This window comes from Alosa sapidissima, chromosome 5 (assembly GCF_018492685.1).
Source record: "Alosa sapidissima isolate fAloSap1 chromosome 5, fAloSap1.pri, whole genome shotgun sequence".
NCBI classification, from domain to species: domain Eukaryota; kingdom Metazoa; phylum Chordata; class Actinopteri; order Clupeiformes; family Clupeidae; genus Alosa; species Alosa sapidissima.
This window is the reverse complement of record NC_055961.1, coordinates 28,961,628-29,033,716: the sequence shown is the minus strand read 5'-3', so window position 1 is coordinate 29,033,716 and position 72,089 is coordinate 28,961,628. Positions and strand designations below refer to the sequence as shown.

The following is a 72,089-nucleotide window of genomic DNA, read 5'->3' as shown; positions in this document are numbered from 1 at the left end:
GAGCATAGCGTAGCCATCAGTGAAGACATACGTGGCATGTTTCATCAGGTACTGCTCTTACCTGAAAACAAGCCTCTGCTACGCTTCCTTTGGCGTGACATGAGAAGAGAAGACCCTCCTGACATTTATGAGTGGCAGGTACTTCCCTTTGGGACTACTTGTAGTCCTTGCTGTGCATCCTTCGCTCTACAGAGACACTTCTCCATGCACAGTACACCAGATGAAGATGTGATATTCTCTGTGGAGAAGTGTTTTTATGTAGACAACTGTCTACAGAGCTTTACAACTGCTCAGGAAGCACGCCACCTGCTCAACAAGTTAAGGAACCTCTTAGCATCTGGAGGTTTTGACATCCGGCAGTGGGCCAGCAACGAGTCAGACGTTGTTAGTCACCTCCCTTCAGATGCCAGATCCACCAAACTGGAGCTATGGCTCTCTCAGGACAAAGCTGAAGCAAAGGAATCCACCTTGGGTCTAAGCTGGTCTTGTGACACTGATGCCCTAGGATTCAAACATCGACCTGTCTCGTATAGTGCTCCTACAATGAGGAACATCTACCACGTGTTGGCAACCCAATATGACCTCCTGGGTGTCCTCCTACCTTTCACCACCCGGGCAAAGGTGAACAGCTTTGGGACAAACATCGGGACTGGGATGATCCTAAACTCCCTGAACACCTCTTGCAGACCTGGAGAGTATGGGAATCCGAACTTCAGTACTTACCTTCCTTGATGTTGCCAAGGTGCTACTTACCATCTGCAATGGACAATGCTCAGGTGACACATGATGTCCACATCTTCTCTGATGCCTCAGAGAAGTCATACGGGTCTGTAGCGTACCTCCGGTCAACAGCTCCTGATGGTAATGTACACATAGCCTTTCTCCTTGCTAGATCCCGTGTTGCCCCACGGAAACAACACTCAGTGCCCCGACTCGAGCTATGCGCAGCTTTAACTGGAGCACAGCTAGGGAAACTCCTCTTGAACGAGCTCACACTGCCAATACAAGAAGTCACCTACTGGACAGATTCCACAACTGTTCTCCATTGGCTGCAATCCCAGTCCTGCCACTTCAAGGTATTTGTGGGTACCAGAGTGGCAGAGATTCAGGAGTTGACCAACTTGAAGTCATGGAGATATGTGGACTCTGCCAGGAACCCTGCAGATGATCTCACCAGAGGAAAGAGTCTCAAAGATTTGCTTGGAGAAAATCGATGGATCCAAGGACCACAGTTTCTCCTATAGCCTCCCAGTGAATGGCCATTGAACCCTTCGGAACCAACTGGTGATGACGGTGTAGAGCTAAGAAAGACAGTCTTCTGTGGGCTAATCACCTCACTACCACCTGTGACAGATGCACCCAAGCACAGCAGCTGGCAGGAATTACTGGAGGCAGTAGCTGAGGAGCTTCATGGGGCGGCGGGTCTGACGGGTCATCCACCTGCAAGCACCTTCCAGGAAGCAGAGCTTTTGGTGCTGAGAAGGGTCCAGATGGATTGGTTCCCTGAAGACTATCAGCTCCTGAGACAAGCCAAACCGGTGCATTCTAACAGCCAATTAATCTGCCTCTCTCCTGAGTTTGATGAGTCCACTCAGCTCATCCGAGTTGGAGGCTGTTTAAGGCTCATTGAGGACCTTGACCATGCCACGGTGCACCCCATTGTCCTGGATCCCAGTCACCAGAACACTCGGCTGCTTATTAAGGAATATGATACTCGGTTGTGTCATCCAGGACCAGAGAGAGTGTTTGCGGAGCTCCGCCGGAAATTCTGGATCCTAAGAGGCAGAGAGGCTGTGCGAAAACACCAACGGATAGCCAAGAATGCCGTAGGTGGAGGTCTAAGCCAGCTTGCCAGAAGATGATGGATCTTCCACCTCCTCGCCTCAGGCTGTTTAAACCAGCATTTCATTCATGTGGAATGGATTGCTTTGGCCCCTTTCTGATCAAGGTGGGGCGCCGTAATAAAAAGAGGTGGGGCCTACTGTTCAAATGCCTTACTACGAGAGCCGTGCATCTGGAGATCCTTACCTCTATCGACAGTGACGCCTTTCTCATGGCTCTTCGAAGGTTCATTGCCCGCCGTGGTAAGCCTGCAGAGTTATACTCTGACCAAGGCACTAACTTCCGTGGGGGAGAAACTGAACTTAGACGCCTACAAGCAACTTAGCCCTGACCTGCAATGTCACGGACTGAGCCGTGACGTGCTCACGCAGCGTGCAGCCAGCCAAACGCCGGCGCTAACATTCAAACTGTCCTGCCGCTGTTCTCCGTGTAATATCACTGTCATTACCGTTTGCTCTGTTGTATTCCTGGTTCTCTATTCACAATGTCATTTACCACCGTTCACCATAAATGCCAGCTAGCATGCGTTGTTGTTTAAGGTGCAGGGAAAGGCCTACCGGCATTCTTAAGTAGCAAATGTTTGTGCATGACTCCATTCACATTACTCAAACTATATACATTGTCATTTCCATCTCCCATCTGTATTAATGTCTTCTGGTAGCAAGTAATGAAAATACCCACACTGGCTGTCAAACTTCTCATTTATTTAGTTAAACCTTCGTAATTACAACTCTGTACACAGTTAACTCACCACCATCCCGAACTCCGTTTCAACTTCCTGGTTTAACGTGGGGAAGCCGAGGGAATGTTCCACTAGGTTGAAATAGAGGGGTTTCGCGGGTGATTGGTGGTGGGAACCATTATTGCAGGGGTGTTTTTGTGTTTACCACTAATATGGGTTTTTCTCTTTACAAATGTGATTTTGGTGGGGGAAACATTTTGTATGTATTTCTATATTTGCTGTTTGCTTGTTTGGTTTATTATTTGGTTATTATTGTGTGATTATTTGGTTAATTGATTTTTGTTAGCAATGGGGCAATCTAGTGGGAGGGGCTACAGCTAGCCTAAGGCTGTATTAGGCCCCATGGCCTCAGTTGCAGTGGAGCTGTGCAGAGAGAGAGAACTGTGAATGAGAATTGTGGACTGGTTAAGTGTGCAGGGTCTTTTGAGACATAGCCTGGCAACTTGATGCCTATTTATTTTCTTTTTGAACAGTTTTTGTTTTGCATTTTTGCTCATCTTGACACTGAATATTTGCACGTATTAGAAAAAATATTTTTGGAAAAAATAAAAAAATAAATAAACAAAAGACCTTTTTTGGAAACTTGCATCTTCCCTGACTCCGCCATCGGTTATCCTGCCACATTTGGTGTCAGAAGTGGGATAAGGAGTCAGGCGGAGGTGAAGTATTACAACCAGCCAAGATGTCCAACAGAAGGGAGAAGAAGAAGGCGGATGAAAATGGAGCGATAGGGGGCGACACTGAGCCTACGGAGCCCACTCCAGATCCCGCCGCAACTGTTCCTGCTATCGACCGGTAAAAAAAAAAATAAACAAAAGACCTTTTTTGGAAACTTGCATCTTCCCTGACTCCGCCATCGGTTATCCTGCCACATGCAACAACACCTTGCCAAGCAGCAGATCAGTTTTCATTTTAACCATCCTGCTGCCCCACATTTTGGCTGAGCGTGGGAGCGAGAGATACGCTCAGTTAAGGCAGCACTTTACACCACTCTTGGCTCAGATTCCGTCACAGAAGAAGTCCTCAGGACCGTCCTTACGGAGATTGAGGCCATTCTAAACTCCAAGCCCCTTGGATATGTGTCCGCCGACCTGGCAGATCCCGATCCAATAACGCCCAGTTGCCTTCTTATGGGGCGGCCGGATGGTTCCTTACCTCAAGTTGTTTATCCGGATTCTGAACTGTTGGGCAAGAGGAGATGGAGACATTCCCAGGTGTTGGCAGACAGGTTCTGGACAGCATTCATCAAACATTACCTTCTTGGGCTGCAAACCAGAGGAAAGTGGCAGAATCCATCTCCAGAAGTCGAAGTCGGCATGGTGGTGATGCTGATCGACCACCAGCTACCACGCTCATTATGGCCAATAGGAAAGGTAACTAAGGTTTTTCCAGGCCCTGATGGCAGAGTGAGGACTGTTGAAGTACAGAGAAAGGACAGAGTATACACCCGACCTATCACCCGCCTGATTGTGCTGCCGGAGGTCCAAGACCAAGACGACAACCCTGATGATCTGGATGGACCCTAGCCATCATAATGCGAGAAATTCCCGCATACACTTTTACAGCCTGTCTGATGACGTTAATATAGCCTAATCATTAAGTGGCGAGTTGAATTGAACATAGCCTCATGCAGACGCACACACACACGGAGAGAGAGAGAGAGAGAGAGAACCACTTTGCGCTTACGCAAATAGGCTACGCTACATGTACCATGGCAAACTTTTACATCTGGAAAGAGCTCCTTGGTAACGATCCTGCTAGCTCAGGTCACGTCAACACTTGATCCCAGAAAGATTGTCTTCGACATGTTAGTTTTTTGAACATTTATTGTATCTAATGACATAGAAAACATAATAATTTGCATACACATACCGCACTATGCACAACTTTTATTCACTAGCGACTATAGCCTAAAACCGTCAGGTTGAAGGGGGGCTAATTACTCCATAGAATTACTCTCACGTATTTTCAGTGAGTAAGTGACAGGCACTCAATTACACCTACTCATCAGCAATGTGCACTCAATTGGACCTACACACCACATTAAAGATATGCCTAAGTGTTATAGGTTAAACGTCAATATGAGGCATTCAAATTACTAAATATGTTTAGCTACTAGTAATTACTAGTAAAATGCTAAATGCATTATTAAATAAATACACTCTATATGAATTCAAAAATATATGATAGTCAAGTCAAGTCAAGTCAAGTTTATTTATATAGCACATTTCATACACAGAGGTCATTCAATGTGCTTTACATAAACAAAACCAAACGATAATAACAAATAAAAGCATAGAAGGGCAATATAGTCAAATAATAGTTAAAAGGTAAAGATCATAATAAAAAGAAAACATAAAACACAAGGTAAAATCATTTAAAAAATAAAGAATAATTAGTAAGCAAAAACAAAGGCAAAAGTAGTAAAAAAAAGTAATAAAAGACAAAGTAGAATAATTATCGAGGCAGATTCAGAATTTGTAACTCGGCACAGTTAGCAGAAAGCGTCTGAGAACAGTTTGGTCTTAAGTCTAGATTTAAAACTGGCTACAGTTGGGGCCTTTTTAATGTCATCCGAAAGTTGGTTCCACAGCTGAGCCGCATAGCAGCTAAAAGCTGCTTCACCATGTTTAGTTCTAACTGTAGGTTTTACTAGCAGGTTTTTCACCTGGGACCTGAGAGGACGAGAAGGTGTGTACTGCTGAAGCATGTCTGACAAGTATTTAGGTCCTGCTCCATTTACTGATTTATAAACAAGCAATAGTGCTTTAAAGTCAATTCTGTGACTTACTGGAAGCCAGTGCAAGGACTTAAGAATTGGAGTAATGTGGTCAGTTCTTTTAGTTTTTGTTAGAGTCCTAGCTGCTGCATTTTGTATCACCTGAAGCTGTTTAATAGTCTTTTTAGGAAGGCCTGTGAACAGTCCATTGCAGTAATCAACCCTGCTGGAGATAAATGCATGAATGAGTTTTTCTAAGTCATGTTTTGACATCAGCCCTCTGAGTTTGACAATATTTTTGATGTGGCTGTTGAAATTTAGATCACTGTCAATTAATACACCAAGATTTTTTACAGTATCCTTTGCCTTCAACCCTTTTGTGTCAAGGAGAGTGGCAACCCTAAGTCTTTCCTCATTTTTACCAAATATAATTACTTCAGTTTTTTTCTTTGTTCAGCTGAAGAAAATTTTGAGACATCCAGGTGTTGATTTGTTCTATACACTGACACATAGATTCAAGAGGACCATAGTTGTTTGGTGATAGAGCTAAGTACATTTGTGTGTCATCTGCATAGCTATGATATGAAATCAAATTATTTTGAATGATTTGTCCAAGTGGGAGCATATAGAGGTTGAATAATAGTGGCCCCAAGATCGACCCCTGGGGAACACCACAGGTCAAGGACGTTGGTGTTGAGGTACAGTTTCCGATGGCAACAAAGAAGCTCCTTTCTTGTAGATATGATTTTAGCTAGCTGATAACTATGCCTGTAAATCCAACCCAGTGTTCTAGTCTGTGTAGTAAAATATTGTGATCAACAGTGTCAAATGCTGCACTAAGGTCCAGTAGCACTAGGACTGATGTTTTACCTGAATCTGTGTTGAGGCGTATGTCATTGGAAACTTTAATGAGAGCTGTTTCAGTGCTGTGATTTGCCCGAAAACCAGACTGAAAGTAATCAAAATACCCATTTGATGTTAGGAAGGTGGTTAATTGATTAAAGACTACTTTTTCAATAATTTTGCCAATAAAAGGTAGATTGGATATGGGCCTGTAATTGTTTAGCATGGAGGCATCCAGGTTATTCTTCTTGAGAAGTGGCTTTACAACAGCTGTTTTCAGTGACTTAGGAAAAGTGCCAGACAGCAATGATACATTTACAATTTGAAGGACATCCGCCGCTATGAGGTGAAAAACAGTTTTGAAGAAATTGGTAGGCAGAGTGTCTAAGACACATGTGGAAGGGCTGAGATTCTGTACCGTTTTTTCAAGTGTTTCGTAGTCTATTAAGCTGAACTCTGACATCAAGTTTAGTTTCCCTCTGTTTGTTGCTGGAAGTTCAGGTTGTTGAATTTGTAATTGAGCAGATATGTTGAGTCTGATTTTGTCAATTTTACCTTTAAAAAAAGATGAAAACTCATTGCATTTATTAGTTGAGAGAAGTTCAGGCGCTAATTGTGAGGGGGGATTTGTTAACTTATCAACAGTTGAAAATAGAATACGAGTGTTATTTGAACTTCTATTGATAATGTTAGAAAAGAAAGACTGTCTTGCTTTGTATATTTCAGAGTTATATGTGCGGAGCATCTCTTTATGGATTTCATAGTGGATCTGAAGTTTGTATTTACGCCATTTTCTTTCAGTCTTCCTACACTCTCTTTTTAGAAGTTTAACTGCTGGATTTTGCCTCCATGGTGCTTTCTGTTTGTCCTTAACTTTCTTGAATTGTAATGGAGCAATGTCATCCATAATGTTTGACATTTTTGCATTAAAGTGATCAAATAAGTCTTCAGAGTCTGACAGTTGACTTGACTTTAGTGAAAGTGCTTGCTCAAAGAGAGCACTTGTCTGATCATTTATGATTCTCCTTTTTACCATCATAGCTGTGTTTTGAGTGTGTGGGGACATAGACACATCAAAGAACACGCAAAAATGATCAGATAAGGCCAGGTCTTTAACAGCTGTAGAGACATCGAGACCCTTTGTGATAACAAGGTCGAGGGTATGGCCAAGAGAGTGTGTTGGCCCCTGTACATGCTGTGTTAGGGAGAAAGTATCGATTAGTGCAATGAATTCCTTGGCATAATTGTTTTCAGGATTATCCACATGCAAGTTTAGATCCCCTGATATAATAAGACAGTCATACTCTATGCAAACAACTGATAGCAGTTCACCTAGCTCTTCAAGAAAAACTTTAGCTGAATGTTTTGGAGGCCTGTAAATTGTCAATAATAAAATCTGAGGAGAAGACTTAATGCATGCACACAGATATTCAAATGAAGTAAAGTCACCGAATGACGACTGATTGCACTGAAAAGACGTCTTGAAAATTGTGGCTATCCCCCCACCTCTTTTATTTGCTCTGGTAGCACTCAAGAAACTGAAGTTTGGGGGAGCTGATTCGATGAGAGTAGCAGCACTGTTTGCTTGATCTAACCATGTCTCAGTTAAAAGTAAAAAATCAAGGTTGTGTGTGCAAATTAGATCATGAATTAAGAATGATTTGTTTGAAAGAGATCTGATATTTAGGAGTGCTAGTTTTGCTAGTTTAAGTGTTGGGGAAATATGATCCATGGGGGAAATCTGAGGTTGATGTGGTGCGGGTAGGAGATTGGACTGGTTTACCCTATAAGCTCGATGCATTTGTGTTCTATTTCTTGTCAATACAGGAATAGAGAATGTCATGGGCTTACTGGGTCCCGGCATGTTCTCAAAACTACTGTCAGTACCATTTATATTGCAGGGACCCTGAGAATATCATGCAATACAGTCATCATATAATTGTCCCCTGCTGCTGCCATCTGTATTTTCCACTGCACATTCCATGCTATATGCCGGCTGAGAAAATGAACTAAGAGGTTGCTGCTGCTTAAGAGATCCTTCTAAACGGGGAGGGGGAGGGCGAGGGGGTGGAGGTGCCCTTCGCTTCTTTGGTGCTAATGATCTTGGGCTAGTAAAACTCTGCATGGCTACTGGTAGCAGTCTCTCCATTCTTGCAGGGAACATCATGTGCTTGGGTGGGGATGGTGATGGGTATTCAGGGGATCCTGTGGAGTTTGAGTGGGTGGTGGGATGAAGGGGTGGGGATGGGGATGGGAGATTAGGGGGGTTTGTGTGGCCTGGGGAGTTTGATTGGGTGGGGACGTGATTGGGTGTGGGTGGTGATGGGAAATCAAGGAGGTTGGGGTTGAAAATTGATCCAGAGTCTCCATCTGCCTGCTGAGGTTCTGGGAAGTTTGTTGCAGATGCTCCGCTTTCAGCATGTATTCCAGTAGTGTATTCCATGTTGTTGTGTCTTTGTGGTGACAAGGAGACGACGGAGGTGGGGAGGGGTATTGGTACTGGTGTTACAACATGACCCTTCCTTTCTGATATCCTCTCAGCAGCTTTGATAGGTGCTATCTCCTCATGCTCATCACATCCATTTGTTTGCTGAGATTCCAGGGAGTTTGACGCCAGTGATTGACTTTGAGTCATTTTAGCAGCACCCATCTTATCTTGTCCAGTGGACATGGCTTGGCATTGTTGAGCTGGTTGTTTATGTTTCTCCAAGGTCTGCATTTCAGTGGAGGCTAGCGGGTGGTTATCAGAGGGCCCCATAGCAGGGGAGGTTGGGCATATCTCTGTTTCAGCCTGTGCAGAGTGTTTTGGTTTAGCTGAGTTGTTGATGTCATCCACTTGTTCCGTCTGTATGGCCACTGAGCGCTTATCAGAGGCTCGGCTCAAGGTTGGCAGAAAAAATGTTGGGTGCAGGAGAGAGAGGTGATAGTATTCGGTTAAGATCTTGGCCCCAGTCCAACTCAGCTCTGTGCTATTTGGTCTGAAGTATTCCCTGCGATTCCAAAAAAGGTTAAAATTGTCAATAAAATTCATCCCAACTGAAAAGCATGTTTTTGCGAGCCAGGTGTTTAAACTGAATAGTCTGGAAAATACAAAGCTTCCCTCTGCTGGGAGTGGGCCACTGATGAAAATTTGTATTCCAAGCTCATATAGGGCCGAGAAAAGTTCCTTGAAATCTTCTTTGACATACAGCTGTTCTCTGTAGATGTCATTTGCTCCAACATGCACAATGATGCGCTTGATAGTTGCATATTTTGACACCAGTTCTGCAAGCTTGTTTTTTGTGTCAGACACTGAAGCATTTGGGAAACAACATACAATCATCCTTTCCCCATTTATATGTCTCACAGCAAAGTGGCCTAGAACGAGGGTTGTGGGATGAATAGGGGTCGAGTGCTGCTTCTTGTCTGTGCCCATCTTTCTATTGTTGTGGTTTGATCGCTGCCTGCTTTGGGTCTGTTCCCTGGGAAATTCCTCTCTCACGTCCCGGAGGCATTCAAATCTGTTCCATAGTGTTAGGGGCTGTGGGCTTCCCTTAGGACCACAAGCCCTGTAGTAGTTTGCTGATCTGTCTGTATTTCTGATACGAGGCCTGAAGTTAACATCTGAATTTACTGGTGTTGAGGTAATTACAGTTCTTGTATTACGTTTTTTGTTTTGGCACCTTGCCTGTGCCAAGGCTCTGTACTCACATTTCCCTTTGTGAGGTCGATGCATTCATCTGCTCTATTAGCAGTGATATTAGACTGCTGGGTTACATTCTCTGCATTTCCAGTAGTTGCTGTACTCACTTCATGAGATGCCTCTCGTAGTTCATCTGTCGTTGATGGAAGGGCATGCATCTTTGATTCCAAAGTAGAAATCCTCTGTTCTAGCTCAGTACATTTTCGGCATGATCTCCTGGGTCTCTGGCCGGAGGAGCGCATTTTGTTTTAATCCAACTTCAAGGTGAATTGCCGTTCAGTTTTTGCTCGTTGACTTGGCTGGCTCATTTAAAGTAAAAAACTAACCACTAAAGTTTCAGATTTAAATGTACTGGTTTCACCGTCTTTGCTAAACTAGCTTGTAAATGAAATAAAAGAATGAAAAAGAGTGGAAATTGCTAAAAGGATAGGTGAAGCAGGAGCAGTGTGAAATGCGTCCTACTCGCTTGAGTAGGAGTTGAGAGCTTGATAGAAACATATCACATAAGCTATCATTTTCAGTGTGTGTTTGTGTGTGTGGAGAGAGTCAAGCAGAATCTAGGATGTCCACTGTTGTGAATGATCCCACTACAGTATATATTACTGATGACGTCAGGGTGGTGGGGGCCCCAAAATCAAACACTTTTTAAAAAAAAAAGTATCGAAGTATTGAAATCGCAATTCTTGACTTGGTATCAGAATTGACCCCCCTCCCCCCCAAATTGTGTAAATCCCCCCTACATGAATAACCTAAGGGGGGAATTCCCCCCCATTTTGAAAAATGAATTTTAAGCCCTGGTTATGTGTAGGGGGCTGTACTGTGTGCAGTCATTGAAAATAAATTATTTTTTATGTTCTTCACAGAAAATATACCAAGGCCAATGAGTTAGAAGAAATAATAAATAGCATATGTTTTCTTTTAGCAAACATTGAAAACGGGTCCCACAGACGCAAACACCTTACAAAGGTGAAATTACCAGCATTTGTTAAGATTGAAAGTGTATAAATCAGGGGTGCCCAAATTCTTCCCTATAAAGGGCCAAAAATTAACCTGGGTGGAGGGATGCAGGCCAAAAGTGAGCATTCATGTTATATCACTTCATATATTTTGTCAGTACGCTGTCAGCACACCATCCGCTGGGAAAATGGTTGTACGAAGGAAAAGGCCTGTCACAAACACAATACAATATCCCTCCTGCCAAACTGGACCAGTCAGCACTGGAGAGAATGGAAAAGCTGTTACACATGGCTCTTCTTTAAGGATAGGAGCTTGGGATGAACTGTGTGAACACAAGCACACAACCCCTATGTAATAACTTTGTATGTGCAGATCTAGCGACAACATTGCAATGGAAACATGCATAAAGTTCAGCCAGATCTGCGCAGCATGGCAAAAAGACAAACATGGCCATTGCTTTGGTTCAGTTTACTACTGTACTTTTAGATGACCCGACGCTCTCTTGAAATGTATACACCATGACTTAGACTAGTGGTTTACATGTTAAGACCCTGAAGATGATGTTATTACAGTGTGGAGTCGAAATTCAATATGTTACATTAAATCTCTTAACATATCAACCACAATTTGAAAATGAATGGCAATTATTGAATTAGCCACCCTCACTGTTTTGAGATTGCCTGTCAATGTAGGAAATACATCATGAATCATAATCTAACTATCTGATGGATATGATGTTATTACAGTATGGAGTCAAAGTGTATGCTTTAAATGCATTAACATATCAACTGTGATGCAAAGAAAACATCTTAAGGCTGCCAGTTGAATTAACTAACAAAATACCAGTTATAGGAATAGAGTCGAAGTCTCTGTTTGAAATGGTAAAAACAGCTGCCTTTTACCTAACTGGGGGAGTGAGGCAGAAAGTGCGGTTCGAATCTGAAAACCAAAGATTGAGTACTACACTCATTCTTAAAAGATGCATTCAATCTGTAGTCATGTCTAGTGAGACAGCTCTCTATTTAGGCAGGGGGGCGAGTCGCTGCTTTCTGTTTCGAACAGAGCCCATGTCTACCTTGTGAAAGATGCTTTATGTGCATGTCAGTGTAACTATACTGTATTGTAAATTGGAATATTGTGAACTTTCACTCTGGAAATTTCCGGTTTCTAAACTGGTTGAAGTTTCACTAGTTCCATGTGAGGGCGCTTACGGGCGAGTGCAGAATGAATGGAGGTCTATGGTGGCCTGACATCGTCATTCTCAATGATAGTCAGAATTTGAGTCTTACTGCTCCATTGGGATGTGATTATGGGGCGTGTTTCAACCGATAAAGGGGGCAAAATGCCTCTGCATCAGGGGTGTCATGCAAGCCCAAATTCTAGAGGGGCACAATAAGGGTCATTGAATGCATTTTATGAGAGGGGGTGTGAATTATATCAGCAGGGGCCCGGGGGTTCTCCCCCGTGAACATTTTGAAATTCTGACTGCTAAACACCATTTTAATACAATTTGTACAGTTTTGAGGGACAGGAATACCTTAACAGAGTTAAAGGAACCGTGTAAGAAATGTATTTCAATTAATCATAAATTGGCCCTGATATCTCACTAGACATTAAGAAAGCATGTTCATTTCAAATACTTATATCACTGACAACAGTAGTCCGGCCAGGATATTGTCATTTAAAAAGTGATGATGTTGTCATGTTATGTTTTGGCCTGATGTGCCACCGTCCACCTATCTACTGATCACAAAATCAGTAGTGTTTCGGCATCTGGGTTACCAGCTCTGCCAGTCAGGGGGGAGGGGGAGGGGATACACCACTCTACAGTAATTGAAAGTGATTGCAGTACCAGTTTTGGCCACAATCTTACATACAGTTCTTTTAAGTAAGTAAGGTGGGTCTCTTCTGTCTGGCTTGTGTGACATTCATTGGCTACCTGCATTAGGCGATCTAAAACTACCCTACATAGAGACATATATCCAGTCTCTATGCTGTTTTCATGGATAAGCCTACAGGAATCAACCTCATTTGTTGTTCTAAATAATGTTGCTTCTAGCCTATCCACGTTATCTCCGGAGTGGTTCAGTTTCACATGCGCAAACATTCAATGAGCGCTCATACCCCTACCCCCTGATTTTATGCCTGCATAGGCCTATTTGATGACACCAAATTAAGATCCTGATCAGGAAACATTTTGTTTATTTTTCTTTTGGTCCGTGTGCCGAATTATCAGGCTATTATCAGACATGTGACAGCAGCACCAGGCAGAATATAACTTAGCGGCTCCGTGGATGAGCAATCTGCTTGTCGAGGAGGCCCATAGACAGAACAGACTCTCAAAGCCCATTTCGAGTCATTTCTCTCATAACTCTATTTTGACCAAACTAGTTAACATTAGGCCTACTGCTGTTTAGCTTTGTATGGCAGTAAGCAGCCTAACATTTGTTTATCACAGTCTCTCAACAAGTCACGCAACCAATATACTGAATGCTTTGAATTTGCAGTAAGCATTAAATCCTTTTGGCCTACATTTGTTTATTTACATGTACACCCTTAAGCGTTGAGATTACTGAAGGTTCTGTCTTAATGATGGACTAATCATCTGAGTCAGAGGTGTGCGGAAAACACACATGATGTAACAAATACACAACTGTGTTCATGTTTCCATGTTCTCCCATTATTTATTTATTTATTTATTTATTTATTTTGTTTGATATGTTTGTTGTCACTATGACACAGGTCACAATATTAATCTTTGGAGAACACTCTAATGATCTGTTAAATTTGTTTGTCTGCCTTTTCTTTGTGAACCCTGGATAGCAGAGGAGCCTATTAACACCTGAAATGTGCACAACACAGCCATAATGAGGGTCCAAACCTCAGTGGTACATCTTACATTAAAGGTGTGAAATGAAAGACAAACGCTAGTTGATGCAATAACTTGCTCCCTCTGTCTTGTATGGTTTAACATGAATAAAAATGATACAATACATTATATGAAAAATTATTTATTACAATTGAAATATTTATTTATCCCATATTTTTTTCTGCATTTATTTATCATGAAGTCATTTTTGGTCCTCCATCCTCCATTGAGTAGCCTAGTGCTGTACAAGTTCAGCGGTCATTTGGACCATTTCCATGTTGTTACATCTGTTAGTCATCAGAGATGGTGACTTGAGTCTGAGACCTAAAGCCATCCTTACAAGACTTTGACAAGATTTGGGAAAGATTCTTGAAAGACTCTAGTCTTTTGAATAAAGCTTGAATGGGGGGCATTAGTTAAAAGACTATTTCAAGAATTTTCCCCAAATCTTGTTAAAGTCTTCTGATGTATGGGGTTGCATAAGCAAAAACAATGACTTCAGACTTGACTTGCGACCAGTGCCGGTTCAGACCTCCATGGGGCTCTTAACAAAATCCTGCTAAGGGGCCCTCCTATATCTGAGGGCCAAAACTAACCTTTTTTTTTTTGACCTGACCCCTCAGTGCTGACTCTACCTTAACCATATTATTAACTGAATTGATGCTGATAAATGAAGTACAGTATATTAACTACTTTTGACAATTCAAAATAAAACCTCTCTGTTGCTTACTCTGTCAAATAGGCCTATCAGAAACATGCCGTATTGTTATTGTGTGGTTTACCTAGGCTAACGTTAACAATTCATGTGGATGTCTTGTTAGCCTATGAGCTTCGGTTCGGTTCACTAGGCAAAACGTTGGTGCACTGATGACAGTCAGGATCATCTCTAACTTGCCAACTAGTGTTGTTCAGTTCATGTGTTCAGTTCATGCTTTACTTGCTACCTGTATAATTTCCGTGAATATTATTAAGGTCAGGCATGGACTGGCCATCAGGCGTACCGGGCAATGCCCGGTGGGCCGACGCACATTTTTAATAATTTAATAATAATTTAATAAATATCCACCGCGACGGTATTGGAGACACGAAACGCGGCCCATTGGTTGATTTTAGTCCAATGACATCTCTCAGCCCCCCCCCTCCCAGGAAATTTCCCTCTCTCCGTGGTTTGTGAGTTTCCGTCTGTGAAATTGTGAAAATGGATAGCAGGCCTAATAAACCACAAAAGCGCATGGGGGGCGCACAGAAGCTGCGAGACAAAAGGCTAAAAAGCCTACAAGTGGACGCAGCAAAATGTGTCAAAATCACTTTGTCACAGCAGCCGCACCTCATTCCTCTGTTCCGGATCCAGTCCCTGGATCTAGTCTAGTCCGGGTTCCAGCTCCAAATGCAGGCCTAGTCCGTTCAGCCTCACCTGAGTTTTAGTAGCACTCGCCTGTTTCCAGTTTGCTCGTTATGTTTGTATTTAAGTCCTTCTCCTCTCAGTTGTAAGTGTGATATTCTCTGTTCTACGGGAGACACTGTTTGAGTTCTAGTCTTTGCTTTCATCGCCGTGTCCATCCTTTGTTTGCTCATTGTGGCCTTTTGTTTTTGGAAATTAAAGAAGCCTTGAGCTACTGCATCTTCATCTTTGTGTTCCTGGTTTCCTTGTGTGTGACAGAATATCACACCACAACATGGATGCAGCCGAGGCAACAAAGGTTCGTCAAGCAATCACCCAGCATGGTCAGATGCTTGGGCAACAGCGAGAGAAACTCACCCGTATGTCAACAGCCATCCAGAAGTAGTCTACTCAACCTCCACCACCTCCTCCTCAGCCCATGCCTCCACGAGATGGTCCCATGGTGAAGCCAGAGTGTTTTGATGGAAGCCCTGATTCATGTACAGGTTTCATGCTCCAATGCTCGCTGTACATGACTCAGAATCCAAAGAATTTTCATTCTGAGGCCTCCAAGGTAGCCTTCATTATTTCTCTTCTCACTGGGAAAGCGCTAGAATGGGCTACAGCTGTATGGGTACAAGGGGGAGAAAACATTCAAGACTTTTCCCGATTCGAGACACTCTTCAAAGCTGTGTTCGAACTTCCAGCGAAGGGACTGGAGATCGGAGAGCTGTTACTGAAGCTTAACTCATTGAGTGCCATGCGTTGAGTGCCAAAAACGTAATATTACGTTTTTAGCTTTTTTTTTAATTACAAAACTAGACACTCTAACACACCTTACTGTATATGTGATTTTGGGAACTCTGTGATGAATGGAAATTAAATATATGACGATCGAAAACTCATGAAAAAATGTCCAGATTGTGCGTTATCTGGACATTTAATCTTAAAACTCTGCTTTTGATGGTTGCCGCTTTGGGTTGAATCAGTGACACGTGCACGTCAGGTCAAAACCAGGCCATTTTCGTGGGTTTATCACAAGGTGGCGGTCTCGCTAGGTCACTTCCCGGAAACTTTACTGTTTACTGTGGCCCGCCATGCACTTTAATCCGGCCTGCCGAACATTTAATTAAGTTATCATAGGCCGCATAGACCGCTCTCTCTATTTTTTTTCCAGCGATAGACGACGTTATGATTAACTTTAGGCTACTGCAATCTGCTTTACACTGCTTAACGCAGGTACTACAACTCACTATTGACCATGTTCACAAAGAAAAACTGAGTTTGTTTGTTATTAATTCACCTATCCATCCCATTGTCCTAGGATTACCTTGGCTCCGTCAGTATGACCCTCATATTTCTTGGTCTAGCAGTAGGGTGCTGGCCTGGTCTCCAACCTGGCAGGACCAGTGTATACAAGTGCAGTGTTCCTCTACATCCATCGAGAGTTCAGACGTCGGAGACATCAACATCCCGTCTGAATACCATGATCTAGCTGAAGCTTTCAGTAAGGCGAGGGCCACGCAACTACCACCTCATCGCCCATGGGACTGCGCCATTGACCTGTTGCCAGGAGCACCACTACCACGTTCCAGAGTTTATCCCCTGTCCTCCAAGGAGACGATTACCATGCAAGAGTATGTAAACGAAGCTCTAAGATAAGGCTTCATTCGACCATCCACATCACCGGTGTCAGCTGGTTTCTTTTTTTATCGAGAATAAGGATGGTGGATTACGCCCTTGTATCAATTACAGAGCTCTCAATGCCATCACCATCAAATACTGTTATCTACTTCCATTAGTCCCTTCTGTGTTGGAACAACTTCAGGGTGCTGGCTGGACTTGCGAAGCGCATGAATTTTAGACGGCGTTCTCTGCCACCACAGGTCACTACACTGCAAAAACTGCTTATCTAACAAAATTTAACCAAGTGTTATTAATCTTATATCAAGATAAAAAAAACTAGTTGGTATTGTTTTCAGTATAAAGAGACTTACCTAGCGCTTTTTTGTGAAATCATTTGACTTAATTTAAAAAAAAAAATTGACTTATTTTAAGACATCTCATCTTGAAAACAAGCAAATTTGTCCTAAAAACAAGCAAATTTGTCTGCCAGTGCGTTGAGCAAATTTGTCTTGACAAGACTCCTTAAAATAAGTTAAAGTCTTCTTAAATTAAGTCAAAATGATCTTTTGAGAGGGCGCTAGGTAAGTCTTTTCATACTAAAAACTATACCAAATAGATTTTTTAATCTTAATATAAGATCAATAACACTTGGTTAGAATTCATTTTTTGCAGTGTATGAGTACCTAGTACTTCTATATTACCTAATGCTCCATCCGTATTCCAGTCAATTGTAAATGAGGTTCTCAGGGACATGCTTCACAGGTTTGTTGTTGTTTTTTATTGATGCCATCCTCGTATACTCTGATAATATGCAGAATCATGTGAAACATGTGAGGGCAGTACTAACCATACAGTTCACAGGGGGTACAGATGGATAAGGAGAAGGTGCAAGCGGTTCTGAATTGGCCAAGGCCCAAGACTACCAAAGAGGAATTTCAGCTCTGTTGCAGCTTCTCTGACCACACTCCTGAAAGGATCCCCTCGTCAGTTCTCCTGGACACCTGAGGCCGAGGAGGCCTTCAAAACCCTGAAGTTGAAATTCATGTCAGCCCCTTTACTGAAGCATCCAGACCCAGCGCTACCTTTTGTGGTAGAAGTAGATGCCTCAGGAGGTGGGGGTAGGAGCGTCAAGGTAATCCTGCTAAACTTTTTCCATGTGCCTATTTCTCTAGGAAACTGTCCCAAGCCGAGAGAAAGTAAGTAAGTAAGTATATGGGCAGCCGTGGCCCACTGGTTAGCACTCTGGACTTGTAACCTGAGGGTTGCCGGTTCGAGCCCCGACCCGTGGGCCGCGACTGAAGTGCCCTTGAGCAAGGCACTGCTCCCCGAGTGCCGCCGTTGAAGCAGGCAGCTCACTGCGCCGGGATTAGTGTGTTTCACCTCACTGTGTGTTCACTGTGTGCTGTTTGTGTTTCACTAATTCACCGACTGGGTTAAATGCAGAGACCAAATTTCCCTCACGGGATCAAAAAAGTATTTATACATATACTTAAAAGGGCAGAGTGCAGTTGCAAGGGTGTTTTTTTCCGCTCACAGGCGCTAGGGGGAAGCAAGACGGCCACAATTCAACCCGAAAAAAGTCATATAACCACCCCAATGATTCTGAAGCTCTTAAATGAAGGTAAATTAAGCTTAAAAACTTGCATATTAAGCTAAAAAAACCTGCATAGTGTGCCTTTAACGATCTAGTTGACGGGAGCGCGCCGCGATTCCAGTACAACTCCCATGGGCGGATTATGAACTTTCGGGCCCCTGGGCCCAGATGTATTAAGGGCCCCCTCTATGGAAAAATAATTCAGTGGAAATGCATGGATTCCAGTTTCTTCAGTAGCAGCAACTGGAATCCATGCATTTCCACTGAATTATTTTTGGAATCTGATCCCTTATCATACCTGTTCATTCTTACTCGTTGCTCGACTTATCGTGACTAAATTCAAGATGGCTGCAAACGTTAAACTTCGTGAAGATACTGTCTGTATAAATCGTCTTGTAAGTAAACTACCAGTGCTTTTTCAAAGTTCTCAATGTCTCAATGTCAGGGCCCTCGGAAGTCTACCAATGAAGTGTGGAGATACATTGAGCCTCGTAAATGGGTGTAAAACAGTGATTTATTTGCATGGCTAGCCCGATGCCGAAGCACCACTACTGAAAAAGCTGTTGGTAGCATCGGCTAACTAGCGCCAGATTTTGGAGTGCAGGGGACAAGTCGAGATGGGCTATGAGACATACGTTCACACTCGGTATCATGTTTCAATACACTTTAGGTCAATATCACACCGGAATTCTCCTTTAAAGTCAGTCGCGTAAAGTCAGTCAGTAACAAAATGTTCAATATAATAAAGTTTAACCCCAAAGTTCAATGTTTCAATCCCAAAGTTCAATGTTCCAATCCCAGAGTTCAATGTTTCCTTTAAACCTCCTTTAAATCCTCAAAAAAAGGGAAAAAGTAGAAAAATGCAAAAAGATCTTCGTACGTACTTTTGTAAAGGGAAAAAAAAGATGAAACAAGGCCTTACTAATCACTACCCAGGTAGGAAATTAGTGATGTGTATCTTATCTGTAATCCAGAACAGGTTGTGTCCAGGCCACAGGCATCACAGGTAGGCGCACACACACTGGTCACAGTCCTTAGGATGGCTCGCTGTATCTCTCTCTCTCAATCGTGGCAGAAGATGCACAATAACAAAAAAATAAAAAATCTGCACACGGCAGTGTAAAATACCTCATTAGTGCCATGCAGGATCGTTTCACTTCATACCATAAGTATTAACACTCAAACTCAAATATCATTTCTCTGTCTAATGTAAATCATGTACTGAACAACTGTGCAATACAGTACCAGTTCAGTAGAATGACAGTGTGTCATTTGCAACTCTAGTTAACATACAACATGTACATTCAGTTAACCAAATACAATATCAACAGTAAGCCATTAGCAACTTACTATGTGTATACCACATCATATTATATTCAAAACGTCATTACAATGGTTTGAAGCCTGAAAACATTAGCCCTATAGAGTAACCTCATAGCTTAAACATTGTCTGCACGCGCTCCTCTATCATGTCACGTCATGCATGCATGCCCACGCAGGGTGCACGTGATCAGAAAAGAAAGCGCCGTTCTAAACTAACACGGCGGGTTTAAAACGATAACATTCATTTTCAATATATCTCCGACTGGTTTTTGTTTTTTTTACCTCTATATACATCAAAATAGTTCGTTTTACCTCAAAAGTAAAAGGAAGCTAACCAAAGCCTAACACACTGGCTTGCTTAACGGAAACACACACTCACCAGAGATTCAATGATTTAAGACACAAACGATCTTCAGGAGTAATAATTCAACCGGAAACGTCTTCTTGAAAAAGTTAAACAAAGGATTAGTTCAAAAATAAACGGTGAAGTGTCGAAACGTTGATAAATCTTAATCTTTCTTTCACTCGCAATATCTCTGAGCTTCAGGAAAAAACGCAGTTGTGGACTCTTCCTCTATGTGCAATGCACTCGTTCACATGCAGCACAGCGCCCCCTAATGGACAGGGGGCAAACGCTACAACTACATTCAATAACCTAGTGCAATTTATGTGGGTTACACTAACATTTAAAAAACATGTTAAATTATATATATTTTGATATATGTCACACCTGCAGGACCAGCCAAACTATGAAATAAAATCTGACTTATAGTCCAGAAAATACGGTAATATTCGTGTTTCGAGTTGCAGTCGGATTGATTTAAATATTGGGCAGGAGTGTGTGATTCTGTGTGCGCATGTTTGCCAAACGCTTATTTCCTGAAAAAAGTCTAGTGGGGCTACATACCCATTAAGTTTCATGTGCCCCGGTGTTTTGGTGTCATTGACACCAAATTCAGGAAGTTGGTATGATCTCCTATATACTACGAACTCCTATATTCTGTATCTCGAAAAGAGAAGAAGCAGTCAAGAGGTCCGCTCCAATTTTCTATTGAAATTGTAAAATTATATTCAATTTTCTAATAATCTTTTTTTTGCAAGTCAAATAAATGCATATTTAAGATTTAATTTAGAGTTGTATCCTGATTTTGTATTTGTGTAATGTAATGTTGGATAGAAAAATGGATAATTGGGTGTTTGGGAGATTCTTGGTATGCTCAACATATCTCAATAATGCCAAACTAGGAAGTTGGTATGAAAGTAAATGCTCACATGCAATAAAAAACCTTACATATTAGTATTATATGCACTATATGGACTAAAGTATTTGGCCATTGCACCCACAGGAACTTCAATGACATCCCATTATATGTTTGATCATTATGGGTGGGCCAGACTTTGTTATTAATAGATAGCAATCCACATGAGGATCTGAAAAGTTGTTTTTCACAGCTGCCATTGTTTCACAAACATATAAATACAAGGTCAGTATCTGAAGTAATCAGTAGAAAAGTTGGGTGTGCTGCCAAGCTGGGACAATATTATCGTCAGGACAACCAGTCACGGTAATGGAAGACCCCTGGAGAGCTAATCGCTGCTATCCAGCCCTGAACTCTTCATGTACAAAGTTTGTCAGGTCACAGGCACTTTACATCATCATGTACATATTTTTGTCTTCAATATCTGTGTCCACTGTTCTTCTAAATTTGCTGGTGATCATCTCGATTTCTCACTTCAAGCAGCTTCACACTCCAACCAACCTGCTGATCCTCTCTCTTGCTGTGGCAGATTTATTGATCGGACTGACTGTCATGCCTGTGGAAGGGTCACGATTAATTGAAACATGCTGGTATTTTGGGGACACGCTGTGTAACATATTTCCGTTCATTTATTCAGTGGCTGTTGCAGGATCTCTGTGGAGCCTTGTATTAGTTTCCATTGATCGTTTCATTGCCATCAGTGATCCTTTAAGGTACTCATGGAAGGTCACACACAACAAAGTAGTTATAATTGTTGTTCTTAGCTGGTGTTTTTGTCTACTTTATATTTTCTTCTTTCTTTATGACCACCTTACTGAAATGGAGCCTCACAGGACATGTCACGGAGAGTGTCTGTTCACAGTCAGTTTCTCATGGATTGTTGGTGATGTTTTTGTGTCATTCATTGTGCCATGTTCCACGGTTATAATTTTAAACATGAAAATATTCTATACAGCTAAGTATCATACAAAGGTGATTAACTCTGTTACAGAAAGAGAAAGGGCTGGTAACAAGGACACAATAACAAGTAAGAAATCCAGCCGTAAAGCTGCAAAAACAATAGGGATACTCGTTACAGTTTATTTGCTCTGCTATATGCCATATAATTTAAGCATTTTTGCATACGGCACTGACTCATTATCTGATCTATTTAACTGTCTTCCATGGATTATGTATCTCAACTCCTGCATGAACCCAATAATATATGCTTTATTTTACCCATGGTTTAAAGTCTCAACCAAGCATATCATCACCCTTGCAATACTTCATCCAGGTTCCTCTTACTTCAATGTAAATTCTGATGTGAAATAGCTGAATTGACACAATTGTTTAACTCTTGTAAGGTGTTCATATTTTTGTTACTCAGCCAATGTTGGTCTGTTGGACCCACCACATTATTAGGTTTTTAAATCAATACAGCCATAACAATTGATGAAAATTACTTAACAGGTGTTTACTTTAGCTCAATTACCAATGTAATAGACACCATTTATGGTTCATATTTGTCATTTACCCCTGTGAGATCACGTGTATGATCATTTTCGGGTTTTTTTGTGAGAAAACGAGGAACAAAGAAGAAAAAAAACAGAAACAAGATTTTTGATCATTATTGGTGCTTATTTCTTAGAACTTAATCAGGTGAAAGTACTTGAAATGTAACAATTTTGTAACTTTGTGGGAATAGCAGGTGCAGAAAAAAACATTCCCGCACACAGACACTTACACTCAGACACGCACATACAGATGCCCAGACACACACAAAGACACACACACACACAGCGGGCCCAGTTAGGAGTAGGACACAGTTAAGGTACATAGCACCTACAATTACCCTCGGGTCCTGTAGACCCTAACACCTCATAGTTATGTGTAGGGGGGTGTACTGTGTGCAGTCATTGAAAATAAATTATTTTTTATGTTCTTCACAGAAAATAAGCCAAGGCCAATGAGTCTGAGTTAAAAGAAATAATAAATAGCATAGGTAACTTTTAGCTGTCTGGTGTCTTCAAACTTCTGTTACGTTTTGTTTCACCTGGCAGCTGTATTCAGCACTTAACATTTTAGCATTGCTAGCTCTAATGTCAGCCGAAACCTTTTTTTAAAAAAAAAACCTTTTTAATTCAGATAAATGCCCAGGACACAGAAGAATCGCAGCAACAAGTAAAAAAAGAAGTATCAATTTTATTAAATAAATATAAATAGTCCTTTAAAATAACTTAAAAAGATCCATGCAAATTGTTACCTTAATTGTTTTAAGTAATTTCAACGCAAGCGTTTTTTGGAGTAAATATTGTGAGACTTTTATAGTTCATTCATTCAACCTTTATTTCATGCTCGGAAATACAGTTGAGGGCAGTCCTCTTTTCCAATGTAGCCGAGATACATAGTAATGAAAATATAAGGCCAGTTTAGGCCACTAACAAATCATTGTAGGTGAATTCATAAAATATCAATAAAACACACAATAAAATAATTAGTAAATAGATAATTAAAATACAAATACAAATAAAATATAACAATGTGTCCAATAAATGGCAATGAGGTAAAAGTGTAATTAAGAGGTGAAGTAAAACAATTACAGACTGGGCTGGGAGATTTGAAATTAAAGCTTTAAACTGGCCATAAGAGATGAGCGAGCTCAGACCAAGGGACTGTTGGGCTGAGTTCCAGGTTCTAGGGGCATCAAAGCTAAAGGCTGTCTTACCAAGTTCAGAGTGAACATTGGGAACTCTGAGCTGGAGATGGTTAGAACAGCGGGTATGGTGGACATGTGACTGCCAGAGTAGTAGTGAAGAGATGTAGGGTGGGAGTTTACTCATGATGGCTTTGTATATGTACAGCAGCCAGTGTCTGGAACGTCTTTCTGATAAAGAAGGCCAACCAATTGTATTATACAGGGTACAGTGATGAGTGTTATAGATAGAGCCAGTTACAAATCTGATAGCCGAATGATAGACAGTGTCAAGTGCTTTGAGAGAAGTAAGGGTAGCATTGTTATAATTAACATCTCCATAATCCAGCAATGGCAAAAAGACAGCTTCAACAATCCTTTTCCTACGGAGCCCCCCGGGTGACATGGGGGGGAAAAAAAACATGGGTTAAAAAAAAAAAAAAAAAGTCATGGGGAAAAAATACATGAAGAAGAAAAAAAACGATGTACTTTTGCGGGATCTCGCAAAACTTTTTTCTTTTTTTGGACTTTGCTGGGCATCTGTCTATGCGTAGCTTATGCCCTATGGCCTATGCCTTGCCCATTATGTAGCCTATGCACAACAAAAGGATTGTTGCCTCTGCTGCACCTTCCCTGTCTGGTTGAGGAGATTTCTCTGGACAGCTGGACCTAGATGTATACTCTGAGAAAGATCTACCGCGGCCGCCAAGCTGCTGCAGACCTGCGAGCTGCCATCTGCCTTTCCTGGAGTCTGGATTGTGCAGACTAGCTTAGATGCTAACGTTTGAAACTACGTTGAAGAACTGCAATCTCTCGGAGCATCAAACTGTCGCTGTCATAAGTCCATCGAGTTGCTGATCTGTAAGATCGCCCACTACTTCAGATGGTTATGCCAGAGAGGGTTAAAGCGGAGCATCAATGATCTTTGGTTATGCTTCCAGTGATCAAGACTGCAGTCTAACTGTTACAGCGCGTAGCGCTCTAGAATCTTTGGTTACAAGTAGGGCTTACTAACCAAAGATTCTAGAACAGAATCTTTGCTACTAACGTCACTTACTGAAGGCCTGTTAACGTTAAATCAGAGAGGGTTAAAGCGGAGCGAGAGGCACAAACGTTCGACAATTTCCGCGTTCGATTATTGCAAGGGGGAGGGGGGAAAATCCCCCTTTATGCAGACCAGAGTAAACCCTCGCTGCACTAATGTCAATGGAGACTTGTGGAATTTTACCAATAAATTGGTCATTATGTCTTTCTGGATTTGTTGAGGGCTTTTTTGGAACATTTTGTCATAATCTGTAAGTGTTTGGGATCATTTCAAGCCTAAAAGTGTAATTTTTTAGTGTTCGGATTTGTAATAAAATAACTTAATATCAGACCATGCTGCTGCCAGTTACTGTCCAGTTGTTAGCATGCTAGCTAGCCTCTTAGCTAAGGTAACATTTTAAACGGAGAAGTGTAATTTCTTTGAAATGACAACTAGCTGAATAACATTACTGACATTAGTTAAAGTCGATAGTTTATACTCAAGCGAATTTGGAACAGTATATTAAGTGTAAGCGAAGTCCTTCAACTACTAGTCACTTGTTAGCGCATATCTGTATTGCCATAGCTACTCCCATCCATTTGTATGGCGTTTTAAGCTAGCGTTAGCTAGCTAGCTAGCTCGGTACACATGACTACACATGAATTAAATTATTTATATAATGTCCTAAAGAATGATTCATTGGTATCATACATGATTATAGACAATGATATTGTGAACACAATTATGTTTATCTGTTCTTATTGCTTATTAAGAGAGAAAGTTTATTTAGTGAAGTAAGGTGACACTCCCACTTATGCAGACCGGAACTGTCCCATTTTGCTCCCATAGTAACGAATTACGTTGCTCTATCTTGCTAGTAATCAAGGATCTTTGGTTAAATCCTCCGGGTTGGTCTGAAGACACAGCTGTAGCTAAAGTATCGAACACAAAGTCAGCAGCGCCATCTCTAAGCTAGGTGAATGGCAACCGTGGGTAAACATGATACTATGATTGCTCTATCGCTATTGCGTTTTCTGGGTTTCCTGGATAGGCCTATGACGGGAGGGAGAGGGAGACACCTGCGTGCAGACACACACACACACACACACACACAACATACAGGAACATCACAATGCAACTAACTAAGCTCGGCGCTACAATTATGATCAAAGGCCTATGCAATTATTGACAGAATTTAACGGACCTTTGTTCCTCCCGGTTTGCTCGTTCGGCCCTCTGATATGATTGCCATCTGGCGGTAGTGGTTTGTGGGCCTATTGGGGTCAAGTAGGAAGCCCAGCAAGTTCCAAAAGTAGAAAAAAACTTTTGCGAGATCTAGGTAGGTCTTTTCGCTAGGTAATCCGTATGAAATGAGTAGTTCAGTTTGGTACTTGTATACAGAAACTTGCTCAATTTTGTTGTCGTTTAGGGTGGTGAGATGCAGTTTACTAAAATCAATGTCCCTTGCCCTTGTAAACAGCATAAATTTTGTTTTATTTGCATTTAAAGGTCACATTCACTGAGAAACCGTTTAATACTTGTTACTTTCGAAATACTATAGCTCACTCCAAGTTGCATATGCATGCTGCACGTGAAAATTATCTTCTACCCCCATTGCCCGCATTAGCCAATGAAAGAAAATACATGGAAAAACAAGCGAATCAGAAAGAGCCCTTCCCAATGACGCCGAAGGGAAACTGACTATTCATGGCCTCGCCCACCTTGGCTTGTGACCGCCTACAGGAAGACTGGAAGATTTTGCGGCTAGGGGATTGTCTCTCTGCAGCTAGTAGGAGCTAACAGCAAGTTGCCAACATGGCGGAAAAAAAATCGTGCCTGTTTTATTTCTGGCAATAACACATCAATGTTGCATGTCTTGCCTTAGAAACATGAGTTGAGGAAGAAATGGTTCGGATTTATCGTTGGAACACCACCACCGAAGTAGTGCAACATTAGTTCTGTGTTCCAATGATTTCGACCACACTCACTGCCTTAGAAAGTGGTTTTGCATCGATGTTCTGAAAACCTGGTTCTGTACCGTCATGACGATCGACCAGCAGCTCACAGGCTGTAAGTACAAACAAACTTTTCCACCTAACGTCTGTTACAAAATAGCATGTTCATATTCTTCACGTTAGCATGCATGAAAAGGGTACAAGCTAGGCTTAGGCTAGCCTATATTACAGGAAGCTACACCAGGCACGTAACTGAAGTGTTCTGTTCGCGACGTGTAAAATCAGAGAATGCCTAATAGGAAGGGCTCTGGTAAAATCCATTAGAGGAATGGTCTATTTTCCCGAACGTAGCTACAGGCCACTAACACGCCAGGTGTAGCTACTTCCATTGATTAGGCCTATTGGAAGCTAATTGTTGCAGTACATAACGCGAACGGAATGCTTCAGTTACGTGCCTGGTGTAGCTACACTCATAAGAAACTGACCACACTACCCAGAGATTTAGCTTGTTGAACCTATAATCTTCTAACCTAAGCCTTAAACCACAAATAATAATATTAGCAACAATATTTTATGCTCAACTAAGTACGGGTATTGTTCTAGTCTAAACAGGGAAAATCAAAAACACAATACCCCTGCACTATTAGGCTAAGTTGCTATCACTAGAGCTCAGGTATATACACTTCAGTCTAATTTATGTCTTCTTGCCATTATTACATTGACATACAATGATGTTTTGTTTGATTACTTGCTGTTTACTTAGTGTTTTGTATGTCTTCCAGAGCACATCCTCATGTCAGGCTACACAGCTTTCTAGCCTACATTAGGTCATCACGTTAGAAGCAAAGGTTTGTGATATAACTTTTATTGTTGAGCTAGTTAGTTTCTAGAAGTCTTTTTCTAGTAGGCTAATACAGGTTCTTATGTGCTCGTCAATGTTTTGGAAAGTCATGGGTTTCTTCAGGTCACTTTCCACAGGTGTATAAAATCAAGCACCTCGATTATGAATGCAGACTGCATGGTGCTTGATTAATACACCTGTGTAAATGGACCTGATGAAACCCATGAATTGCATAACAGATAGAATTGATATTACCGAATGTCTTCTTGTGGGTGTGCTACTTAGTACATCATACACCTTACCACAGTCACTAAAATATTTTTGTTTCCATTGTGCCAGTACAGTTTTGTGAGATAGTGAATGTCCTGTGTACTATTAGTATCTTGTAACTTGACAGTAATACACATTTATTTACTTTAGGTACCCAAACAGAATACTTCATGAAAAGTATGAGTATTGATACAAGCACTTCAGATACACCATGGGCATGGGGGCCTGCTACCTCTACTGCCATCAAGCCTGTTCATCCAAGGCCAGCTAGAAGACCTCGGGTTGATCAAGAGGAGGAGGAGGATGAAAGCGACATCTCCACAATAACACCTGATGGCTCCACCTATGGCCCAGCGCAATTAAAGAGCAATGTAATAAAATCATCACAGCCAACGAATGTGTTTTGTGTGTTGTCCCTTCGGATCCCCAGGACAATACAAGCCGAAACAACAACTCAGACAAACTTTTCCCTAAATAATCCCAGCACCATCTTACAAAGGATCTGTAGGCCAGATGTCTGCATCGTCTGGCAAAAAGAGGACATTGTTAATTCTGTGCATAGTTTGGATGTTCTTGTTTTGTGTTTGCATTATTTTAATAGACTGCAATATTACTATTTGTCAGTGTTTCACGGACCACCTAGCAAAAAAAACAGTAGACCTACTTCAACAGTATATTACACAATAGGCCTTCTTACTGAACCACCTTGCTTATTGTCTTTGCACCTTGCTTATGGTGTCAGAGGATTCATATGATTTAAACTGGCATAGGTTACATCAGTGTTGCAGAACTGTTTGGATTTACATACAAGTTGGTTCAATATTGCAAACAACTCATCTATTATATTTTACCACATCTACTTGTGAAACACTTGAGATAGCTTGTGGACCACACTTTGAGTACCACTGCTGTATGTAAATATAATAAAGTTGTTTATAGAAAATTGACCTGTTTTGTATATTTGTTTTAGAAGTTTCATCAGTTTTTGTCCCTTTTAAGCTAAAGGTTTATCTTACCTTTCATATCTTCTGTCTCACAGAGGGCCATAGTCGTCATAGTCGAATGTTTAGTGCATTTTGAAGGGAGTACATTATGCTAAGGCAGACTGGTTCTAATCCTGGGTACAGGGTCATACAGACAACAGGGGTACTGGTGTTGCCCATTTTTCTAACCACATGAGCAATCCCCTTACGAAAAAGTAGTATAGGAATCTTATAGTATTTGGGGCAAAATATTATAGTAATCTTATAGGAATAATTGGGACATACTTTAGAAGTACTACTAATAACTATAATATCCTGTAACCGCTATAGTTTTTCTATAGTAGCCTTATAGTACCTATAGTATGTCCAAATACTATAGTATTGCTATAAGATTACTGTAATATTTAGTCCCAAAATACTATAAGATTCCTATAGTAGGCTACTTTTTCTGTCATACGTGACAGAAAACAACTCGAGTAGGCTAACCTCTGCCAATGTCAGGCTATCATAGTTCTCATTACCGGAGAAGTCTTGCAGCACACATTCTCTGCTTCTGTAGGCATTCTGGCACAATTCCAGCAAAATATAGCTAGGTAGGCGTGTTTGCATTTAGATCTATATATATATTGGGCTATGACCAAGTGGTCTTTCAATGATAGTATCATGGAATTCAAACCATAACTATCTAGCTATTCCGATAGCATTAGCAGGCTAGGTCAGTGGCTGAACTGCATTTAGGGTGCTTACCTGTGTTGTGAAGTAAAATATCTACTAGGAAGATTGCAAAGACTTTTGACTGTGTAAAGAAATAGGTCTTTATTTTAAAACGTTTCCAACTGTTTATTACTTGAAAGCAAGATGACGATTGTCACAAACGTTTACCTCTTTTAGGAGAAATTTTAAGCTGACAGGCAATTGTTACCATTCTATTAAACCAACGTTCACCAACAAACGATCAGGAAGCGGTTCTTCTTCCTACTCGAACACTAGGATCAAACACATGAAGTTGTATCTCTGAAGACATTTTGTGCAACAGTTTTGACTCGAGTTTTAGCCAGGTTTTAGCACTGTAAAGTTGAATATGGAGCATAGCACAGGCAGAATCGGATGAGGACGCACTGGAGGAAGCGTCACAGTACTGTTAGCCAATCAGAGGTGAATTCATTAGCATGTCATTAATATTCATGACTAGAGGCGAAATCCAGTCGTTCCTCCCCGCCCACCTTCCCCACCAAACTAGAACAGCATGAAACAGACGCAGGACAGCATTTTTTTCACCAAAACCGGCTCACAGGGCATTCATCAATACTACAGACCACTGCAACATTAATGAAAAAACCATGAGATGAGACCTTTAAGGGGCTACCGGAGGAGTTTTGGGAGCGTTAGTCAAAAAAGACGTGACCCTCCCTCGCCAGCAAGAAATTTTTCTATGACCCTCCAAAGTGATTGAGAAAAAACGCATGACCCTCCCCAGTCCCAACAATTTAGGCTATTGATGCCTTCTGTAGGCTACTGGGTCAATTTGGGAGCTTGCATGCTACGACTCCTTCCTTTTGGCCAGTTTGCAGGTAGCATAACGTCTGTGCTCCAGCCACTGGACGTGGCGGTGTACGGTTCATTGAAGGCGGCGTTCTCCCGTTTGGCACGGGAGATGGGGTTGGTGCGAGGAGACCTGGTGCTGGGCAAGCGGCACTTTTCAGCGGTGCTGAAGTACGCGGTGGAGCAGGCCTGTACGCCCAATACCATCAAGAGCGGGTTCCGCTCTACAGGCCTGTTCCTGGTTGACAGGACAGCGGTGGACGACTCAAAGGTGAGTTAGCAGAAAAAAAACAGTTTGACATTATGTGAAGTACAATTCATTGGATTAACATATTTTTCTAAACACCTACTAACAGCTCGTCAAAGGCCTCCGGGACCCAAACCATATCCCGTCTGATACAGACGAGGACCCGGAGTACCTCCCTGACGTCTCCACCGCTGGCACCGCTGACGCCGCTGCCCACACCAGGTCTGCCACCACCTCCGCCGCCGACACAGGAACCATCACCGCCACCGTCCTAGCCTCCTCCACCGCCCGTCTCGTCACCCTGGGGTCCCGCCGACCCTGCTGCCACCATGTTCACCACCACCATCCCGACGCCTTGCAGTCCCAACGCCTCCTCCTCCTCCACCACCACCAACGCCGCAGCCCCCACCACCGCCGCCGCTGCTGATGAGCCCCCACCACCACCACCTCCGCTGCTGCTGCTGCTGCTGCCGCAGCCCCCACCACCTCCGCTGCTGCTGCTGCTGCTGCCGCAGCCCCCACCACCGCCGCTGCTGCTGCTGCTGCCGGCCCCACCACCACCGCCGCTGCCCCTACCACCGGGCAGTGTCCCACCTGTCAAAGGTTCCCGAATCCCCTGGTGTCGGCCGGTGTCATCCCAGCAGGGTTGGCGGACATCCTTGTGCCCCCACATTTTGACCGGCCGGCCCGGGGGAGGAGGAGAATGCCTCTGCCAGCGAGGGTCATAACTGCGGATGCCTACGCGGCCCTCCTGGCAGAGAGGGAGGAGGAGGACAGAAGAAAAGAGGCAGAGAAGAGAGAGCGGGCAGCACAGCGGCTCCTCCGGCAGCAGCAGGTGGCTGAGCGGGCAGCTGAAAGGGCAGCCCGGCAGGCAGAGAGGGCAGCTGCAAGGGCAGCCCAGCAGGAACAGAGGGCAGCACAGCAGGCGGAGAGGGCAACTGCACGGGAAGTCCAGCAGCCAGCCCAGCAGGCGGCCAGAGAGCAGCGGGAAAGGAGCCAGGCAGCGTTACGCGCTGCACGGGAGGACCCAGAGCAGTCTGTGCAAGGACATAGCTCCGCCTGGGTCCTCCCGTGACATTCACGAGTGGCTGCAATGCGACCTGTGCACCCTCTGGTACCACACAGAGTGCCTGGAAGTCAGTGTGGTACCAGAGGGTGAATGGTACTGTTACAAGTGCCAGGACAGTGTGTCGCTCCAGGTGGCACTAGAACTGGAGCTGTAAATATTGTATATATTGTAAATAGTGTAAATATTGTACATACTGTATATAGTTTGTTGTTTTTTTATTATATATTTTTATATTTATTTTGTTTTGTGTTATGTTCTGTGTGTTCTGGTCTTACAAAGGGCTTCTTGAAATGGCACTTAATTCAGTACACGTGTTGTGTTCTGTGTTTTAGGTCTTACAAGTGCCCACTGCTCTTTAATCTGATGCATTCTCTTACTGCCCTGTAACTGACCCTGGGCAATACTGCGCCAAACCAGAGGCGGCAGACTGTACGGAACATGGTGTCATTCGCCCCTTCCATGTACTGTGAACCAGAACTGTGTTGCGCACCCATATTTCACAAGTGTTCTTAAATGTGGCACCTTTCTATGTTCCCTTCTTTGCAGTGCCTTGATGCACTTAGTATTTTTAATAATAAAAGTGGTCACCACCGCACTTGCAATGACTTGAGGAGTTTCCATTGACTTATTGAAGGAGTAGGCTACAGAGAAGAACATGGAAGTACCAAATGCTGCTGGTAAGGCTAAGCTACATCTAAGCTAAATCCTAAAATAATCCTTACCACGTATTGATCAACAGATATATTCATTAACTACATAATCTACCAACATAGATAACATTTAAATATACGTTATACACTGTAAAATGTGTGTTTAAATCGTACCCAAAAGCGGTGTACGGAACACTGTTACTGTTTCGCGAAGTGATGTACGGAATACTGTTAAGGGACAAATTTGGCGAAATCAGAGAAAATCAGTGTTAATAAATCACCCATAGGATTGGTCACAATGTTCGGAGATAACCCAATCAGGGCTTATTTTGTAGACAAGAACCTCCTCTTTCAAATGAGGTATACAGGAAGTCTATTGGACATCGTATTGCTAAATCATCCGATCGTAAGTGCAATACCGCGCCAAACCAGAGGCGGCAGACTGTACGGAATATTGTGGCGACTTTGCTACCCACCAGTGGCTGGCTCCTTCCAGGCACGCAGTGGAAAGACTGTAGCTCCTCAAGCCGGCGTGCAACCTGGCCCTCTGGCTCACGGAAGGACATCAGCCATTGGAGCGCAGCAGGATCCGTCCTGATGGTGAAAAGCACGCCGCATTAGTAATACTTGAAGTGCCACGCAGTAAAACCACTCATTCTTATTGAAGATGCAGCTGAAGTACGCCACCACCCGTTCTCCTTCAGGCCCTGTTTGGGACAGCACAGCGCCCATGCCAACGTCGCTGGCATCTGTATCCAACAGAAAATGTAAAGCTGGGTCTATGGGGGTGAGCCAGGACCAGGACATCATCTAAGTACACTAGGCACTCTTGGCAGGGGATACCAGCTAGTATAAGTCTCCCAAATGTCCCTGGGGCATTGCATAGTCCAAAGCTGAGAACGTTAAACTGCCAGTGCTGAAAACATTCTCGACTCAGGAGTGAGGGGGGCCTACCAGTAGTGCTGGGCGGTATGACCAAAAATGTATATCACGGTATTTTTCAAAATTCTTACGGTTTCACAATATATGACGGTATTTTTTTTTCCATGCATAATCAGATGTTCACAGCATTTTCTACAGGTTTAGAGAGGAATTGCTGCAGTACATTGACTAAGGATGGTCTATTTTACTGTCATAATGTAGAACAACTCCACACTAGTGGTAGGCTAATGCAGTTTTTGCATGGCCCCAGAAAATGATGCTGTTTACAAAGAGCCACTCATGATTCTAATGAAGAATCTAATCAGAATGCAAAGACAATTGCTGTCAAAATACAGAACTTTTACTGTGCAAATTTCACAAACTTCTTGTATAAAACCAATACAAAAAGTAGTGCAACTTGCAATATGCTTACTCAGTCAAATAGGCCTATCAGAAACATGCCTTAATGTTATTGTGTGGTTTACATGACGTTAGTGGTAGGCTAACGTTAACTTCATGTGGATGTGGATGTCTTGTTAGCCTGCCATGAGCTTCGGTTCGGTTCGCTAGGCAAAACATTAACAAAAAAGTTTGTTTTGGTGCGCCTCTGTCCGATCCTCTAGGTCCATCATCATCTCATCAGGAGAAGGCGAGACTGCATGGCCCCTGGATGACACGGGCGGGCTAGACTGTGTTGTTTGCATCTGAGGACCAGTTGCTTCAGGATGTGCTGTTAAGCTGTAGCTGGGCACAATTTGTGTTACTTGCTGGGAGGGGGATATCAGCTGAACACATTGTCCACCAGATAGAATCAGTGCTCCGGAGCCCAGGTTTGATGCACACCCCGTGAATCTTAGAAAATCAAGGCCAAGGATGCATGGGTTGATGACTGTAAATTCCCCAGTGTGAAGACAAAAGTTCTCCTACCTCTCATGGAGGCTGTCTCTCCGGTAACTGTTTGCAATTTTATGGAGGTCTGTTCTAAGATGGTCCCCACCGGAAAAACGTCAGGTCTTACTAATGTGACGGTGGACCCTGTATCCACCAGGGCTGAGCACGACACATTCCCCACCAGCACCGGAACGAGGCACAAGTTACCACCTCTGTCCAGCCCACTGTTACAACAGGGTCAGTCTGTATAAGCATGTCCATGCACTGCTCCCCCTCAGGCGAAAACTGCAGTCCCCGGTGAGTGGCTGAAGGGGAAACACAGCAGGAACGCACAAAGCCTATGGCAGGGCATTCAGGCCCTCACGGAATACAAGCCCGCGCCACAGAGCTGTGAGAGCAACATCCCTCTTGACAAACTGGGACTCAGTACCTACCTCTGCAACTGGCTACTGGAGTTCCTCTGTCAGAGGCCTCAAGTAGTACGTGTTGGCAACAATATCTCAAGCACCATCACACTGAGCACGGGGGCCCCCCAAGGCTGCGTGCTCAGTCCGCTGCTCTTCACCCTGCTGAGTCAAAACTGATTCTCACGGTTTTAAGCTAACTTAGTAGCGTTGTTGTGCATGGTGCATAAGGATATATGGATGAAATTAATTAGAGGCGGGCCGATATTATCGGCTGATATTAGGCATTTTCCAAACTATCGGTATCGGCATTTATAATGCCCGATAAATTAATATTTTAAAAATAAAATAAGAACGGACGAAACACCCTTCAACCATGTCATGAGTGTTGGTGTTGTATAGTTTGTCCACCAGAGTGCACTCTACACTGTCCCTGCTGGCAACACTCGTGTATAACGTGCCACACATCCTGCAACCTGCTGATCCAGCCAGAGTCGGGCAGAGAGAACCAGTTATCTGCGAGTGAGATCATCAGTGAAGTGTGTTCATGGTCATTTGGTCACGAGACATACATTGCTTGAAATAATAATTAAAAGAACATCCCCATCAGTTCTCTTAACTCAAATAAGCATGACAAAATTCGTGAAAACAATGTTCAGTTTTGCTGCTGTTAAATAAGCCGAGAGTGAAGCGGAATTAGCTAGTAATTACGTTACGTTGTTACAGTGTAGTTGACTGTCTGTCCTTTTAACTTTTGACAATGTGACTGAAGTTGTATTTCTTTAATAGCGTGACAGTTATAGCAGTGAGATGTATCATCTCTCCCCGGCCTGTTATTTTGAAAGTGTATGTTTTACAATTTGCAGTATGACGTTATCCATTGCTAAATTAGGACTCAGAGGTAGAGGCGAGCTACCTCGCTGGCGTGTTTAATTTGGTTCCTTGGTTAACATAATGTAGGCTACGTTTTTTTGCACAAAATTGCGTCTGCTAATAAAGTTAAAACATAAACACAAACAAATGTGATCTCCTGTGGAATCCCTGACTACGCCTTCAATGTTAGCCTACTATTATTTGTTGACATCGAACCTGAACAAACGGCAGCTGTTCCCTAAGTTCACTTGCGTGCGTTTTTTTAATTAGGCAATTTTTTGCAGCAGCGCTTGAATTCTAGGAGTGGTGCTGCTGACTAGCCTACATTGTAGGGGAAACACTGCAGAAGTTGAATGCTTTAAAATTTCTAAATTTCGCATACTGTGACGTCGTGCCGCGACATGGGAATGGATGTTCGGAATCGTTAGTGGAATCGTTAACATGTGTACGTGTACGATTCCGATGGATCGGAACGTTTGGAACCGGTTCCAAACTGGAAACTGGAACCGATTCCCAAGCCTACTGCTGACGCATGATTGCACTGCAACCTACAGCAACAATCACATAGTGAAATTTGCTGACGACACAACTCTGGTGGGTCTCATCACCAAGGGCGACACGAGTCAATACAGGTTGGAGGTCGACCTTCTGACCACGTGGTGCAGGGACAACAACCTCCTGCTGAATGTCAGCAAGACCAAGGAGATTGTTGTTGACTTCCGGAGAGGTCACACCCAACACCTGCCACTGACCATCGACGGTGCTGTGGTGGAGAGAGTGAGCAGCACCAAATTCCTGGGGGTGCACATCAGTGAAGACCACATTCTACTGAGGCACCATTGAGAGCATCCTCTCCAGCTGTATCGCTGTGTGGGGCGGAAGCTGCACTGAATACAACAGGAAAGCCCTGCAGCGCATAGTGAACACAGCTGGAAGGATTATTGGTGCTTCACTCCCCTCCCTGAAGGACATTTACACCACCCACCTCACCCGCAAGGCGACCACAATTGTGAGTGATGCAAGTCACCCCACTCACAATTTGTTTGATCTACTGCCCTCTGGGAAGAGGTACAGAAGCCTGCGCTCCTGCACCACCAGACTCACCAACAGCTTCATACACCAGGCTGTTAGGATGCTGAACTCTCTCCCCCCTCCACCCTCAGCTACATAATATCCTGGACTTTGGACCCACAATGGCTGCCTTGCACTACTCCACTTGTACACTTGCACACTTATTGTTGTTGTCCTGTTGTCCTGAAAACACAACACTTCTGCTGCTCTTACATAACTTGCACCACTATGCCACTTGCTTACTTAGGTCAAACAGAACTACCTCAGCCATTTATTGGCCTGACTTTGCACTATTATATTGACTGTCTATACACAATTTCAACCCAATTTTGCTGCTCTTATTTCTTCATTGTATGTGTGATCAGGTCAGGATCACGACTAATTGCAATCACCTGGGCCTGCGGGCTGGGGGTCATGGGTACGTAACTTCCTTCCCGACAAACACAAAAGAAGCTCTCCCAAATTGTTTGGTACGCAAGTTGCTTGTCGCTGGTCGGTACAAACCGCGCACTTCATGCTGGGTTTTGGTTGCGAACAACTCCCTCGCTGTGGTCTGGGTAGGTGGAATGTTTCATGTACAGTGGGTCCCCGTTAAGTTTGGACGGGTTCCTTCATGAATCACGATCCCCATTTTCTCAGCAGAAATGGCACAAACTGCAGTTGACACAAACAACCACAAGGTGTCACTTGGGTGCCACTACTATTTTTGATGCGACTGACTTACTGCTTCCATGACGCAGCGGGGGCACGGGAACTTCAATTGATCACGGTAGTTTAAGCTTACACTTGACAAAACATTCTAATATGAAAATGTAGATGCAATTGTTGTAAAATGGTGCAGCTCCTTTAAGAAAGCACCGTGTGCAGGGATGGAGAGAGAGAAAGCGAGAGGGGATAGGCCTATGTGTGTTAGAACTAAGCGTGTGGGAAAAGTACGTGCTGTTGAGACTGGAGCAAGTCATATTCAAAATAATGCAAAAAAAAAGCAATTATCTTCATTCATTGCAACCAAAGCATGACTGCTTGCCGACGTTCAAACGAAAAATATATCAAAGCACCTTTTGCGTTTGAATGTAGCACGAAAAAATGTTTAAACAGCTGGACAAATGATTTAGCTAATTGATTATATAACCTGTACACCAGCAATTGTTGAACATTTACCTGTACAAGTACATTGACAGTAGCCCAGCCTAACAGCATGTTGTAGGCCTACTGTAGAAATTTCACTTAAATTGCAACCGCAACATGCCTGCTTGCCAACGTTCAAACGACAACGAAAAAGATAATAAAACAACAAGAGGGTTGAGTCTGAATGACACTGAGTTTTTAGACACTGAGTTTTTGTAGTTAAGAAATATTTTCGTATAAAAAAAAATGGTCATTCTTCAATCTCCTTCACTGACGCCTATGGAAAAGGCTTAACGTCCCAAAACAACGATCAATGATCATCAAATTTCTCTCTCACATTGCTCCTCATAACCATCTATAAAAAAGTGTTTTTTCTTTTCTTTTTGAGCACATCCGAATCCCAGGACATAACGCACTGGACCTTATAATAGGCTCGAGATATAATTCCAAAGGGGGCAGATATGGGCCACTGCACTTAAAACTTAAAAAGATGAAGCTTTCCGAACTTTAAAATTGCGATCAGTCACTGGCATCGGGTGAAAGAAGCTTTTCGAAGTTGAACAGGCTATTAAAAAATATTTGCGCACCTCCATGTCACAGGAGAGACTGGGCTCTCCCTTCTATGAAAAAGACGTTAGGCTACCTGCAAACTGGCCTATGATTTCATTGCTGAGTTTGCGGCAAAGCAAGAATTTTTTTTTTTTCCTGAGTCAGGATATGGCGAGTCAGTGTCATTTATTTGTCCAATGTTAGCCTATAGATACAGACCAGTACATCTTATCAATAGTTTGAATGTCGTGTGTGTTTCTGCTCATTGACAAATACCGTTCAGCACAATGATTCATGCCCAATGAATTCCCCCTGTTAAAGTGTTCGCCTTTGTTACACTATTTGGTTTCGTGATGTAGCCTATGATAAACACCATATGGCCAAATATGTGACTCAGCTAATGTTATAGGCTATACAATTGAATTTCCCCTCTTAAAGGCAAGCTGGTGTAGCTTATTAGACTAGGCTACTATTAAAATACACCGACGGTAGCCTTGGCTATGTGTAAAGTAAGCTATCGCATGATTTCATGCACGTAACTGAAAAGGGCCTTGCATCTGTCAAGTTGGCACAGGGCCTCGCATCCCCTTGCGACGGCCCTGCAGCTCCTCCTAAGACAGCGAGGAAAAAGTTAAAATACGCGATAAACCCGGGAAAAGTTGACAGGTTTGTTTCGGTCCCGGTGATTATTTGTGAAATTGTGCAAACGACAGCCTTTTCAAGGCATTTCAAGGAAGGAGTCGTAGCATGCAAGCTCCCAAATTGACCCAGTAGCCTAAGGCATCAATACATTGTTGGGACTGGGGAGGATCATGCGTTTTTTCTCAATCACTTTGGAGGGTCATAGAAACAATTCTTGCTGGCGAGGGAGGGTCACGTCTTTTTTGACTAACGCTCCCAAAACTCCTCCGGTAGCCCCTTAATTAAATAAATAACGAACAGTCCCTAATTGATTAATAGCCTAGGCCTACACCAGCAATTGTTGAACATTGACCTGTACAGGACATTGACAGTAGCCCAGCCTAACAAGCAAATGTTGCAACATACATCAAAAGACGCAATTAATCAGAAATAAATAATGTAATCTGCATCGCTTTATTTAACAAACTGCAAGCAACAAGAGCATTGAGTTCGCTGTAAGGCCAAACCCAAGAGCAAAGCCTATCTGTTAAGGCAGTCGATAGGCTTTATAACGAGCTGTGTGCCTGGAAAGACGATAGATGACGGCTCTGGTCATCCCATACCCTCCCCCCACTTCCTGTAGCCTACCATTATGAAGGCCTGTAGCCTAAAACGACTCGTTTCCGTTTTGTGACATTAAGCTTTTTCACGTTAAGCCCCCCTCCCCCATCCCCTTCTTTCACAAGCAGTGGGGGAGCGCGGGGCACAAAGTAACACTTTTTGGAAGACAAAGGAGGGTTCTCCGCGCTTCTGTCGTTTGGCCACAATCCGTTGCAACCAGGCCAGGACAGATATTTTAGAGAGGAGAGACGCCGGTGCAGCTCAGATGTCTTCTTAATTTTCTTTATTCTTCAGTAAAAGCTGCAGAACATTATTAAACTTTGACTAACATTTCGATGTGTCGATGTTTTTGACTAACGAACATCGAAACGTTAGTCAAAGTTTAATAATGTTCTGCACCTTTTACTAAAGAATAAAGAAAATTAAGAAGACATCTGAGCTGCACCGGCGTCTCTCCTTCTCTTTTTGGCTTTGGCTAAATATTTCTAAAATCATTTGAGTTTCACTAGTCACATGTTTTAACAAGCAACACTTGTTATTTAACTAATAACAGACGTGTGTCGAAAATTGACTTTATTTTCCATACGGAGAAATAACATATGCAGAGTCTAACCAAGGTCAATCTTGCCAAAAAAGCCCTCAAACCTGAAAACACATGAGGCAAAAGTGCAAAACATCACAAAACTAACTAAACTAACACGCGCATATTTTTGTATTGCAATCATTGTAGCCTACAGTTGTAACAGCGCGTAACAGTCGTTTTACTCCCCGGATGCGCTCATTATAAAGAACGTTTAACGTGTCCCAAAAACAGCTATCAATTAATCACCAAACGTATTATAAACAAGTATTGCCAGGAGCAACACCTTGCAAAAAATTATAACAATAGGCCTAGGCCTTTATATGGCTCTGCTCCTGCCTAGATTCGAACTCAGAACTACCTGAAAGTTGCAGACCTGTTCTGGAAATACGTGCATTAACCCACTCGACCGTCAGACAACGCTATCTGCTTCGAGTAGGCCTATTGGGTAGGACTGTAGCCTACACTGGTTGCTGTGGCACAGTCTTGAGTGACCGAATTCGTTTTTCTTTGTCATATGAATGCTGTCATTTTGTTAACATTACTGTTAAGGAGATGCTGTAGGCAAAGTCTATATTTCAACCTCGTTAGTGTAGTAAAAAAAATCAGAACTATTCACAAGGTTTCTGGGCAGCATATTTATGTTCTGTTAGCAAGCGAACTTCTCATGACTACCGACAAAGTAGCCTACTGCCAGCTGACGAAGCTCTCGTTTTAAAACATTACTGAGAGACAGACACTGTACAATCAAGAAATCTTGCCACTGAATCCAAAACTATGTTTAACATTATGTACAAGGCTTAGGCTACAGTGGACTAGCATGTTGCAGGGGCTGCTAAAAACACAGAGAAACGCACTGAAAACTCGGCCAATCACAGCCCTTGCTGTCGAATGCGCCGTCTGGTTCGACCGTGGAACTCCACAGCGGACTATGCTGCCCCCAAGCGGCTGCAGTTGTACTTACATTTCACCATTCACCATGATCGTGAATGAAGTGTCAATTTTTAACTGGGACCCTCTGTACTCCTTACACTTTTAATGTGAGTTGTTGCCACTGCCGTAGACCACGAACGTTTGTCTGACATGTAGGTAATAGCATAAAGTGAGAGTTTGTGTTTAGCCACGTAGTTTGAATACGGGGCAGGTGGTTGTAGTGTCGTAACGTTTGGCTCATCTGGCTATAGACTGTCATCTCCTCCCTACTCCTGTTTCCCTGTGACTACCAATGCGAATGCTGGACGTGGAGGTAGGCCTCTTACAATAGCAACATTGCAATAGCTATGGTCAAACACTCAACTAATGTGAGCAGACTAAGTTAGCTATACGGGCCAAACAACAGCATGCAGCGTCTGTAATTTTCGCTCCCTTGTTTTAGCTGACACACTTCCCTCCTCTGCTCCTGTTCCCCTGGGCTAGCTCGCATTGTGGAAAAGGCCGAGGTAGGCATTGTTTATTGTTCTAACAGTGCAACGGTCCTATTTTAAATATGTATCTGGTACAATGTTTTCTTTTTTACATGTCGCTTGACTTATGAACAATTAAACTTCATAAAAACTGTTGTGTATTGTTATGAAATGCGACATAACCATGGACCAGGGTGTTAAACGTTTCTCTCTGTTGTAGATCACAGCTGGCTGTCTATTACAGTTTGACCACTGTTTTCCCCCATTAGAGTTTCTTTTGGTATTAGTCAGTGTTAAACTAACAGCACGTCAAAGTTGGATGTACGGTATGCTTGTTTGTGTTGGTTTATTTTCTTTGTGTTGTATGCTTGTCTGAGTGATACACTGGTGCATTTACACTGTTTGCCAGGGTCTGTTACACGACCAGGTGTGGTGCTGTTGCCATCCCTGAGCTCATTAGGCCTGTCAAACTCGATTCCTTTTAAGGATCCGGGTTATTCTGAGTCACTCACTAAACTGATCCGGGTTGAACGAGTCACTTGAGTCACTTGAGTCAGTATTGCTAAATCGCAAAGAAATTCAGTCCTACGTTCAAGCAGTGCAGTGGGGTGCTTCATTTCGTTAAGTGCCTTCTCATGTTGGATGTGGATCCTCCATGATTTGAAACCAGGTTTTTGCAGTACTTGCATTTAGCCTAAGAGTTTTGGTCTCCTGGTCAAAGTGCATCCACACATTGTTCATCTTTTTGGTGCTCATGTTCAGAAACTTTGATCTTATTGACAGGGAGGGTAGCCTATATTATAATAATTAATTATTTGTTGTTGTTTTGTTAACAATAGAAAATTTGCCTAGGTCTAATGCTACTCTGCTACAATGTTTATTACCACTACTATATACTAATAGTAGGCTACTAGGAATCTATTCTAATAGGTATTATAGGCAGCTAATAGGCCTACTAGGCAACTAATATTATTAGCCTATTAATCATAGCTATACATATATATATATATATATATGTATAGCTATGATATGTATATCATGTTAGGTAGCCTAATATAATATAATATAAAATAGCCTAATATAATAGCATCAAAATCTCCACCCACTCACGGGAAAGAAAGCAGTTTGAGCCAGACTGTTTATTTATTGTCTTAACCTAGCCTAAGCAATTGACTTTCAATGTAGACATAGAAACAGGAATGTAGAAATGCCCTGCAGTGACTAAATTATTATTATTGTCATGAGCATTCTGTCTCCCTGGTAACAACCTTAATTGATTCAATTCTCTGCCACTCTGCTCACTCTCTCTCTACTCTGCCTAACGAGCTCCACCTGGCTCCGCCCTGCTCTGCTCTTGTTACCTGGCCAGCTGCGCTGCATTTCCCACTCACCATCCTCACCTTGCCCCACTCTGCTCTAATTACTCTGCCAGCTGCACTGCATCTCTCCACTAACCTCTCCCAGTATATAAAGCCCTGTTTTTCAGCCAAGCCCTGTCAGATCGTCTTCAAACCTGGACCAGTAACCTGCCTGCCTGTCTACTCTCTGACTCCTACCTGTGATTCGGATCCTTTCTTGACTGCCTCCCTGTTCTACTGCCCCGGTTATCCCGACCTGCCTTCCGGATCTTCTCGATTACTCTCCGATCTTCAGCCCCCCCGGTAACTCGAATCTGCCTTCTGTCTCTCACCACGTTTAGTGCCTAGCCCTGGTCTGTACTACTGCCTGCTGTTCACCTTGCTGTTGTGTGTGGGTTCCCCTGAGCCCCGAGAACCCCTGACACCCCTGGCACTCCTAGCACCCCTGGAACCGGAACCTCCAAGACCTCACGTTTCTCTCACTCCTCTTCCCCCCTGAACCCTTCAATAAAAAGACTCTGAATTTGAACTTGCGCTCTTGGGTCGTCTTCTGTCCGTGACAATTATTGTTATTATTATTATTATTATTATTATTATTATTATTACTACTACTACTACTATTCTCATTAGGCCTATTATTATTATCACCTTGACACGAGTAGAAACTAGGCTACTTGCTCTCTACAGATCCACTCATGACAATGTAGCCGGCTGATTCGACTGACTCGCACTCATAACAACATAGTAACCGGTCCGCCCGCGGCTGATCCAAATGACCCGGGTAGGCTAGCCTACTCAAGCAACTCCATACAGACCTTGCAATGTTTCGGACATTGCAACTGTCTTCGCGACCTAATTGCATTTTAAAGTAGGCTATGCGTGCAGAATATATGTTATTTCAGAAGTGAACGCATGGCTTTTGTTGTGGATTTTCTTTTAACCTTGACGAGGAGTTACTCGCTCCTCTAAAGATCCACTCATGACAACGTAGCCGGCTGATTCGGCTGACTCGCACTCATAACGTAACCGCCCGGCCCAGCGATCCGACTAACCCGGGTATACAAAGCAGCTCCATTAAGAGCGTGCAATGTTTCGGACTGTCTGCGCGACCTAATTGCATTTTAATATGCTACATCTATACACCAAATCTAAAGTATGCCTAGGCTACATGCAGAACATTGAATGTTATTTAAGAGTTGAAGAATGGCTTTTGTTGTGGAATTGCTTTTCACTTTGAGGAGGAGCTACTCGCTCGTCTACAGCCACTCATGACAACGTAGCCGTAGCCGACTCGTACTCAATGTAGCCTAACCGGCCGGCTGATCCGACTAACCCGGCTCTGCGGGAAGTTAACCAGTTATCTCAGACTGCCTGCTCACTCAGTCGCTTGAGTTGATTTGTGGAGTTGTGGTTATCCTACTTACGAAATTGTTACATTTTTGGCAGCTATGATGGCTAGTAGGCTAGCTAATGTTGCAAGAGGTTTGTGTGTGGCGCTGTTTATCGTTTTAGATTGAATTGTAGTAGGACTCAACTGATCCGAGTTATTGATACTAGAGACTCGCGACTCATGGGTTAATTTAAAGATACGGGTGAAAGATCCGAGTGAATCACGACTTAAACACCTTTAGAGCTCATATTAGCAGCCAGTTAGCGATTTCAGACTGTTACTCCGAGGCTATTGAGACTTATCCCTCCCCCCCGGTAGTATTAGTTTTTAATGGGTTCTTGTAACCCCTGACTTAGCTTATCCACACGGGAGACTGTTACTCCTGGAGCATAGGGGTCTATCTATGCCCCAGGTGGTATTAGTTCATATTGAGTTCTTTGTGACTCCCAACCTAGTTTCTCCACACAGTAGACTGTTACTCTTGGGCCATAGGGGTCTATGTCCCAGGTAGTATTAGTTCATTATAGCTTCTGCTATTCATTGTAGCTGTATCGGTAGCACTCCACTGGCGCTGAATAGCGTGTTTGTCTTGTTTTTGTTTTGTCTTGTATTGTTTCCTTTATTGAATGCCCCCTCCTTCCCCCTGTTTGCTAGTATGGCCTGCTAGGTCTATTAGGTGACACAGTTAAGGTACTCTAGGACTGCCGCCTTCCCCTAGTTTGCGGTGAGGGCACATTCTAGTGGTTGAGCGTGTACTGAACACCTATTTATACTCGTGTGGGTTGTATTTAGAAAGCTTGAGTGTTACACTTGTGTTTGTGTGTGTGTATGGCCATAGATCACTTTTGGGGCTGGGCAGCCATCTGAGGGTTACTGTACCTGTGTTAATTCAGGCCGTGTAGCAGCCACCAATCCACTGGGCATTTAATCTATGGTTATGTGTATTACCTTTTGTTTTCTTTGATTATTTTGTGTTGTGTATTGTGATTTTGTTTTTATCGGATTTACCTACTGTACGCCCCTGCCATCCATTTTAAACAAAGAAAAGAAATAATAAATATAACATTGTTTATACTACTGCCTCTGTCCTCATCCATTTAGTTGGATAAACCTGAGGGCCCTGTCACATATGTGCCTTCTTATTTACTCATTTATTGTTTACTTGGATATTATGTTTGTCTGTGGACTTAATTGGTAAAATATGTCTTGTCTTCACCGTAGGATAGTGAGAAACGTAATTTCGATCTCTTGGTATGCCTGGGCATGTGAAGGAATTGACAATAAAGCAGACTTTGACTTTGACTTTGGATGGCAGCTGGCATATCAGCATATGCGTGCCTGCCGAGGCTCTTAATCGCATAAGACAGGGCGCGGAGAGATTCACTGTCTAAGGCGATGTTTGAACTCACAACGTAGAGAGTCTCTCAGGTTAGACTCTCCAAAACGCCTCTGCAACGGTCCAACTAGTGCCTGAACAATTGTTGATATATTATTCCTAGCCTGAAAAACATGGAAAAAAGCGATTTTTTTAGGGCTAGTGACATAATTTTCTGATTTACAGGATAACAAAAGTAGATATTCATAAATCCCTCTGTAAATGTTTTCCCATCTAATATCTGAACACAATGAAAACATAATTTTGAACTTGGCTGTATCCAATGCTCAGGTTTCGTGCCTTAAAATGTATGCAAATTAGCGCATATTTAATTAGAGAATGCCTAATTTGCATATGTAAACATTAAATTACAGCAAACTTGTAATACATTTTTTTCTCATATTAATATAAGTAATCAACTGGGGAAGTTTCATAGTGATATGTGCTTGTTAAAAATGTTACCCTATTCACCTGTAGTGTCTCGCCTTAACGTGAGAACGAGGATGAGATGTGAGATTGCATGAATGAGTGATGAATATCAAGACAAGTATTACGGTAACACTTTACTTGACGGGTTGTTCATGAGACATGACTCAACATTCATACCAAACCTTTCATGAATGTGGAAGACAGAACGACGACAACTTGTCAAAATAAAAGTACAACAATCGCAAATCACCATTGCCGTTTTTCTCTCCAGCCTTTGTAAATATTTCATGAATATCTTATGAAGTCTAAGTCAAGTTGTGAAGTATTCGTAATCACTGAGTTTAACACTGGGAGGTAAACTAGCCTACATTCAGCTGACCCGTATTTGTGTAACCTGGAACGGTTAGACCTTCCCAGTAGCAAAAGATGAGAAATCATCTGCAAAGCTTACATCATAAAACAAATCGAATTTAATGAAACAAAAATTATTTGATAGACCATGTTTTGTCTTTTTGGCACTGGAGTAGCCCATTGACTCAGATGTGACATGATCAGGTAAGAGGTTTGGGACAAAAACGGCAATGCTGCTTTGCGATTGTTAGACTTTTATTTTGACAAGTTGTCGTTGTTCTGTCTTCCAAATTAATGAAAGGTTTGGTATGAATGTTGAGTCATGTCACAATCATGCATGCTTTATGTGCAGTTTATGACAGCTGCTATGAATGTGTTATGAACTCACCCGTCAAGTAAAGTGTTACCAGTATTACTTTAGTAACTTTGTAAAGTTTAGGGAATTATGTACTTAAGGAATTGTATGTCTTAATTCTGTGAAATGTGTAAAGTGCCTTAAATGATTGTATCCAGATTAGCCTACATTGTGAGATAAGGGTTAATTTAATAAATGTAACCTGTTAAAATGCAACCGATCTCTCTTGATGACTGTAAAAGGCTACGTTGTTAAATGTAATGTGTCACATTGTTATAATTGTTGCTGAATGTAAACTGTTTGTGTAACTTCATCTTCCTGCATCTTCTAGAAGGTTCTAAACTGTCATGGGAAAGTAGGATTGATTTGCCTTAGGAATGTGTGGGGGAGGATCAGTCTACCTGGTATAAATAGAGGTTGAACTAAACGGGGCTGCTTCTTTTTTCCTTCCTTCAACTCGTTTGGTTTTTTGCTTTATGATGTCAAGTGCAGTTGTTTTTGTAAGGATTCTTATTATTGTTATTCTACTTTTTTGCTTTCCTATTTTGAGGTGGTTAACATGGGCTAAAACTCTTGAAATTTGGCACACACGTCAGGTGTCATGCAACGCAGATAGGTACAAGAGCTTGACCCCGGGCGTGGCCCAGGGACTCGCTAGAGCCTCCTTAGGTGACTGATCCCGTGGTTGGCATATATTTTGAGGTGGTTAACATGGTCGAAAAGTCTTGAAATTTGACACACACACATCAGGTGTCACGCAAAGCAGTTAGGTACAAGAGCTTGGCCCCCGGCGTGGCCCAGGAAATGTGTCACACCCAGGAAATGTTTCATAAATCACAGTGCATTGAATGAATAGTCTGAAAAGTCTCAGGTTAATAGATATCATGATTATGATGATATTCAGACACCCAATGGGCCTGCCTGGCATAGCGCCACCACCTGGCCAAGTAGGAAATGTGCCAGAAATGGACAATGCCTAAGTTATTGATCTGAAACTTTATAAAATATTGGATATCATTATTGTGATTATATTCACACATACTGTATAATTCACATGCCTAGCATAGCGCCACCATCTGGCCAAAGAGGAAATATGCCAGAAATGCTCTATGCTTTGAATGAATGGTCTGAAACTTCTCAGGTTAATAGATATTATAATTATGATGATATCCAGAGACCTAATGGGCCTGCCTGGCATAGCGCCACCACCTGGCCAAGCAGGAAAATGTGCCAGAAATTGGTAATGCCTATATTGGTTGGTCTGAAAATTTGCAAAATATTGGATATCATTATTGTGATTATATTCACACATACTGTATAATTCACATGTCTAATATAGCGCCACCATCTGGCCAAAAAGTGTATCAGAAATGTTCTTTGCTTAAAATGAATAATCTGAAATTTCTCAGGTTAATTTATATTATGATTATAATGACACACAATGGACCTGCCTTGCATTGCGCCCCCACCTGGCCAAGCAAATAAATAACATGCAAAAACAAATAGCACACACATCAAATATGTACATTTTACACATGCACCACGTCGGTGCTTTGTTGGATTCTGAAATGTCATGGGTTGCGGCCCGCAGGTGTTCGGGCCCGCCATTGCTGCTTGCGGCTATATTTTTTATTGTATTTTCTTTTTCTCTATTTGTGGATTTACTCCTTTTTCCTATCTTGTGGATTTAATCTTTTTATATTTTCTACAACATTGGAACCTGCAAGTGGATATGCACTGCATTTTCGTACAGTAACATCTCTAGAGTGCTGAAAAGTAAAGAGTTCATTTAACTATGGCATCCAACTCTCCAAGCAGTATTTTTGTCTCTACGGGTCTTCTACGATCTCCTAACAGGAAGATAAGGTATCTCTTCTGTGGTTCTTCATCTGTCTTTTCTAAGACTTGGGTTAGCAGGACTTTATACTGAAGGACGGTAAAAAGGTCTCCACTCTTTAAAAACCTAAGCAAGAAGTAGCCTATAACCTGTGTCTTTAGATAATCTCTAGGGTCAAACATCTTTGCACGTTAACCAACTGTCTGAGACCTAGGCGCAATTACTTCTTATTAATAGCATCCCAATAAACCCTCTACGGAAGCCTGATCAACTTCCAAGGGGGATATGTATGTATAGGAGTAATAGGTTATATGCGCCGCAGAGGGAAGACGTGCAACGTGCAAAGTCGTGCTCGACAGTAGGTCCCTGCTACCTGCAATAACCTCTTGGAGGTATCGTGGGTCTTAACTGCCTGGGCCTAGGTTGCGTCTGAGAAACGTCTGACGTTGACTAGGTTCTGGGGGTTACCTGCAGGGGGCAACACAAATGTGATACTCCGGACACTTTATCACACACAGGAATGAAATTTATTATCAACAAGTATAACAGACACGAGTTGCTGTTTTGGCCACAACTCACGCTCAACAGGGCAATCACCACAGCAACTCTCTCTATCCAACTTCTCACACACTCGCACCTGCGCGAGGGCCCACGCACTTAGGTCTCTGGAAATCTGGAAAAACTACTAGGTGTACCTATGTTACCCACGAGACACACTGTAAAATTACTTTTATGTAAGATTAATACTTTCCAAGATACAGCCAATTTTACGGGGGGAGGGGGGTGTTCGATTTTGTTCTGCCTTTATTTTTTATCAATATTTACAAGCCCATAGCGCAATAACTAAACCATGTAGGAGGCTCACATTTTGCATGCTGGTACATAAATAGGAATAGTATGTAGCAAAAATCATCACGTTTGGTCTGAAGGATTCTGCATGGTCATAGCTGTCCCTCAAAGTTCATCAAAATTGTATTGGAGTTCTTGGCTGGGCTCTGTTTAGGCCTTCAGAAGACTCTTAGACTCTTCATTTATTTTCCTTATTGAGATAAGTAGAAACACTCTCACAAAAAGCAATGAACAAAAAAGAAATCCCTTCAGGGTCTGACCAGCAGACCTCACAAGTCTGAAAAATCATTTTGGTTCTCATTTTCAGAGCACCCAAACATGTATGTTAAAATAAACATAAGAAAAATATTTTTTTGTACAAATGGTCTTTAAGTTGTCTAGTTATGATATACATTTATTCAAATGTCTTTGGTGTGTTTGCAGAATGAGTAAACATGTTAACGGTCACAATAGTGACCGGTGGGATAGAATGTTTCTAGATCAACACATACTTCTATACACACACACACACACTCAGATATACACACTCTCTCTCACACACAGACACACTCTATCACTCTGTTCAACGGTTTTCGTTATTTTAAATATTGTATCTTCTAGCCTATCCATGTTATCTCCAGAGTGGTTCAGTTTCACTTGCACAAACATTCAATGAGCACTCATGCCAGTTTTTTTTTCACAGCTGCCATTGTTTCATCAACATATAAATCAGGGTTCCCACGGCTCATGGAATTTTTGGAATATCATGGAATTTTGGAAACATTCCAGACATGGAAAGTCAGGGAATTTTATCATTTTTGGGACAAAGTTATGGAATATCAGGGAATTTTGTTAGTTATAGCAGTTTAAAACGTACTTTCCGAAAATAATACATTAATTCAAATATTTCCACGCAGAATTGGAGTACATCTGGTTATTCACTTTACTGCTTGCTTGAGTAGCCCAAATTTATTTATTCAATGCCCATTTATTCATCTCCCGCTCTAAAAAAGTAAAAGATTCTTGAACGCGGCGCGGCTGCTCTGAAATCATTCGTCAGTATATTGTACAATTAATTATATAGTTAGTCATGGAAATTCAGGTTTTTTGTCAGGGAATGTCAGGGGAAAATCATGGAATTTTACATTTAACTTAGAGTGAGAACCCTGATAAATACAAGGTCAGTGTCTGGGGTAGTGTTTGGGACATTCTTGGTATGCTCAACATATCTCAATAATGCCAAACTAGGAAGTTGATATGAAAGTAAATACTCACATGCAATAAAACACCTTACATATTAGTATTATGTGCACTATATGGACTAAAGTATTTGGCCATTGCACCCACAGGAACTTCAATGATGTCCCATTATATGTTTGATCATTATGGGTGGGCCAGACTTTGCTATTAATAGATAGCAATCCACGAGGATCTGAGAAGTTGTTTTTCACAGCTGCCATTGTTTCACCAACATATAAATACAAGGTCAGTATCTGGAGTAATCAGTAGAAAGGTTTGGTGTGCTGCCAAGATGGGACAATACTATCGTCAGGACAACCAGTCACGGTAATGGAAGACCCCTGGAGAGCTGATCGCTGCTATCCAGCCCTGAACTCTTCATGTACAAAGTTTGCCAGGCCACAGGCACTATACATCATCATGTACATATTTTTGTCTTCAATATCTGTGTCTACCGTGTTTCTAAATTTGCTGGTGATCATCTCGATTTCTCACTTCAAGCAGCTTCACACTCCAACCAACCTGCTCATCCTCTCTCTTGCTGTGGCAGATTTATTGATCGGACTGACTGTCATGCCTGTGGAAGGGTCACGTTTAATTGAAACATGCTGGTATTTTGGGGACACGCTGTGTAACATATTCCCTTTCATTTTTTCAGTGGCTGTTGCAGGATCTCTGTGGAGCCTTGTATTAGTTTCCATTGATCGTTTCATTGCAGTCAGTGATCCTTTAAGGTACTCATTGAAGGTCACACACAACAAAGTAGTTATAATTGTTGTTCTTAGCTGGTGTTTTTGTCTACTTTATATTTTCTTCTTGCTTTATGACCACCTTACTGAAATGGAGCCTCACAGGACATGTCACGGAGAGTGTCTGCTCACAATCAGTTTCTCATGGATTGTTGGTGATGTTTTTGTGTCATTCATTGTGCCTTGTTCCACGGTTATAATTTTAAACATGAAAATATTCTGTACAGCTAAGTATCATACAAAGGTGATTAACTCTGTTACAGAAAGAGAAAGGGCTGGTAACAAGGACACAATAAGAAGTAAGAAATCCAGCCGTAAAGCTACAAAAACAATAGGGGTACTCGTTACAGTTTATTTGCTCTGCTATATGCCATATAATTTAAGCTCTTTTGCATACGGCACTGAATCATTATATTATCTATCGGCCTGTCTTTGGATTATGTTTATCAACTCCTGCATGAACCCAATAATATATGCTTTATTTTACCCATGGTTTAAAGTCTCAACCAAGCATATCATCACCCTTGCAATACTTCATCCAGGTTCTTCTTATTTCAATGTAAATTCTGATGTGAAACAGCTGAATTGACACATGTTTAATCCTTGTAAGGTTTTGTTACACAGCCAATGTTCCCAGGTCTGGTGGACCCACCACATTATTAGGCTTTTAGTCAAAGTCTGCTTTATTGTCAATTTTTTCACATGTCAAGACATAAATCAAAAATCAAGTGAAAGTGAAAAAATATATAATGTCCACAACACTGCTTTAGACTCATTTAATGCACAAAGGCAACGTTTTGACCCTGCTGGGTCTTCAGGCAAATGGTGGACACATTTGATGAAAGGATATATGTAGGCCTTACAATCAGCTGACCTACCATGTGATGTCAATTGGTATGATTAGGTTTAAGAGCCCCACTAATCACTCAATTAAGAAAACACATTCATACAGCTATTTCACAAACCTATACATCTCAAAAGGAGTACATGGCATTGCTATCAACAGAAAAGAAAGAAAAGAAAAAACAATCAGTGGATAAACCAGGGGGTCAGGATTTGGAGGGTTAGCTTCAGCCACTTGAGTCATATGGCCGCCGACATTTAAAAAAAAATGGTGTTACATGGTTGCAACTTCCGGCCCCAGTTTTTACATGCTGATTGGTAGATGACAGCTAATGCACAAGTGTAGTGTTGGGCACGAGCGTCCTCGCACGTCCATGTTGGTTAAGCATATTTCTGGAAGACGACAAATAAAACGACTGCCTACTTGACTTAATGCCTACATGGTTTAGGCTGTATTATACCAGACTTTGTGGTAAATAAAAGAAAAAGTAAATGTTGTCATATACTATTATTTGCCTTATTTGTGGGTTGACAAGGTAACTGATGATGACAATACATTTACGCATAGCAATGACCTACATCCAATTATTAGGCCTAATAATAGGCCTACTCATTGCGTTGTGTATGAAAGCTATTTTAAAATGCACAGGCTGTAGTTCCTACCTGTAGTCCATGACAGTGCAACGTCGGTATCATATAGCCTATGTCTCCCCAAGAGATTTAAAACAAAACAACTGTCAATGACTTATTTAGTTTGCTTTATTACAATATTGACATGATTAGGCTTTGCATTTGATTTAAATGGTCAGGCTGCCAGTCGAGGCAAAAACCAAATATCCAATAACAGTTACAGACTCTTGAAATGCCTGCTCGAACCACAATACCTGAAGGATGTGCGCTTCTATCGGTAAATTTAATTTGCATTGGCTTCATTTCGTCTGCCTGCAAATGTAGCCTACAGAGGGTCCCCGTTAAAAATTGACACTTCATTCACGATAATGGTGATTCACGCAGCTGGGTGACATGTAAGTACAACTGCAGCCGCTTGGGGGCAGCATAGTCCGCTGTGGCGTTCAACGGTCGAACTGGACGGCGCATTCGACAGCAAGGGCTGTGATTGGCCGAGTTTTCAGTGCGTTTCTCTGTTTTTAGCAGCCCCTGCAACATGCTAATCCACTGTAGCCTAAGCTTTGTACATAATGTTAAACATAGTTTTGGATTCAGTGGCAAGATTTCTTGATTGTATAGTGCCTGTCTCTCAGTAATGTTTTAAAATGAGAGCTTCGTCAGCTGGCAGTAGGCTACTTTGTCGGTAGTCATGAGAAGTTCGCTTGCTAACAGAACATAAAAATGCTGCCCAGAAACCTTGTGAATAGTTCTGATACTAACGAGGTTGAAATATAGCCTTTGCCTACAGCATCTCCTTAACAGTAAAGTTAACAAAATGACAACATTCATATGACAAAGGAAAACGAATCCGGTCACTCAAGACTGTGCCGCAGCCGTGGGGCAGAAGACGCTTGGTGGCCGTCCACAACGTTATAAACTTAACCTAAATAGTCGGCTGCTGTAAGCTACAATCGGATTTTATTGTATACCCCTGTTGTCTCAATGATGATAACATCTCATTTCCGACTATATTTCAAAGTGTGCCGTTCATTTGCATTATTAACATTATTACACCGCTGGCATCGACTTGAAATAAGGACACCGGTGTTAGAAAAGTTCGTCGTTTATTCTGCTATTCAGCACACTTCAGAACCCACGTTAAAACTGAACACACTCTTCTTCTTTTCTACTAGCCATAGCATTTTGGATACTGATATAAACGCTCTACTGCCACCCCCTGGACAAACATTATAGCTGTAACAGACTGAAATACTGAATACTACATAGGTCTTACATTTCTCCCCCACAAAATTAATGTTGTCCCCAACATATGGATATTTAGGCAGTACACAGCAAAGCTAACATTTCAACATGTAACAATAACAAAGGTTTTTTTCCGCTTCACTAGAACAACATCTACCTATGGTGGTTAACCATTTTCTTCCAGATGAAAACATACATTTTACACAGAAAACTGATTGAACATTGGCTGTACAACCAGATTAATCATTACTCTATAATCATCATCCCAATTTATCAGTCTTGAACTACTGCATAACATAGACCATGTATCTTATTAGTGCGTGCACTTTACCATCCTGCCACAGGACATCTCCAAGGCACATTTCCTTGAGTAACTGTTCTTCTGCTGCTCTTACTGCTCACATTAAACTTTACCAGTGAAACTGTTCTTTCTTTATAATTTTCACACTCCAGAGCATTCACAATAAGTATCCTTTTTAACATACAGAATTTTTTTTTTTTTTTTTTCACATTAAACTGATTTTTTTTTTTTTTTTTTCGTCCAACCCCGAAAGTCAACAAGTTCAAAGTTCCAGATCCCAAGTGCTCAAGTATGAAGTAGTTCAGGAATCATAGTTCAAACTGTCACAGTCCATATCGTCACAGTCTATAGTTCTCAGTCACAGTCCATGGTTTTCAATCAGTCCATGTATAGTCAAACAGTCCATAGTGTCATCACCGTCCATTAATAATATCCAACTGAGACAGGAGTGGGGTACATCACAGGTGGTCCCCACCAGTACGGGGTCAGCCAAGGTCCACTGTAATGTTCGTTCCATGGACTCAGTGTGTTTACATACACTGGGTTATTGTGCAGTTGAACGACACGACTGCTGGGTTGACCCAGGCTCTCATACGTCAGAGTCTCTCTGGGTCGCCTCACTCTTTGCGACCTTCGGACCGGAGTATCAGGCTGTGATGACTCCGGGCTGTCGGACTGTTCACCAGAGTCCGATCCCTCTGTTGGCTGCACTGTTTCTGGATCAGCACTCTCCTCAACAGCAAGCTCCTGCTCAGGACCCACAGAGCTGAATTCCACTTCATCAGGCTGTCTCACACTTTCAGGATGGAAAACTGGTTCAGGTGCTTGCTCTGTTTCTTCTGGCTGCTGATGCCTGTAACTGTGGGCCCAATAGTAGTCCTCCTCAGCAGAACTCTCAGAATCCTCATACGGCTGTACTGCTTCAGTTTGTCTGAGGCATTTTCTCAGGCCACCTCGTTTCTGTCTCTGATTCTGGGTTACATCTGGGATCGGTTCTTCCAGTGGTAACGCATTACAGGGCATTAACATATTGCGGTGGAGTATTCTGCTTCTGCCTGACCCACGTTCTGGCTTTACTTCATACACTGGACTATCTTTTCCCTTTTGGGCAACAACAATGTGTATCTGGTCTTCCCAATAAGCTCTTAGTTTCCCAGGCCCTCCCCGTTCTGACATATTTCTAACAAGGACCCTGTCTCCTGGCACAAGTACAGCACTTTGTCTTTTCCGGTCATAGTAGGCTTTACCTCTTCCAGTAGTTTTCACGATTGTCCTTGATGCAATGTCATATGCCTCCTTCATCTGTTTCTGCCAGTTGAGGGCATAGTCTTGATAAGACTTGCTTTCTCCCTCTATTTGAAGTCCAAAGATGAGGTCAATTGGCAGACGGGGTTTTCTTCCAAACAGCAAATAAAAGGGTGAGTAACCAGTAGCTTCACTAGTCGTGCAATTGTAAGCATGAATTACTTTATTCAAGTATGCACTCCAATGTGCTTTCTTTTCCTCATCCAGGGTTCTTAACATAGCCAACAGTGTTCGATTAAATCTCTCGACTGGGTTCCCCTGAGGATGGTAAGGTGTCGTCTTTGAATTTGTCATGCCTGTGTACTTTTGCAGCTTTCTGAACAACTCATTTTAAAATTCTTTACCTTGGTCATGATGAATCTTTGCAGGAAACCCAAATTTCAAAGCGAAATCATTGAAGATTTTGTCTGCAGCGGTCCTGCCAGATTTGTTGCGTGTTGGGTAGGCCTGGGCAAACTTAGTGAAACAGTCAATGACCACTAAAATATATTCATACCCTCCCCTGCTTTTTTCAAGATGCACATAGTCTATTGAAACCAATTCAAACGGTGCTGTTGCATGTACATGACACATGGGTGCTCTACTGACGACGGTGGGCTTCTTCTGTTTTATACATCTGCAGACTTTAGTTATGAAATGTTCAATATCACCTTGCATTCCTGGCCAATAAAATCTGTCTCTAGCCAAATTCAAAACTCGCTCTACGCCTAAGTGACCCATCTCAGCATGCAAATGTTTGTAAACCAGTTGCTTGTAATGTTCTGGAAGCACTATTTGTGTCCGAGATGCTGTTTTTCTTTTAAGTAGGCCTTCTTTGGACACAACCAGCTTTTTCCATTCATGCAACAGCTGTTTCACTTTCACTGGTTCTTGAAACATTGTTTTCCTATCAGGTTTTTTTCCTCCTCTTTTTAGTTGCAATACTCTGTTTAAGACCGGATCACATAACTGAGCTTGTACCAGTTCATGCTGTGACAAACGCAACTCTGTTCCATGTTTCTCTTCCCCAGCACCATCATGAACTGCAGGGTTTACGGTAACAGCTGTAATCCACTCAACATCATTCTGTCTCTCAGTGGCATTGACAACAGCGCTGATCACTTCAGGTGAACACTGCTCTGTACACTCACCCATGTAGTCCTCTATGTCCCGGTGTGTGCGGGACAGGAAGTCGGCGTCGATGTTCACTTTTCCAGGTCTGTACTTCAAAGTGATGTTAAAGTCTGCTAACTCTGACACCCATCGATGCCCCGTTGCATTCAACTTCGCCGTCGTCATCACATAGGTGAGTGGGTTGTTGTCACTGTAAACAGTTACTGCAGGAGCATAAAACAGGTAATCTCTGAAGCGTTCTGTGACTGCCCATTTCAGGGCTAAAAACTCCAGCTTTCCTGAATGTAGTCTGTAGTTTTTTTCTGCAGGTGTCAAGGTACGTGAACCGTAACCTATCACTCGAAGTTTACCTTCTTGCCTTTGATACAACACAGCTCCTAGTCCCTCCTCAGAAGCATCAATATGCAGAATAAATGGATCCTCAAACTTTGGATAGGCCATAACAGGTGGGTTAGTCAGTACACTAGTGAGATACTCTAAGGCATGTTGGTGTACAGGTTTCCAGTTTACCTTTTGATGTGGTGGTGCTTGTCCAGCTCTCTTTAATTTTCTGGTGTTCTTGTTCCCAGGATTTATGGCAGGCTCCTCAGTCAACAGGTCATAGAGACATTTTGCATGGCGAGAGAAATCTTGCACATAACCTCTGTAGTACCCCAGGAAGCCCAAAAGTTTCCTTAATTCTTTGACATTAGTAGGTGGCTTATTTTTCAATGCTTGTACAGCTTCAACTTCTTTCTCGTCCATTCTATAGCCCTCTGCTGAAATCACTTTTCCAATGTAACGAACTTCATTTTTAAACAGGTCACACTTATCAGGTCTTAATTTGATGCCATACTCCTTCTGTCGCCTCAGAACACACTTGACATCCTCAATGTGTTGTTCAAATGTTTTGCTATAGACTAGCACATCATCGAGGTACGGGATGCAAATTTGGTCTCGTAGCCCCTCTAAACTTTCCTCCATACTACGCTGAAAAGCTGCAGGCCCGTTAGTCAACCCAAATGGGATTCTATTCCATTCATATAGCCCCCAAGGAGTTGTAAAGGCTGTGAATGGTTTTGAGTTCTCACTTATGCTGCCCTGATGATACGCCTTACCCTGATCTAGTACACTGAACCAGGCATTACCCCCAAGGCCATCAATGATCTCCTGGATACGGGGTATAGGGTGTCTATCAGGAAGGGTTTTTTTGTTAATCTCACGAAAGTCCACACATAGTCTTAAGCCACCGTCCTTTTTCCTGACACACACTACTGGAGATGCATAGGAAGAGTTGGATTTTCGAATGAACTCTTTCTTCAGCAAATCCTGCAAATGATTTTTCACTTCTTCGTACAGAGGACGTGGAATGGCATTGTATGTTTTAGCCACTGGGATATTATCTGTGAGTTTAATGTCCATTTTCAGATTTTCAATATAGCCAATCTCATCTTTAGTTCTAGCAAAGGTGCCAGACTCTTCTCTGAGCATTGCTCTTACAATGGCTTGCTGCGCGTTTGTTAAATGTACAAGGTTTACAGGGGGATCCCACACAGTGTCTCTGGTTTTACTTACTTGTCCGTCTGATGTTGTGGTATCTATCCGCTGGGTAGAGGCTACTGAAACTGTTTTTCGCCCTTCAGTGCATACAGGATAACAGTCTTTCACTTTCTGGACACGGCCTATAACTGCTCTGGGTGGCAAGGAGATTTCATGGTTAGTAGCATTGTAAACATTGACATTAATTTTGCGAGGCTTGTGAAGGTTTACTAACTGACAGTGTATCTCCAACCCCTCATTCCATAACATTCCTTCATCTGGTTCAAACAGCATCTTTGCGTTGAGATCTTCAATACCGCATTTGACGTAACAGCCAATTTGTTTCCATTGTCCACTCAGAATGGTCAAGGGTGTCTTTTCAGTTTTGACTTGATACCCGTCATTGTCATCTGCCTCCTTCTGGATGAGACTGAGCAATGCCTCAGCTTTTCCTTTTCCCAGCCTCAATGCATTTCTCAGCAGATACACACTGTCTGTAGTCTCTGAAGTGCCCCTGTCAATGTTCTTCATGACTTGTTCAATGACGTTAAAACCAACAATCGGTTTCTCCCCCACATCTTTACTAACTAACATTGGCACCAACATGCATGAAGTTACTTTAGACTTTGGTTCAAACAGACTGAAATTCACTTCCACCCACCCCTGAAATGGAATTTCTGTGTCATTTGCTGCTTTCAAATTCAACAGTTCTTCATTTTCTAGCAGGTCACTGATGGGCTGAATTGGGGTGTTCGGCAAATGCTTAGACTTCCATTCTTCACTCATAATTGAGACTTGCGCTCCTGTATCCCACAGCGCTTGAGTTTTAACGTTGTTCATTGTACACCACACTAAACACTTTTTGCCAATTAATTGTGCAATGTTTTTGCGCCTGGTAGGCCAATGATCATTTTCATAGCTTGCTGTCCTACACTGTTGGGGTACAGTCTGATGGTTTGCAGTGTGGCTTACAATTTGCTTTCTATGTCCTACTGTGCCAATGTGTGGATTGTCCACACACATTTTCAACTCACCCAGTGCACGTGGGTCCGATAGCAAGCTTTGTTGACCAGCGTGGTTGTGGGACTTCTCTGCAGAAGAGGCCATGACTCGTCCCTCAGTCACAACCTCCGGCTGTTTTCCGACCACCTACGGCTGTTCTCCAGTCTGCATCCCCTAGACCAGTGAGAGTCACTGCCACACTTGAAACAATGGTTACAGTCGGGTGCTTCCTCCTGCTGACACTTGTTGCACTGTCTTTTGGGTCTTCTACTCACTGATGTAGCAGGTCTGGTAGAAGGCCTAGCACCAGTTCCTCTCTCACGTTGGACAGTCTGGACTAATGAAGCTACTTGACAGGTAAGCTCCCTGATAACAGAATTGCTCTCCTCCAATTTAGAAAACAAGGGGTTCTCTCTGGCCTGTTTAGTAGCTCGGACTAGGGCCACATTAGGCACATCCGCATTGTCAGTCAATTCCACTGAATTCACACTAACCTTGAGAGATGTTCTGGCAACTGTTTTTGTTTTCTGAGCCCGCTCATTTTCATTGTACTGTGCAATCTGCATTTTCTCTAGTAGCAGTTCATCACTGATGTCTACATTTTGCAGATAACTTCTCATTTCTGCTCGTATGTTATCATTTGACAAGCCTGTCACAATGGATTGAAAACACTGGCGTTGCACTAACTCACAGTTGTATTTCAGGCCTGATGGAGCTCGCTCTGATGCATTCAATACTCTCTGCCGCAGGTCCAGCACTCGAACAATAAAATCCAGAGCTGTTTCGCATGGACCCTGCACGGCTTTAGCTAATTGCTGGTACAAATCAGTGGCATCTTTTTCAGCATAGTGAGCACGTAATATGTGTCTGAGAGTCTGTAGAGTTAAGTCTGTTTTGCCCTCTAAATAACTCCTCAGTTTCACTCCAGGACTCACTGCACGGATTACCGCCTCCACTATTTCCAAATCAGGATAGCCTTTTCTTAAACCATTTTCAATTTGATGTTCAAGGCTGGTAAAAGTCAATTTATCTTTTTGGTTTGCCTCACCAATTTGTCCGCTGATTTTGAAGTCCTTTCTGTAGCCATTCCATGCCACACTGTAATTCTGGCTCCCGATCGACTCTCTGCCCCTATGAGGTGCATTGCTCCTCCCTCTTGGCATGGTCTCCGACTCCCGCGCTTGCGGTGACTGCATAGCCTCTGTCTTGGATTCTGCGGTGGGATCTGTGTGACCCTCAGGCTCAGTAGCAGGCTTCGGTGCACCTTCCTGCTGTATGTTGCTCACAAAGTCCATCAATTCCAAAAGCACTGACATGCCTGTATCCTCTGACTCCAATAAATCATCATGATCACAGAACTCCATCACATGTTTAATCAATGCACGTCGGCTTTTCCGGTTAATGTCTGCATCTTCACTGTTCTTTGTCTGACAATGTAGACACACGTGTATACACACACGTTGCAATTGTTCCACTGATAATCCGAGCAGTGTTTTTTCAATGTCATTTAATAATTCTTCGCGTGTTTCAGACATTTTCTTGAATGACTGACACTAAAAAGTAGAATGGGGTCTTGGGCTTCAGCTAGATATCAACGTTATCCTGACGTAAGCTAGCTCCAAACTTTTGCTAACTCAGCTCACAGTTATATCTCTTCCACTTCCCTCAACAAGAGTACCTTTTTAGTATCCGTCTCCAATGTCTCTCACTGCAGAATAAACATCCCCGTACGGGCCACCAAATTATTACACCGCTGGCATCGACTTGAAATAAGGACACCGGTGTTAGAAAAGTTCGTCGTTTATTCTGCTATTCAGCACACTTCAGAACCCACGTTAAAGGAGAATTCCGGTGTGATATTGACCTAAAGTGTATCGAAACATGATACCGAGTGTGAACGTATGTCTCATAGCCCATCTCGGCTTGTCCCCTGCACTCCAAAATCTGGCGCTAGTTAGCCGATGCTACCAACATCTTTTTCAATAGTGGTGCTTCGGCATCGGGCTAGCCATGCAAATAAATCACTGTTTTACACCCATTTACGAGGCTCAATGTATCTCCACACTTCATTGGTAGACTTCCGAGGGCCCTGACATTTAAAACGAGACATTGAGAACTTTGAAAAAGCACTGGTAGTTTACTTACAAGACGATTTATACAGACAGTATCTTCACGAAGTTTAGGGTTTGCAGCCATCTTGAATTTAGTCACGATAAGTCGAGCAACGAGTAAGAATGAACAGCTATGATAAGGGATCAGATTCCAAAAATAATTCAGTGGAAATGCATGGATTCCAGTTGCTGCTACTGGAAGAAACTGGAATCCATGCATTTCCACTGAATTATTTTTGGAATCTGATCCCTTATCATAGCTGTTCATTCTTACTCTTGCTCGACTTATCGTGACTAAATTCAAGATGGCTGCAAACGTTAAACTTCGTGAAGATACTGTCTGTATAAATCGTCTTGTAAGTAAACTACCAGTGCTTTTTCAAAGTTCTCAATGTCTCGTTTTAAATGTCAGGGCCCTAGGAAGTCTACCAATGAAGTGTGGAGATACATTGAGCCTCGTAAATGGGTGTAAAACAGTGATTTATTTGCATGGCTAGCCCGATGCCGAAGCACCACTACTGAAAAAGTTGTTGGTAGCATCGGCTAACTAGCGCCAGATTTTGGAGTGCAGGGGACAAGTCGAGATGGGCTATGAGACATACGTTCACACTCGGTATCATGTTTCAATACACTTTAGGTCAATATCACACCGGAATTCTCCTTTAAAACTGAACACACTCTTCTTCTTTTCTACTAGCCATAGCATTTTGGATACTGATATAAACGCTCTACTGCCACCCCCTGGACAAACATTATAGCTGTAACAGACTGAAATACTGAATACTACATAGGTCTTACAATAACATCGTATTTTGTCATTTTTGGCGAAGACATGCATTCCGTTAGGGATATTGAACATATTTAACATTCTCTAACCATCGTGATTTCGAATTGGTGCAGTTGTCAGCACAAAAACTAATTTTATTCTTTTGCTCTTTTGCATTGCTCTATGCTGTTCTATGGTGCTTTCTGCCTCTTGGTTGCGCACGCATGTTTTCGTGGCGTTTCATAGAAATCCATATATAATGAGCGCATAAAACGACTTGTTGACGTTTTGGGACATTAATCTACATGTAGGCTACGTTAAGCTTTAAGGATTGTATGTCCTTAATTTATTTATATAGGCCTATTTAGGCTACTTGCGCAAACCCTGGATACTTTTATTGCCACACAACAATATTGGTGGTATTTGTTACATTAGCTTCAAAAGGCACCGCTTCAGAAAGCTGCACTGCTTGTGAAAGAAGGGGGTGGGGGAGGGGAGCTTGCAGCCAAGTGTCGGAAAAATGCATAGCCTACAACACAGAACCCGCTTCTCGCATTAGTCACTGACAGTAGACACGCTTCCAGCCTAATGACTTTCACACATTTTGAATGATTTACAGCAGGGGTCTCAAACACCCGGCCCGCGTCCTGCCCAATTCCGGCCCGCGACGTATGACAAAATAATAATGTAATCCGGCCCTTGAGGCTATTAATTGCGACAAACGATACTGCTTAAAATAGACGATAGATCCAGGTACGGTGACAAATCTCATTTGTAGGCCTACTCTACTCTTCAAACCCAAAATCGCTGCGCAAAGTTTTCAGGAAATACTTGTATTACACGCGAGAAACACAAAGACGTGCATATATGTAATGACGCGGAAGCGATGCAGGCCATAGTGTTGCAGAAATTGAAGCAGAAATTAAACAGAAATAGGCCTACACCAAATGTTGAAAAACGTTCACGTGTGATGAAGTCTTAGGTAAGCTATGTTATTCACCTATTCTAATTCTGAAGAAGAATATCCTTTTGGAGATTATGATCGATCGTCTATGACAGTGATAGTCACGGTGCGTCTCTGAATGGAGGTGCGTGTATACAACGGTGTCCACTAAGCATACCATGCTTGTTTCGACCCTCTGCCCAACATAGCTTGGAGGTTGCAGTGGTAATCGTGATGATAGTGTCCGTAATGGATGTGGTACAGACAGCAGGGCTAGTAGAAATAGGGCTCTAAAGAACTACAAAGTCACCCGCAATATGATGCGAATTTCTGGGTAGGCTACTGCAGATTACCCGCGATAGGAACTGTTTGACCAGAATTTTATTGTAGGCCTATATTGTAGTAATCTATTACTAAACCACAACATCTTAGGTGTTGGTATACATCTTAGGTGTTTTCCTGTTAATTTGTTATGGGTAATATGAAAAAAGGAAAGTAAACCTGCTTAAATATGTTCATCCAGTATTTACTAAAAGGTGCATAATTTGAGGTGCTTGCCATCCAGTGACAAATTAGATGGGTAAATTTACCCCCTTCATAAACTTTTGTTTTACTCAAAGATTTTTACATTTACAGTAGGACTTTATCTCTGACCACTTTCAAGCCATGGCCTTTTGAAATTTTGATATAAAAATCCAATGGTGTTGCTTTCTTAACCCTGATGCCTAGTTTGCCAGGTAGAGGAAATATTTTTATTTCGTGCGAAACACACACACATACCTTTTTTTATGTTTTTCATTTATTTTATAATTTGTATTAATATTTATTTTGTCATTATTTTATTATAAGCTAAGGTTGCTAGCACAGGTGTCTAAAACTAGATAAAAACACTTGCACTTTCTGTTTGCAGTTTTGTGTGGTATTTGAAAAAAAGAACATTGCATTTTCAGAAATAGCCGGCCCTCCAATCAGATGACGTTGGCAAAATTGGCCCCCAGCTCATTTGAGTTTGAGACCCCTGCCTTAGAACTAAAACACAACGCAACAACCAGAGAATCTAACAACTTCTACCACAAAAGGTAGCGCTGGGTCTGGATGCTTTAGTAAAGGGGCTGACATGAATTTCAACTTCAGGGTTTTGAAGGCCTCCTCGGTCTCAGGTGTCCAGGAGAACTGACGATGGGATCCTTTCAGGAGTGTGGTCAGAGAAGCTGCAACAGAGCTGAAATTCCTCTTTGGTAGTCTTGGGCCTTGGCCAATTCAGAACCGCTTGCACCTTCTCCTTATCCATCTGTAACCCCTGGGAACTGTATGGTTAGTACTGCCCTCACATGTTTCACATGATTCTGCATATTATCAGAGTATACGAGGATGTCATCAATAAAAAACAACAACAAACCTGTGAAGCATGTCCCTGAGAACCTCATTTACAAATGACTGGAATACGGATGGAGCATTAGCTAATATAGAAGTACTAGGTACTCATAGTGACCTGTGGTGGCAGAGAACGCCGTCTTCAACTCATCTTCTTCTCGTATCCTCACCAGGTTGTATGCGCTTCGCAAGTCCAGCCAGCACCCCGAAGTTGTTCCAACACAGAAGGGACTAATGGAAGTGGATAACAGTATTTGATGGTGAAGGCATTGACAGCTCTGTAATTGATACAAGGGCGTAATCCACCATCCTTATTCTCAATAAAAAAGAAACCAGCTGACACCGGTGATGTGGATGGTCGAATGAAGCCTTATCTTAGAGCTTTGTCTACATACTCCTGCATGGTAATCGTCTCCTTGGAAGACAGGGGATAAACTCTGGAACGTGGTAGTGGTGCTCCTGGCAACAAGTAATGGCGCAGTCCCATGGGTGATGAGGTGGTAGTTGCGTGGCCCTCGCCTTACTGAAAGCTTCAGCTAGATCATGGTAACCATGTTACTTAGCTAACTAGCTACAGTGGGTAGGAGTCATAGTTGATGACAAGTAACAGTTACAATGGCTGAACAGTTAAAAAGTTCAGTAGTTTAAAGGGTTAAATTGTTTAACAGTGAAATATTGTAGTGAGGACTTTTATTTTGAAACAGTTTTTGGCAGAGGAAGCAGTTGAACAGGATGTGTAGTCTTAATAGGGCCAGTTTGTATGCTTAAAGCCTGAGACTGGCAGTTGGTCCAGGTGGCCCGAACACCTGCCATAGGATTCTAATTGCTTAACGGCCGTATTGTGATGTCATAATCATAATGTTAAGTCAATGGGGAAATTTTGATTAGTTTTTAATTAATAGTTTAAAAAGTATAAAAGTTACAAAGTTGAAAAATACATAGCACCCATGTCCTAAGTAAGACCTACGTAACATAGTTTGAATGAAGTTTCTACGTTAAACGGTTGAAGCTGCATTAAATGCGTTAGAAGAAGAAGAAGAATAAGAAGAAGCCTAGGAAGAACAGTACAGTGCATTTTCATGCACTGTAATAAGAAGAAGCCTAGGAAGAACAGTACAGTGCATTTTCATGCACTGTAATAAGAAGCCTAGGAAGAACAGTACAGTGCATTTTCATGCACTGTAATAAGAACTAGAAAAGCATTTCCTGAAGGAAATACAGTGCATGAAAATGCAAAAATATGATGTAAAATATCATACAGAGTAAAAACAAACTATATTGGTTGCTAAGTAGATGAGGTTTAATATAGTTGGAATGACTGAACAGTTAAATAGGTGGATAGTTTAAATGGTTAAATTATTTAGGTAGATAGTTGACGATAACTGACAGTTGGAATGGCTCTAATGTTTGCTAGCAGTTATGCTAACTATGTTAACAAAGATAATAATATTAACAAAGTTACTATGCTAACTAGCATGCTAACACGCTAGCATGTAAACTATGTCAACCACGTTACTTAGCTAACTTAGCTAATCATTTTTAGCAGTTTTGCTAACTATGCTAACTAGCATGCTAACATGCTAGCATGCTAACCATGTGACTTAGCTAACTTAGCTAATCATTTTTAGCAGTTTTGCTAAAAATGCTAACTAGCATGCTAACATGCTAGCATGCTAACTATGCTAACCATGTGACTTAGCTAACTTAGCTAATCATTTTTTGTAGTTTTGCTAAAAATGCTAACTCGCATGCTAGCATGCTAACTATGCTAACCATGTGACTTAGCTAACTTAGCTAACTAGCTACGGTGGGTAGGAGTCATAGTTGATGACAAGTAACAGTTACAATGGCTGAACAGTTAAAAAGTTCAGTAGTTTAAAGGGTTAAATTGTTTAACAGTGAAATATTGTAGTGAGGACTTTTATTTTGAAACAGTTTTTGGCAGAGGAAGCAGTTGAACAGGATGTGTAGTCTTAATAGGGCCAGTTTGTATGCTTAAAGCCTGAGACTGGCAGTTGGTCCAGGTGGCCCGAACACCTGCCATAGGATTCTAATTGCTGTGATGTCATAAAGGGCAATGTTAAATCAATGGGGAAATTTTGATAGTTTTTAATTAATAGTTTAAAAAGTATAAAAGTTACAAAGATGAAAAATACAAAGACCACATGTCCTAATTAAGACCTACGCGTCAATGTTTGAATGAAGTTTCTACGTTAAACGGTTGAAGCTGCATTAGCTGCGTTAGAAGAATAATAACTAGAAAACGCAATTCCAGGGAATTACCAGTGCATGAAAATGCAAAACATATGGTGTGAAATATATTGTTAAAACAGATTATGTGCTAATTGGCAACCAACATGATGAGGTTTAATATAGTTCAAATGACTGAACTAGGTAGATGAGGTTTAATGTAGTTGGAATGACTGAACTAGGTAGATGAGGTTTAATATAGTTGGAATGACTGAACAGTTAAATAGGTGGATAGTTTATATAGTTAAATGATTTGCTTGGTAGATAAGGTTTAATATAGTTGGAATGACTGAACAGTTAAATAGGTGGATAGTTTAAATGGTTAAATTATTTAGGTAGATAGTTGACGATAACTGACAGTTGGAATGGCTCTAATGTTTGCTAGCAGTTATGCTAACTATGTTAACAAAGATAATAATGTTAACCAAGTATGCTAACTAGCATGCTAACAATGTTAAAATGCTAAGTATGCTAACCATGTGACTTAGCTAACTTAGCTAATCATTTTTAGCAGTTATGCTAACTAGCATGCTAACTATGCTAACCATGTGACTTAGCTAATCATTTTTAGCAGTTTTGCTAAAAATGCTAACTAGCATGCTAACATGCTAGCATGCTAACTATGCTAACCACATTACTTAGCTAATCATTTTAAGCAGTTTTGCTAAAAAATGCTAACTAGCATGCTAGCATGCTAACTATGCTAACCACATTACTTAGCTAACTTAGCTAATCATTTTAAGCAGTTTTGCTAAAAATGCTAACTAGCATGCTAACATGCTAGCATGCTAACTATGCTAACCATGTTACTTAGCTAACTTAGCTAATCATTTTTAGCAGTTTTGTTAAAAATGCTAACTAGCATGCTAACATGCTAACTATGCTAACCACATTACTTAGCTAACTTAGCTAATCATTTTAAGCAGTTTTGCTAAAAATGCTAACTAACATGCTAGCATGCTAATTATGCTAACCACGTGACTTAGCTAACTTAGCTAACTAGCTACAGTGGGTAGGAGTCATAGTTGATGACAAGTAACAGTTACAATGGCCGAACAGTTAGTAGTTTAAAGGGTTAAATTGTTTAACAGTAAAATATTATAGTGAGGACTTTTATTTTGAAACAGTTTTTGGCAGAGGAAGCAGTTGAACAGGATGTGTAGTCTTAATAGGGCCAGTTTGTATGCTTAAAGCCTGAGACTGGCAGTTGGTCCAGGTGGCCCGAACACCTGCCATAGGATTCTAATTGCTTAACGGCTCTATTGTGATGTCATCAGCCCATGTTAAGTCTATGGGGAAATTTTGACTAGTTTTTAATTAATAGTTTAAAAAGTATAAAAGTTACAAAGTTGAAAAATACAAAGCCCACATGTCCTAAGTAAGACCTACGTAACATAGTTTGAATGAAGTTTCTACGTTAAACGGTTTAAGCTGCATTAACTGCGTTAGAAGAAGAAGAATAAGAAGAAGAAAAAGCCTTGGAAGAACAGTACAGTGCATTTTCATGCACTGTAATAACTAGAAAAGCATTTCCTGAAGGAAATACAGTGCATGAAAATGCAAAAAATATGATGTCAAATATCATACAGAGTAAAAACAAACTATATTGGTTGCTAGGTAGATGAGGTTTAATATAGTTGGAATGACTGAACAGTTAAATAAGTGGATAGTTTATATAGTTAAATGATTTGCTTGGTAGATAAGGTTTAATATAGTTGGAATGATTGAACGGTTAAATAAGTGGATAGTTTAAATGGTTAAATTATTTAGGTAGATAGTTGACGATAACTGACACTTGGAATGGCTCTAATGTTTGCTAGCAGTTATGCTAACTATGTTAACAAAGATAATAATGTTAACCAAGTTACTATGCTAACTAGCATGCTAACAATGTTAAAATGCTAAGTATGCTAACCATGTGACTTAGCTAACTTAGCATAACTACTAAAAATAATTAGCTAACTATGCTAACTAGCATGCTAATATGCTAACTATGCTAACCATGTTACTTAGCTAACTTAATTAATCATTTTTAGCAGTTATGCTAACTATGCTAACTAATAATGTTAACATGCTAACTATGCTAACCATGTTACTTAGCTGACTTAGCTAATCATTTTAAGCAGTTTTGCTAAAAATGCTAACTAGCATGTTAACATGCTAGCATGCTAACTATGCTAACCATGTTACTAAGCTAACTTTAGCTAATCATTTTTAGCAGTTTTGCTAAAAATGCTAACTAGCATGCTAACATGCTAGCATGCTAACTATGCTAACCATGTGACTTAGCTAACTTAGCTAATCATTTTTAGTCATTTATAGTTAAATGATTTTCTTGGTAGATAAGGTTTAATATAGTTGGAATGACTGAACAGTTAACCCTCTAGGCGCCACAGGCGACTATAGTCGACAAGATGCGGTACTGAATAAAACGGCCGATTTAGTCAAATAGGGTGTCATATTTCGTTCGACTTCCACTCCACTAGATGGCAGACATGTCATACGTCATCCCCGAGTCGAAAAAAGGACACGCTTTAAACAAAACTTTCTAGCTACAGAGCATTGAATCAGTGTATGAAATACCGGAGCTAGTGTGCGTGTGAGCCACTTTGTCAGAGCGATATTGTCAACGTCAGCGAGTATTTGCATTAGATTATCGTCTAATGGCATCAAAAAAGTTTACCTGAAATGAAGTGTTGGGTCTTCTATTCGCGGACCCTGATTCTGAAGGGGAATATCTGCCTTCAGAAAATTACGGTGATTCGTTTAGTGAGGCTTCAGATGCGTCCCTGCCTTGCAATGATGCAGCTGGACAAAGTGAGAGTTTACTCCATAGTTTAGCTTACACCAAGCACAAACGTTGAATCGTTTGCCCAATGTCACTGGTGGGAATAATGTTTCACAGGTTCGGAGTGTTCATCGGGAAGTTAGCAGGGTGTTAGTGGTGTGGCGAACGAGGCTGGAGGTAGCCTAATATCCATAGCGCTAGCTTCTGTCTACTGAACGTGTGCCTCTCCACAATCGCGGCGACAGTAACGTGGTGGAGCCTTTGTCTAATGCCACTGGGTATGTTAGACGAGGTCGAAGTGCTCATAGGACAGTTAGGGGGGAACGTAGTGGCAGTGTGGGGAGTCGCAATGAGAATGACAGTAGGCCTAGTCCGAGCTGCGCAAATTCTCTCCACTCGGCGCGCGCGAGGCAGATCCGGCCATGCTGCTCGCATGGTGGAGGTGGTGACACGCTCTCTCCCTCTCCCACACACACACACACACACACACATTAGGTCATGCATAGTCTATCACAAGATGATGGGAATGCCGGCCCTGTATGGATAGGGATAGGGAGTCATTATCTCTACAGCAAAAGGCCTGCTACATAAACAAAAAAAAAAGTCAGCCATTTAGTAATGATTTACACTGTTGATTTGCTATCTACTTCCCTGATCATTTAGGACATACAGTAACACAAAAATGTGTTCCTTTTTGTGTGTTCATGTCCTTGTGATGTGTGTGTCTTTGTCAGCTAAGAAAAAAAACAAAAAAACATCAACAAAATGAAAAAAAATACTAACATTGTCTCTTGTCTTGTCTCGTCATCTCACTCCTGATCTGTGCCTTGCCGTGGCAAATGAGCTTTTGAACTAAACAGGTCTTGTCTACTTGTGTTTGTGTGTCATCTGAATAATATATATGTGCCCCATCAATGGAATCAGAGTGCCTACTGTATGTAGTAAATGGAAAATCTCTACAGCAAAAGGCCAGTCTACCGCTACATGCATTTGGTTTGTTTCTGCCATTTATTAGTAATGATTTACACAGTTTGTTCACTACTTACTATTTACCTGAGCATTCAGTATTGTGCAATATAGCATACAGAAGGTGAGGGAGATTTTGGGGGGAAAGAAGTGGTGCATTTATCATTCAAACATGCAACTTTTCATGAAAAATCTATAATCCAAGATGGCCGCCACCATATGACGTCATAATATGCAAATTAGATATAAACATTTAATCTCTACATACACTTTGGGTCATCCTTAATATTTCTCTAATTTACAGAAAGTCTCTATCTCTTATCACTTTTAAGATATAGCCTTTTGAAATGAAGATGTCAAAATTGATCGTTTCGGAAAAAAACCTCTGGCGCCTAAAGGGTTAAATAAGTGGATAGTTTAAATGGTTAAATTATTTAGGTAGATAGTTGACGATAACTGACACTTGGAATGGCTTTAATGTTTGCTAGCAGTTATGCTAACTATGTTAACAAAGATAATAATGTTAACCAAGTATTCTAACTAGCATGCTAACAATGTTAAAATGCTAAGTATGCTAACCATGTGACTTAGCTAATCATTTTTAGCAGTTTTGCTAAAAATGTTAACTAGCATGCTAATATGTTAGCATGCTAACTATGCTAACCACGTTACTTAGCTAACTTAGCTAATCATTTTTAGCAGTTTTGCTAAAAATGCTAACTAGCATGCTAACATGCTAGAATGCTAACTATGCTAACCATATGACTTAGCTAACTTAGCTAATCATTTTAAGCAGTTTTGCTAAAAATGCTAACTAGCATGCTAACTATGCTAACCATATGACTTAGCTAACTTAGCTAACTAGCTACAGTGGGTAGGAGTCATAGTTGATGACAAGTAATAGTTACAATGGCTGAACAGTTAAAAAGTTCAGTAGTTTAAAGGGTTAAATTGTTTAACAGTGAAATATTGTAGTGAGGACTTTTATTTTGAAACAGTTTTTGGCAGAGGAAGCAGTTGAACAGGATGTGTAGTCTTAATAGGGCCAGTTTGTATGCTTAAAGCCTGAGACTGGCAGTTGGTCCAGGTGGCCCGAACACCTGCCATAGGATTCTAATTGCTTAACGGCTCTATTGTGATGTCATCAGCCCATGTTAAGTCTATGGGGAAATTTTGACTAGTTTTTAATTAATAGTTTAAAAAGTATAAAAGTTACAAAGTTGAAAAATACAAAGCCCACATGTCCTAAGTAAGACCTACGCAACATAGTTTGAATGAAGTTTCTACGTTAAACGGTTTAAGCTGCATTAACTGCGTTAGAAGAAGAAGAAGAAGAAGAAGAAGAAGAAGAAAAAGCCTTGGAATAACAGTACAGTGCATTTTCATGCACTGTAACTAGAAAAGCATTTCCTGAAGGAAATACAGTGCATGAAAATGCAAAAATATGATGTAAAATATCATACAGAGTAAAAACAAACTATATTGGTTGCTAAGTAGATGAGGTTTAATATAGTTGGAATGACTGAACAGTTAAATAGGTGGATAGTTTAAATGGTTAAATTATTTAGGTAGATAGTTGACGATAACTGACAGTTGGAATGGCTCTAATGTTTGCTAGTAGTTATGCTAACTATGTTAACAAAGATAATAATGTTAACAAAGTTACTATGCTAACTAGCATGCTAGCATGCTAACTATGCTAACCATGTTACTTAGCTAATCGTTTTTAGTAGTTTTGCTAAAAATGCTAACTAGCATGCTAACATGCTAGCGCTAGCATGCTAACTATGCTAACCACGTTACTTAGCTGACTTAGCTAATCGTTTTTAGCGGTTTTGCTAAAAATGCTAACTAGCATGCTAGCATGCTAACTAT

General features: G+C 41.7%; 2 protein-coding genes and 1 long non-coding RNA gene across 4 annotated transcripts; all 3 read left to right on the top strand.

Annotated features, from left to right (window-relative positions):
- The first annotated feature begins 21,099 nt into the window (after nt 1–21,099).
- Nucleotides 21,100–22,148, top strand: LOC121709764 (trace amine-associated receptor 13c-like). The gene has a single exon (XM_042093368.1). It carries the CDS (start codon nt 21,147–21,149, stop codon nt 22,146–22,148), a length of 1,002 nt encoding a protein of 333 aa, XP_041949302.1. The 5' UTR covers nt 21,100–21,146.
- Nucleotides 22,149–36,655: 14,507 nt separating this feature from the next.
- On the top strand, nt 36,656–41,549 carry LOC121709449. 2 transcript variants are annotated; one of them, XR_006031959.1, is made up of 4 exons: nt 36,656–36,806; nt 40,933–40,994; nt 41,124–41,187; nt 41,372–41,548. It is a non-coding gene; the product is annotated as an uncharacterized LOC121709449 (long non-coding RNA). The 2 variants fall into 2 exon arrangements; XR_006031958.1 differs by having other exon boundaries at nt 41,124–41,549.
- A 9,094-nt stretch (nt 41,550–50,643) lies between these two features.
- LOC121709763 (trace amine-associated receptor 13c-like) lies at nt 50,644–51,651 on the top strand. Its single transcript, XM_042093367.1, has one exon. The coding sequence runs from the start codon at nt 50,644–50,646 to the stop codon at nt 51,649–51,651; it is 1,008 nt and encodes a 335-aa protein (XP_041949301.1).
- Nucleotides 51,652–72,089: the final 20,438 nt, after the last annotated feature.

Excerpts from the sequence above, each read along its gene's own strand:
- LOC121709763 (XM_042093367.1), top strand. The coding sequence starts at position 50,644 with ATGGAAGACCCCTGGAGAGCTGATCGCTGCTATCCAGCCCTGAACTCT.
- LOC121709764 (XM_042093368.1), top strand. The coding sequence starts at position 21,147 with ATGGAAGACCCCTGGAGAGCTAATCGCTGCTATCCAGCCCTGAACTCT.